Source organism: Hibiscus syriacus, unplaced genomic scaffold (genome assembly GCF_006381635.1).
Source record: "Hibiscus syriacus cultivar Baekdansim isolate YM2019G1 unplaced genomic scaffold, ASM638163v2 tig00113725_pilon, whole genome shotgun sequence".
NCBI classification, from domain to species: Eukaryota; Viridiplantae; Streptophyta; class Magnoliopsida; order Malvales; family Malvaceae; genus Hibiscus; species Hibiscus syriacus.
Genome location: NW_024063471.1, coordinates 6,229,203 through 6,301,291, shown reverse-complemented (window position 1 = coordinate 6,301,291; position 72,089 = coordinate 6,229,203). Strand labels below are relative to the sequence as shown.

The window sequence follows — 72,089 nt, the reverse complement described above, 5'->3', positions numbered from 1 at the left end:
CAACGATTGAGTGAGGTTATAGAAGAATGTTACCTCGTCTATCCTCGCCTCCTCTAGGATATCCATATCCTCAAAATTGGGAACAAACTTGTCTCTTGAGTATCTAGATAGGGAGACACTACTCTCTACTCGGCCCTCCTAGATATGGGTGGGATTTTCTGTCATATCCTATGAATTTCCAAGGAAAAAAAGGAGTTAACATTGCCATTTCTAAACATTTAAGTAAGCTTAACACTATAGAGACATTTATTTCATTAACATATAGCGACTTTAACTTACAGGTCCTAGTAACGCCTAACCTTTACACTCTGATACCACTAAATATAACACCCTAATATGATTTCACCTAAAGTCCTAAAAATTAGAATGTCACATGGAACCACCAAAGTTGCTAACCATTTTTAAAAAAACATTGATCAAATTTACTTTTGAATAATATATATGATACCCAAAACACAATATGTTTAAGAAATATTTGTATTTATAAATATAGGGGAGCTCTCAATATCAGTCTCCAACATACTTAAGTATAAAATGGAGTTTATGACTCAAATATAAATAAGGGTCTATGATAGTACATGCCCACTAAATACTCGAGATGTACTCTGATTGAAAGATTGAGTCTATAAATCCCAATCTGGCAAGGTGCTCCTCGAACTGGCACCTAAGGACCTACTTACAAAAATATATTCCATACATTGAGCTCACAAGTTCAGTGCCACACCCTACTATACTACATGCATTCAATATATAAGCATGCTACAAGTATGGTCATGAAAATTCACATACAATAACACAACAACAATAGTAAGCATCATGGTGTAGCTCATGTCACTTAGCATCATGGAACTGACACCCCTCTTTTCTTACTAAGAACCTTAGATAAGACTTGGCTTACATAGCATCAGTGTCTCCCTATACTTCGAGTTAGGTCCGAGTCATATAGCATTGATGCCTTACCCGATTAATCTACTCCTCTAGAGTACTCGGGGATGTGTCTGAGTCACTTTACATCAACAACACATCTCACTAGCATTTAAGTGCTCAAGCACTATATTGGATATATTATGATATTCCTCATTCTATCACATAATCGTCATCCAAGTGGCTATAGTGTCCTTGTCATTTCCTGAGCATCACACAAAGGCATAAGTCTTATGGAATCTTATCTTATTAAGATATTATATTATCACACAATTCATTTGGGTGAACTTATTAGAAGGTTCCCCTCATTGAACCCCTTGGTTTTCTCTTTCAAAACCTAGCCAAGCTTATAGCCTAAAATTTTCACGATGGTATCGATACTCCTCATTGTGTATTGGTACTCCCCTCTAGTGGTATTGATACTTCCCCGAGTATCACTACAAATTTTTATTCGATGTTTTAGAAAAACCCTCAGTATCGTTACTTTCCTGGGAGTATCAATACTCCCTCTTCTAGGTATCGATACTCCTTTGAGTACCGATACCAAAATTGTTTTTGATGTTTTTAAAATTACCTAGGTACCCTCGATATCGATACTCCCTTGAGTACTGATACCGAAATTGGATTTGATGTTTCTGATCAAGGCCTCGAGTATCGACACCACTTGAGAAATATCGATACTCCTTGATGGGGTATCGATACTCTCATCATAAACCTTTTTATTTTTACCCTTATACGACCGGTAGTATCAATACTATTCTTATAATACTGATACCTTCTGCCCAAAACACTTTGCTTCTCTCGTTTAAAAACCCTCCAATTCATTCCTGATGTGTCTCTAAGGCCCCAAATAATGTTTAAAGCTTATTTATTACATAAGGAACACGAAAGGTCATTACTTTACACATGAATAACATCTAATCTTATTTTCATGCATTTAAACCCCCAAGTGTACAAAAATGGTCCATACACCCAAACATGCATCAAGTTTACACATACTGAGCTAGAAGCATGAAAGAAAGGTTATAAGTATGTTACCTTGCACCTAGGTGTTGTAAGAACAACCTCAACTCACTCGAGGACTTATTTTCCCTTGCTCTTTACCTTTGAGCTTTTCCCAACCTCCTTCACTAATCACAACCAAAAGAATAAGTTACTAGCTCATTTATATGCTTAAGAAGATTGAAAATATGATTTCTTATTGCTAAAAATGGATTTGGAGCACTAAGAATCCCTAAAACCCAAAACATATCTTAAACCCCTCTCATGGTTTTTCATGACTAGAACCCAAATAATTAACTTAAAATAAAGCTAGAGAGGTAAGGATTTCATTTCTCACCCTCACAAAATTGGATTATGAAATGAGGCCAACAAGTCCACACCTTTGAACAAACACAAGAGGAAGAAGAAAAATGATTGTTTATGAAAGGGAAGAGGATGAATACAAGGCTAATGAGATATGAGAAATTGTCACTTTTCTCCTTTCTTTTCCTGTTGACATCACTCAAAATTGAATGAAATCATCATTTGGTACGAGGGACTAGTTAATTATTCTTTTGGTCTTTCTTTTAATATCATTTCAAAAACACCCATTTTTAACCATGATGGGTTCAAACAAACCCAATTTACTTTATAATTGGGTTTAGGCTTATTACATACTTAATGAGATTATTAAATTTTCTCTCGGATTAGCATAAAACTTCTAACCCAGGATTTGGGGTGTTACATATCAGACCATAATTTAACATAACTTATTTTCTTTTTCGAGGATTCTTATCCTCGGAAACTACTGGTCTACCACACTTCAGGCAAGCTAGTGACTCATTAGAAACTAGAGTTTTTCTTTTTGGGATATTGATTTTAATTATAGCATTCACGACTGGTATTTGTGATTTAATCACTCCAGAATATAGTGCCGATAATTTTTCTAAAATTATTTTATTTCCTTGAGTTATACTCGTAATATGAAGATATTCAATATATCCTTCATTTATAGTCTCAATATGATATCCATTATGATGAATATCTTTAAAACTTAATTTCTTTGAGACTTCAGAGTATAACACATTATTAATTTGGAATTTAGTTCCATTTGGCAATAATATATTTACTCTTCTGGAGCCTTATATGATTTTAGTACTTTCAAATATAGTACTAACATTAGCTTGTTGCATTGTTAAATGAGAAAAATATTCCCTATGCTTAAGTATAGTATGAGTAGTATTGTCTACTAAGCATAAGTCTTTACCATTTATCGTAGATTGTAGTTGAGAAATAATTATATTCTTCAAAGAAAATTAAAAAATTATCACAAAATTATTCAAAAACATATAATTATTTTCAAAATATAATTGTAATATCCTAAATTTTGACTAGTGACCAAAATGTATTTTTTGAAAGTTTAGTGATCAAAATGTAAATTTTGGAAAAGTTTAGGGACCAAAGTGTATTTTTCAAAAGTTATTTATTTTGGCCCCGTAGATGAATAGTCCACCCCAAGAATTATATTTTCTTGGGTTTCATATTTTTAATCTAGATTTTGTATTAAAAGCAATAAAGCGATAAAGTTCGGTAAAATATTCAAATAATCGAATCAAATAAAAAATTCAGAAAATTTTGAAGGATGATAGTAAAAGGTTAATAATTTCATTTCCATATTTTAAATTGGTGAAATTTAACATGGAACATTAGATTTAAGTTGATTTTTTCATGTTAAATCGAGATTGTTCGATTAAAATGGCAAGATTATAGTTTTTGGAAAAGTACAAGGGAAAAGTTGGAAAAGATAAAAATATTTGTTCATATTTGACATGATGATGTAAAGATGACGATACCATGATATAGCATGGTAATTGTCATGATTTTATAATTGTAAAATGGTAATTTCTCATTAAATAAATTTTTAATTCATTTAATTAGTTATTTAACAAGTTTATTAAAATATTTTAAGAGAAAGTTCAAGACTTATTCTTCTTCATTTCTCCCCATTGTCATGAACACCATACCTAGGTAAGAAAATTTTTCTTTTCATTTTCAAGAAAATTCCTTAGGTTTTTGGATGAAAGCATGAAATAAGAAATTAATCTAATGAAATTCTCTATCATTTGGTGTATTTTGTTCATGTTTTCCATGCTTAAATTCTTAGTTTTATGAATAGGGTGGATGAAGGGGGGGATTGGATTTTAATGATTTATGGATGGATTATGATATTATTGATGTTGTAGAATTATTTCCATTCTTATATGATAATTGAAAACAATTAGAAATGGTTGAATCGAAGTTTTGTTAATTAGGGTTTTATGGCAAGATTGGATATGAATTGAAATTGATATGGATTTGATTGAGATTACATGAAATGATGTTTAGAGCTTTAATTCATGCTTGAATAAAGTTGAAAATCAAGCCTAAGGTTCCCTAAAGCATTCAGTCATGAGGAAAATATTAAGGAAAAATATTAAAAATTTCCCTCAGGTTAGAATTGATGAATAAATGATTCTACATGTTTTGAATATTGATTAGACCAATTTGTAAGTTTGTTTAATTTTAGGGAGCAAATCACAGATGATGGAAATTATGGGATTTAAACGGAAAATGTGTAAAGGTTAACATACTAAGCTTAAATGCATTGTTGGGATACTTGATTATATAATTTAATGCTTGAATTTGAAGTTAAATGGTAAGGGACCATTTTGAATAAATTGGAAATATTCAGATAAATTCTAAAAGAATTCATTTTAATGGTTAGTTTATGGAAATTGAAATGAGTATGTGAGCTATTGGTTGATATGAATATTAGGAGGATTGAAGTTGTATTTTAAAGTGTTGTGGTTAATATGAAATGGATTTAGCATCGAACAAGTATCGAATGAATTTTTATTAATTTTATTTTTAGAATGTGCCTATGTTGGTATGATACTAACATATATTTTGAGATGTATGTGTTGTGTAAATGACTCTTATATATTTTGATTAAAAACGCGATCGAAGCGAGTTAAAACCAAAGGAAAAAGTACGAGAGTAAAGGATATCGACACTAAAGGTTTGATAATGAGGTATTTAAGGTGAGTGCACTCTTACTTATGTTATACATATGATATGAGGAAGACTTGCGATGAGTCAACCTCGAATGATTTGAAAAGAAATGGTTTTGAATTGTATTTTGATATATTTAATATTGTTTTATCAAATAGTATTTGAATGGTTTCGAGTATGAACTGCCCAATGCACTGATTTATGATAAATGTTATTTATTAGTATCTATGGATGCTTCTAATAAATGAAAGATACTTGATTTGAATATAAAGTTCGTTGTATGTACATTGAGAGTTATTGGTACGATTGGATTGCCATTATATGTAATAATCATAGATTTTTTGTATTAGTACATTCATGTACATATGTTTGGCACTATATGTGCATTATGGAAATGATGTTTTGACGTTATGAATTACCATATTTGATTCTGATTTTTAGTATAGTGATGATGTGTTCTACAATACCTATATTTTTGTTTGACACAAAGAGTGCAATTTATTTCTGGCAGTTGTAACCTCATATTGCACACACTTGTCTGACTCATTTACCTTGCATTCTCATTCGTTATACTTTGGGTTATGGTTTAAAATGGATTGGAAATTGTAGGTTGGTTGATTCATTGAAAGTAAAACTTTCAATGAATAATCTGATATGAGATTTTGTGTTTATACGATAAATATTATTTTACAGTTTTCTGATGAAAGAAAGACTTTATTAAGCCTATTTATATTTTCTTATATTATATTATGACTTTTTCTGTATAATGATTTATATGATATTTTCAATATCAATATGCTTTATTATTTATTTATAATGTCTCACTAAGTGTATACTTAGCGTGAGATTGTTTCACGCGTAAGTAAGGGAAAATAATAGCGAGCAGAGTAGGGAGCGTAGTTGGCATCACTTTTTGTGGATTAAATCTGTTTTTAGTATCAATATGACATCTTCTAATGTTTTTGACTTTACTCGTTGGCATGTATGTTATGTGTGTGTTATCTTTTCTTTGATATAGGATTTCATTTAGATATTAAAATATTATATTTTGGTTTTATATGATTAAATATATTCAATGATTGATATTAAATTTGATGATTTTAAAGAAACAAAATTTTATCCATTTTTAATAGGAAAAGTTTTAAATAGTTTATATGACATCTCTAACTTGTATTTTTGTTGGGATATGTGAAAAGAATGTTACATTTATTGGTATTAGAGCTATAGGTTTAGTCGATTCTAGGCCTAAACTGAGTTTATTTTTAAATGAAAAATGTGTAATGCCACTAGGATGTCAATATTATATTGATATGGTGATTATGTGATTTGAATGATACTGCTCTTTACTAACGAAATTGGAAATGTATTTATCTTAGATGTCTAAAACGGAAGGCTCACGTCAAGCTATCGAGTAGGAGATTCTAGAGGGAACCACTAGTGAGAGCAATGAGGTAGACCATGAACCTCTCACTCAATCTAAATAATAGGGAGCATCGACATAATAGGGAGTGCTAGTAAAGGATCGGGGGATGTTCTTCCAGACACTAGAAGCTATTTTGGCACGAGATTAGCCACCTACCCCTCCGACTTCCAGAGTGATGATAGCTAAGGAATTAAATAGTCTGGGAGCTCTTAAGTTTAAAGGAGAGGTTTATGAGGGTCCAGTAGTTGTAGACCTTTAGTTTAATTATGTGAAGATTATGATGGACGATTTCTACTGCACTGAAACAGAGAAAGTGGATGGAGTTGTTTCGCTACTCTGAGGTCAAGCTTGGGTATGGTGGACAAATACTACAATGCACATCCCTCATAAACAAGTGATCATATAGTTTTTCTTGGAGGAATTCAATAACAAGTACATTGGAGACTAGTTTATCCCAGAGATAAAGCAAGAATTCCTAAATCTGAAGTAGGGTAACAGGACTATCTATGAGTATGAATGTGAGTTCAAAAAGTTGATCCACTTTGTGTCAGAGTTGATTTCGAATGAAAAAGCTAAATGTAATTGGTTTATTAAAGGTCTATGGACAAGGTTGAAAGAATTTACGTTGACACTGAATTTGCCTACTTTTCAAGAGGTGGTGAATATAGCCAAGGCAAATGAAAGAGCCTAGGCTGACATAATGACAAAGCAGAGAACTCATGCATCAAAAAGATCATGAGCATCTTCTGCCTCATTTAAGTCAAAATGAGGTAGAGGTTTGGGTTCCCATTACTAGAAAAAATATGAATCTACTACTTTCAATCGTAAAGGAACTAATACTGCAAAGGACCTACAATCTCAAACAGCTACTACTAGACCAAGCAAATCATACAAGAGTTAGTTCCTACCTTGTAAAGTTTATGGAAATAATCACCCTTGAGTGTGTCGAGCTATTTTAGGAATTTGTTTTAGATGTGGAGACACTGATCATTTTGTTCAAGATTATCCTTTGGTGCTTAGATAAAAATCAATTCAGTCAGAAAGATCTACAGCTATGTCTCTGAGAGGTAGCAGTAGGGGTAGATTAAAAAGATTAACAACTATGTCTCTGGCATATATGTCTCCAACTAAAGTATATAATATCAGGACTGATGAGGATCGAGATGACCCGTAGATCATTGCAGGTATGTTTTATCTTTAGGATGAACATGTATTTGTTTTGGTTGATCCTTGTTCTACGTATTCATATATAAGCACAAAGTTAGTTAAAGAAAGAGGAATTAAGATAGAAATCATCTCTACTGATATAGTGGTGATAAACCCATTATGCCAGAGTACAAGGGTGAGTCATATCTATTGAGGTTGTCCATTAAAGATTCAAGAGGTTGAATTCCCAGCGAATATGATGAAATTAACTTTCAAGGAGTTTAAGATAATTTTGGGCATGTATTGGCTATCTCCATTTCATTCCATTGTGGACTGTCACTTCAAGCGATTAATTTTGAAGGATTATGAAGCTTCTGAAATCATAGTGATTGGTGAAAGAGCGAATCCACTGCATAATGTGATCTCAGCTGTATATGCCAAGAAATTGATGTTACAAGGTTACCAAGCTTTCTTGGCTAATGTGGTGGACATGGATACTCAGGTTTTAGAAGTTAAATTGGAAGATATTCTAATAATTTGGGAGTATCCAGATGTATTTCTAGATGAGTTACAGGGTTTACCTCTTGATCACGAGTTATAATTTAAGATTAAAGTATTTTCAGGTACTGTGGCTATCTCCATGGCCTCATATAGAATGGCTCCGATTGAGTTACGAGAAGTTAAAAGTGCAGGTTGACTGATTCATTAAAAGTAAAACTTTCATTGAATAATATGATATGAGATTATGTGTTTATATGATAATTGTTATTTTACAGTTTTCTGGTGAAAGAAAGACTTTATTAAGTCTATTTATATGTTTTTATATTATATTACGATATTTTTCTGTATAATGATTTATATGATATTTTCAATATCGATATTCTTATTATTTATTTATAATGTCTCACCAAGTGTATACTTAGTGTGTTATTGTTTCACGCATATATAAGCGAAATGGCGAGCAGAGTAGGGAGCGTAGTTGGCATCACATTTTCAGGATCGGATCTACTTCCCAGTATAGTATAACATCTTCTAATGTTTTTGACTTTACTAGTTGGCATGCATATTATGTGTGATATGTTTGCTCTGATATGATAGTTATAAACTGGTTTGTAGAATATAAATATATTGACTTAATATGGATACTATAAGATATAATTAGTAGTTTGCATGAATAGTATTTTACTGAATTATATTTTAAATGCTATTGGAATGAATTTTAAAATAAATAGTTTTTAGGAAGTTTCACTCTTTATATGAAACTATTGAATTTCCATATTGCTGGCTGAAATCAGATTTTATTTAGATATTAAAATATTATATTTTGGCTTCTCGCGATTAAATATATTCAATGATTGATATTAAATTTGATGATTTTAAAGAAATGTTTTTACCAAATTTCGAATATGAAAGATTTTAAATAGTTGATGTGACATCTCTAACTCATATTCGGGTTCAGATGTGGAAAATGATGTTACAATAATGACTATCATTATTAAAAATTAAATTGACATAAACATTATTCTTGTAAATAATAAATTGAAATATCAATAATTCTCTTCAGGGGTGGTAAAGAAATCAGTTACATCAAAGTGAGTTTGACCAATAATGTTATAATCATAAACATTCAAGTGTGCTTGGTAATTCACGTCTTATTCTTTTTTGTTATTTCGACAAACAAAATTTGTTTCTATTTTATTTCTTTTATCTTTTAATGATTGTTGATAAAGGTCCACAAGATGCTTTAGCGTATGACAAGTACGAGAATAATGGTTAGTACCACTGCACCGATAGCATACAAATTCTATTTTTCTTAATATGATATTTATCTCTCTTATTTTTCTTATAATCCCACATTTGGGGGTTATAAAGTTTCTTAAAATGACCACTACGTCCACGTCCTTTACCATGATAATGATCTCGACCACATCCATAACCACGATCACAGTTGTTGGGGATGCCTTTATTTTCCACTATAAGATGTTGTATTCCCTTCAGGGAATGGATTGGCATCGGTAAGATGGGACACATGATTTTTCATTAACAATTCATTATTTTTATCGACCACAAAAAGACAAGATATGAAATCAAAATATTTCTTAAAACCTATTTTGCGATATTGTGTCTGCGGGACAATATTATTTGCATGAAAAGTGTAGTATGTTTTTTTCTAACATATCCTCATCGGTGATACTCTGACCACATAATTTCAATTGTGAAGTAATTTGAAACATAGATGATTTATATTTTCTTATAAATTTAAAATCTTGTAATCTCAAATGCAACCAATAATATCGAGCTTTAGGAATTATAATATTTTTCTGATGGTCATACCTTTCCTTTAGATTATACCAAAGAACAAGGGGATCTTTAACAATCAAATATTCAGATTTTAGTCCCTCATGGAGGTGATGACGAAGAATACCATGGATTTAGCATTACTTTGAGTAGATTCTTTATTCCCTTCCTTAATAGTGTCACATAGACTATTTGCATATAGGTGTATTTAGGCATCATTTTCAACTGCGCATCCATAGTGAATTTTTTATTAAATAAAGTTCATACTCAAAATTTCTAAATAGGGTAATTAACTAAGTGCCAATTTCTGGGTGTTGTGGGGGTGTTAACCCTTCCCCATACGTAACCGACTCTCGAGCCTAATTTCAGGATTTTTGTAGACCCTAAACCTTAGTATTTTGGTCAAATAAAATGTTTTATTAAAATCACCTAATTTTAGGGTGTTCCAATTGCACCTTAAATGGTTGGTGATGACTCCTCACATTTCAAAAATCTTTTCAGATAACCCCTAACGGTGAAAAACGATTTCGACAGCTTATCGACTCCACTGCGGAATTTTTTTCCAAAACAACTTGAGAGTCGAGCCACGAGTTGGTTTCCCTATATTTAGGATTTTGGAAATTACGAGTTCAATATTATTTAATTTACAGTTCATTATATTATTTCAAAAAAAGTATTTTTATCTAGTTAATGCTTACACTTTTGTGGATATTTAGGACTATTGCATATCATAGCTCTAAACCCGAGCTCAATCTAGATTTACCTAAGTAGGGGAAGCGTCACACCTCTTGGGGAGAATTGGTCTTCCTCGTGTGGGTCTAACAAATTACCTCTAGAAAACATCCTAAGCTGCATGTCCGGATATCAGTTATGAGATATGCTTTTAGTGGTGTGATCCCTAAGTTGAATCTGATTTACAAGTCTATAATGGGACATAATCGGAGTCTTTGTTAACCTTAGTAGGTTATAATGACAGTTTGAAAACCCTTTGCTAGAATAGAACTTCATGTAGAGAATTTAGTAAACTTACCTCTCTAGAGTCATATGGATAACCTAAGAGAACTAGAACGCATGAGGTTAGGACTCTTAATTTCCTTAGAATGCTTTATTTTTAAGTCTCAACTTTGAGTCATATTTAATTGTTTTTGTTAAGCTTACATTTATTTGAATAATCATTTTAAATAACTTGATTCTTTTTTTCTTGTCTTGTGCTTTGTTGTATTTTTGCATTAACATGGCATATCCGTTAAAGGTGTTGATCTCTGGAATAACTGATCTTTTAGAAGGTTCTTAAAAACAATACCCACTGCAATGCCTTTCATTGGGTTAGATGGAATTTCAAATATTCTCTACGTAGATCGAGTAGCATCAATAGATAGTCTACCTACTAAGGAGACAAGTCGGATATCTACCTACTGAGGTAACAAGTTGGACTCAAGAAGATTCGACGCTAAAGCCAATAGTTAAAGATCACGAACCATCTCGATAAATTTCTAAAAGTAGAATATGAAGTAGAAGCTTTGAAAGTTTTCAATATGCCTAAATCTGATGAAATACGATGTCATACCCAAATGCTCGCAAGGGCTGGACACTTGAAGATGGACTAGATTTTCACTTCCACAGTGTACCGAGATATTGTCGTTTTCTCAAGAATTTTTCAAGGAACAATTACTTTTGGGAGCAATTTTTTTGTTGTATTTTCTTCTTTTATTTTGCATTCTCATTTATGTATATTTGCATTCATATGTGCATCTTTACATCTTTACATTTACATCTATACATTATACATTGTATAATATATATTGCATTTCAATGTGAATTAATCACGGATCCTGGGAGTAATTCGCGGAGAATCTTGTGATATAAGTTTTTGAGGTAAATTGAAGTCACCCTTTTCGTGCCTAGAAAAGAATTGAGAGCTATGGATGTGATTGTAGCACCGTCTGAAGTTTGAGGCACATCATTGAGATCTGTGGGGAACCGAAGAGCAAGTTGTAGAATTTGTTTCACCTAGGGGCATTGACCTTTAACATGTAATGAGACATTCTAGTGTCAATCAGGAAAAAGTTCTTACATCTACCATGAAGCCTTATTGCACAACATTTCTCTGTTTGAACATATTTTTGTTCTTTCGTTATTTTCTTAAAATAGTTTATGATTGAATTTATGTCATTTTCTAAGGTTATGAGCAATAAATCAAGTTTTAATCTTGTAAATCTGTGAATATCAAATGAATTAAAGGTTCTTTTACTACTTCATTAATTATAGATCTTCAACAAGTGGCAAGATTAGACCTTTCATGTTCCCTCTAAGGCTGAACACCCTTACTCATTTCCTTACATGGCATGCGCTCGTTACCAAAAAAATTGAACCTTGACATCACCTCCGTTTGAAGCTTTAAAGTCATACCCTTATCCTCCCCAGACCACTAAACATGTACTTTAACCTTCCCAGACAGAGTTGTTCCTTATTTAACACTACATTTTTCAAGATAGATGGCTTCAGATTCACTCATTTCCCTTCCTAGACACAGAACCAATATTAATTTCCCAACCTCAATAAAACATGAAGGCATAAAGTACAAGATGTTCTCGTGTACATAAATCATTCCTATAAGAGAAGCGATATGACATATTATCGATTGACTTTCTGAAGATAAGCTCAAGTAATTCTATCATGCATTAATTATATTATTTTCATGTAAATAAGGTTATAATCCGGAATACTAGTCCCCCTGGAGATACCTCTTTTACAAGGACTTATGTATATGAGATGATGAATAACTTTGTTTCATTTATCACTTCACAAAATTTATATATCCCTTGTCATCCCCGCTTGAGCCTATAGTATTTTTCTTCTAATTCAACCTTAACCAAGGATCACCCTTCACACCGGGGGCAAGGTGAAGGAAATATGCTTGCAAGAATGAAAGCCATCAATCAAGATTTTTTTACAGAGGCAAGCCATGGTGAAATAAAGTGGGAAATAACAAGATACAACAAGGTGGACCAAATGCAAAGCGCTCAAATATCAAATCAAGTTGACAACACAGAGAGAAAAAAGAGAAGATATCGTAAAAAGAAGAAAAAAAAGAAAGAAAAGCGAGAAAAGAAAGAAAAAAAATAAAAATTAGAAAAATAAAAAAATAAAAAATAGAAGAAGAAAACAAATCAAATACTTTAAGAAGAGTAACTCAATATCGACATCGTTTTTCGCCCGGGCGGGGGGAAAACCAAGTACCGACTTAGGGGTATTTCTTTGAAAAGATTTTGAAATGTGAGGAGTCGCCACCAATCATTTAAGGTGCGATTGGGACACCATAAAAACTGGGTGATTTTAATAAAACATTTTTTTTATCAAAATACTAAGTTTTAGGGTCTACGAAAATCCAAAAATCATGTTCGGGAGTTAGTTACGTATGGGGAAGGATTAGCAGCCCCACAAGTGCCCAAAAATTAGTACCTAGTTGATTACCCTATATTTAGAATTGAAAATTTTTAGTTCGAACTTTATCTAATTTAAAAATCATTATGGATGTAAAGTTGAAAAGGGGTATTCGTTTATTAATGCCAATAGCATTTGCCCCTAGCATAAATGCATGAGATCAACTATTGTGCCTAATAACCGAACATTACCTTAATTTTAGAAATCATGATGTGGTCTTGAAAAGAATGTCGACCTATTTCGGGAATCACTAGTAGTCACCCCCTGAGCATACTTGTGGGAGATATACTATCGAATCCCTAATAAGTGAACATTGCCTTAAATTTTAAAATAAAATGCAATCAAACAAATTTTATTAATCCTAATTAAACTATGGATATATTAAGGTATTTTCTATGTTAAAGTGTCAAATTATGAAAATTAAAGAACCTAGAGACAAAAATCTAAAAATGTAGGCTCTAATATTATTCCTATTTGATTTTAATCAATTACTAAATTGAATAATCGAGATGGTCCATTGAGCATTTAGGCGAGGGCCAACTCAGATTATTCCCTTAATTAAAAAGACTAGATTAAAATCTAACTAAAGTGGAGGTTCTAATATATAACCTATTTAATTTTAATTAATCATTTATTCGAATAATTAAATTAGAACCTCGAGCAAAAACGAAGACCAAATTAAGAATTCACCTAATTTAAGGACCAAAGATAATCTAGATTAGGACTAAAATATTAAAATATAAATTAAGAGGTTTGTTAATTAAAATCTAAAATTGGACTAAATTAAAGAAATTGAAATTAAAGACAAAAAATTAAAAGCAATTAATGAATACAAAAAGGACTGAACTAAACTAAATAAAAAATGTAAATGACTAAAATGAAAGGAATCAAAATAAGGTATTCAATAATGAAACATGAAACATGCATATGGGACTAAAATGGAATAAACAGAAAATAAAGCACAATAATTAAATTACTTAAATTAAAGTACTGAAAATGCAATGCAAAAATAAAAAGATAAAAAATTAAAGTAATAAAATTAGAGAACTGAAATTAAATAAATAAATAATAAAGGAAAGAAATTTAAATGTGCAAAAAATTAAATAACAACAATAAAAAAGCAATAATCAATAAAAAATAAAATCATAGTGTTAATTTTATTTTTAACCTAGACCGTAAACAATGTGAGTCGTGCCCCGAGGTGGGTCAACTCAAGTTCGTACATGATTCGAACATAAAATAAATAAATAAATAAATAAAAAGTAAGCAGTTAGTAGTTAGTGGTTAGAAGTTAGAAAAGTTAGTTGTAAATAGAGTTCGAACCGTAAATAATGTGGATCATACCCCAGATCGGGTCACCACAAGGTCGAATCAAATATCAACAATAAATAAATATCAGTGGTTAATATGTAATAAAATAAAAGTTAGTAGTTAATTTTAAAATAAATAGCATAGCAGAATAGTGACCAAATTAAAAGTTAGTAAAATCAACATGTATATTCACAATAAATAAAAAAGTAAGTGACCAAAGGGCAAAAGGGGCTAAAATACAAAGGACTTGAAGGTGATTTTCCCTTGAAAGTGACCAAATCGTGAAACACGCTAAAAATGAAAGGACTCGAAATTAATTTGACCGCAATAATAGTGACCAAAATGTGAAAACATGATAAAGGTCTAGGAACCTTAACGTAATTTACCCAAAAGTTTTTAAAAAAATCCCATATTTTTTCTCTCCAGTAAAGACGTGGAGCCAAAAACACCACCCTAACATGTTCTCGGCCCCTTCTCTGAGGCCCCATGGCCACCGTTACTGCTCAAAACCTTCTCACCGGCGGTTAAAAACGCTCCAACCAATGTCCACTCCGACTGAGGAACTAAAACACTACCCAAAATGGACTAAAAATTCCATCTCCCTTTTCTTTTTTTGACCTAAAATCCCAAAATTAACTAAAAATTTCGCCTGCCGAGAACCTCCAACACCCCAGAGAACGACAACCACCTCGCTGGCGACTAGACCTCAAAAAATGCAAAGCAAAAGAAAACCAAACTCTCTTCTTACTATCTTTCTTTAAACTTTGAATCAAATACCAAAAAAATGAAAAAGGAAAAGATGAATAAAAACCTTTAAAATGTTCAAAATGCTTCCTGTTTTTGGGTGTTTTGAAAAAATAGGGAGAGAAATAGCCTCTTTTTTGGTATTCTCAAAAGGGGAGAAGAAAAGCCTCCTCTTTTACAAATGAAAGTTGGGTTTTATAACCACCAACAATTACAATTTTCATTTTCATATATATTTTTCCTAATAATAAAATAATAATAATAAATGGTGATTACTATTGCCCCTATTTACTCATTGTTATGAAAAAGGGAATGAAGCAAAGATAATAAGCATCATTTTTTATTCGGCATGAACTGCTGAAATCTTGAGCTCCAAGTTCTTCTTATCGGACGAGTTTTTCTCGTTATGAACTCTTCGCTTGGGATGTCAATCCACTTTCTTCTGTAATGGAATCACACCTAAGTTGAACAAGTTCTTCTCATTATGAACTTCTTCTCCCTCCTTGGATGAGTTTTTCTTATTACAAACTCTTACATTGGGAATATTGATCCGTATCCTTCTGTGATGGAATCGAACAAAGTGATGATGCTGATCCACCTCCATATGCGATGGATGAGCAAAGTGTTTGTGTTGCTCCAACTCCTTATGTGATGGAAACGAGAGGTTGAACAAGTTCTTCTCATTATGAAATTCTTCTCCCTCGTCAAATGAGTTCTTCTCATTATGAAATTTTCACTGGAAATGTTGATCCCTCAAGTGAGGTATTGTTGATTAAACTCCATATATGATGAATCGAGCTAAGGTTAAATAAGTTCTTCTCATTATGAACTTCTTCTCCCTCATCAGGTGAGTTTTTCTCATTATGAACTCTCCACCAGAAATGTTGATCCCTCAAGTGAGGCGTTGCTGATTCAACTCCCTATGTGATGAATCGAGCTAAGGTTGAATAAGTTCTTCTCATTATGAAATTTTTATCCCTTATCGGATGAGTTCTTCTTATTATGAACTCTCCACTGAAAATGTTGATTGGTTTATCCTCTCTTTGAAAAGTTTTAAACCTATAAAAGATTATCAAAAGTCAGTAATAATTATGTTTGAAGTACCTGAAAGTATTGACCTAAAGGTCCTCGAATCTTTGTTGAGATCCACATTTTCAAAGATTGAAAATTGGACTAATTCTTTGTTGAAATCTTTTTCAACAGGGAAATGTGAAATCTTTGTCAACTTTGGAATTCTGTCAAATATCTGACATCTGGATGAAAAGGTATAAGAAATTTGTTTCAAGAGAAATTATATGAGAAGAGATAAATTTTGTCTTCATGTAAAATAATTCCAAAATCTGTGTTCCAAGGGGAACTATCTTAAGCAAAATTAATTTTAAGAAAAACCATCTCAAGTGATAAATTTTTGTTTTGAATGAAAAAATTTCAAAATATATGTTCCAAGGGGAACTAAAAAATGAAATTGATTTTACGAAAACCCATATCAAGTGATAAATTTTTGTTTCGAGTGAAATGTTTTCAAAATTTGTGTTCCAAAGGGAACTATTTCAAGCAAAATTGATTTTAAGAAAAAAACATCTAAGTGATAAATTTTTGTTTCGAGTGAAAAAAAATTCAAAATATGTGTTCCAATAGGAACTATTTCAAGCAAAATTGATTTTAAGAAAAAACATCTCATGTGATAAATTTTTGTTTTGAGTGAAACAATTTCAAAATTTGTGTTTCGAGGGAAACTATTTCAAAAAAAATGAAATTGATTTTAAGAAAATCCATCTCAAGTGATAAATTTTTATTTCGAGTGAAATTTTCAAAATATGTGTTCCAAAGGGAAGTATTTCAAGCAAAATTAATTTTAAGAAAAACCATCTCAGGTGATAAATTTTTGTTTCAAGTGAAACAATTTCAAAATTTGTGTTTTGAGGGAAATTGTCTCAAGAAAGACGAAATTGATTTTAAGAAAAAAAACATCTTAAGTGAGAATTTTTTTTATCCTTGCTTGAAAATATTGAATATGAAGATAATCACTCCTTCTTGTTGAAGATGTCTAGTTGTTTTAAATTTTATTCTTTCCTGAAAGATCTACAAATTATGTGTATATGAATGTAACTACTGAATACTTCTACGAAATACAAATGAATTTTTGAATTTATCCTCATAAGAGGGAAAAATGTCCTTAAGAAGGTCATGCTTTCAAGAGAAAATTTAACGCATTCTCATAAGAGGGGAAAATCAAAGTTTTTATTGCATAAGATAATGGATGTTGATGCAATGATGCAAAATCATGTATGTGTATGATGATGCATGCTTTTTTTATTAATGGCAGTAAAGAGGTGCTCGAGCAATCTTGATTCTCTTCTTGATCTATTCTTCTTCATTATTTTCCCACACCAGAGTGTACCATTGTATTTCTTTGCAAAAATCTATTTTTCTTACATTCAAGTCAATTGCCCTAGTTTCTGATTCTGAGCTTCTAGGTCTGAGAGACTTTTGTCAATTTCCAAGCTACACTCTCTAGAGAGATTGTCCTATTTGAAAAAAAAAAGTTCTTCTTTTTTAAAAAAAATGCGAAAAGTTTGTTGAAGAGACAAAAATTGTGCTCTTCTTTTAGACTCAATCGAAGCAAATCACAGAACATGAGTTCACTAAATATCAAAATAATCAACAACTATTTTAATATTTTCAAAGTTATATCTCTTTTACAAGTGTCAAATTTGATGGGTTGGTTTCAGGTTAGCTCCTTAAAGTTCCTAAGGTTTCAGTTATCAAATATGTCATTTCTTTCTCGGTCCTTATGAACATTATAACGCACCCTTCTTGGCTTGGTATTTTAATCGGATGTGGACAAAATGACACAACTAGCATAATCAATTACTAGACTTTCTAGAACACTTCTATTTCGGTTCTCTGAAATCTTCCATTTGTTCAAGCTTTATAGACTCCCTTAGCAGAGGTAGTGCAGAGATATCAGTCTAAATATTAAATTCCTGAGTGCTTGTATGAGGTTGACTATAACAGGTGATCCTCAACTCCCTTAATCTATTTCCATCAAAACTCATTATTAGTTTAACCATAGGAATTAGAGCCTTTGTTTAATGGAATTTATTTAGTTTGCCTTTGTTCATGTATAGCTGAAGGGTTCATCTCATCTTAAAGTCTTCGACTTGACAATCGCAGTGGAGCAAACACTAAATTTCCAAGTATCCAAACAATGTCATGATTTGAATGTAATCTATTCATAAAGCCAAGGCCTTTGAGTTGCCTTTATAACAAATTTCTTTAGTGGAATAGCTCAGTTTTATTGTATAATCTATAATAATAATAATTTATCCTTTTGAGTATTCAGATTTAGAATTTCTTAAGCTCATCAAGAAGAACCTATTATAGTCTAGGTGTCTGTGGTGGTCAGGAAATCCCACATATAGAATTCAGTTCCCAAACAACTGGCCTAAATTAAATTCGTCTAATCCACCATTCCATTTGTGAATATTAGGATCATCATTGAACGTCCTCAACAGAAGTGTAGTCTAGGCAGTTTGTAATTTCATACACAAGAGATGCCCCATGTTGTCAGCTCCTATTCATACTTGAATGGAAAGCCTCATGATCATTTCCTCATGAAAGGAGAAGACTATATTTGTCCTTGCAAAAGAAAGGTATGGTGTTCGAGTGTATTTTATGGGGTAAGGTCAAGGGTCCTTGTTTTATTAGTTCTCAATCTTTTCACTTTGTCAGAGATCTATAACTCTGATTATCAAGTTTTATTCAATAAGTTTGATTGCCAAGTGACTTACAAACCTTTTAACAAAAAGAGGAAGAAAGAAATTCAAACAAAACAATATGAGAGTGCCACAGAGATTCCTAATGGATACAAAGACTTCTTCTTTGTTTGCATCAGAATTCCCCATCATTCATTGAATGTGCATGCCCTTGAATCAATTAAATTCTAAACCTTACCCTTCAATGCCCCACAATTCCCAATAGTATGCCCCGAGATTCCCATGTGGTATCTACATCCTGCATTAACATCATACCCTTCAAGAAATGGGGGCTCTTTTGGTTTAGACTGAATTGGAGTCACGAGATTCTTTTCAACTAATAATGGGAGCAGTTCTTCATATGTCATTGGAATTTCACCTATTGGAGTCTTCGCTCGGGTCACTCTATAAGGTTTAGTCCCATGATTAGCTGAATAAGACCTTATTGTATTAATCTTAACTTATTTCTCGATGTCAGTACTGTTAGAGCCTCCTATCCTTCCATTCTTGATAGCCATTTTGATCATTTCTCCACACATGATGTCAGATAAATTCTTAGTGGTAGCCCCTATCAAGTTATTAATATAGGGAAATTTTAATGTATTGATGAACAAAGCAATGAACTCCCTTTCAGTCACTTAAGAAACAATGTCCCTCCAGCGTTGTGAATATTATCAGAAGCTCTCGTAGCACTTCATCTTCATGTTTTGTAATGTTATTCAATCAGGGGCCATATAAGTCATGTGCTTGTTTTAACCCAAAAAGGCTTGAGCTAAGTCTTTCCAAGAACGGATTTGAGTACGTTTTAGTTGGTTATACCATTTGGAAGCAGGTCTAGATAAACGGTCTTGAAAAAAATGGATCAACAACTTCTCATTCTCCACATAGCCAGCCTTTCGGTGATAGTACATGGTGATATGGGATGAAGGTCATGTGGTCCTATTATAATTCTTAAAATCTAGAACCTTGAACTTTGGTGGGAGAAACATGATAAAACCCTAAACTTAGCTCTTTATCATCAAACCCATAGAATGACTCAACCCTTTTCCTAGATTTTATCACATCTTCTATACTTTTTAGTCGTTGGGTAAATTAATCCTTCTCAACTAATTCATTCAAGTCATGAACCTCATTATCAATATAGAAATCACCTGGCTTCAACCCATAAGCATCAAGATAGTCAGTGGGGAATGAAGCTCCAGCATGATATTGTGGGTTCTCAATAGTGAAGCAGACTGGTGGTCGGATTTCTTGATACGTAGAGGTGTGTTAAAGAATATAAACATGTGCAAAACCCAGAGGATGTGTGGGGTCTTCTAAAAAACTCTTTCCAGTGGTCAAATGCCTCATAGCCATTTCTTCCATCTTGTTCAATAGATCGAGCAGAGTTTGTGATATCAACCTCAATTTTATCTATCTTACTTCTCACTTCTTCTTGTATCTCTTTATGCTTTTTCTCAATCTTTGCTAACATATCCTTTGTTTCTTTAGTCATTTTCTTGTGTTGTGCGGACGCTGAGCGTTCTTGCTACTAGTAGGAACCAGGATCACTGCAATCGGAAATCTTATCTTATTATTATCATTATTATTTTAATGAATGAATGTTTTAATGCATGATTTGGAAATTTATTAAGCAATACAAATGTCATGAAAAATGAATGTATGCAAAAGACATTGATCTCAAAAATAAAACACATCAAAGCATACAACAAGGTGGAAGTAAATCAAGTTAGTGAAATAATTATCAAATAAAAGAAATATGCGTTAAAAAATCTGAAATGATTAAATTCAATCGGTAAATAAACCATGAATATAGTGAATAAAGTATACATATAAAATTAGAACCCTAATCGCATGCATTCTAGTTCTCTTAGGGTATCCACATGGCTCTAGCAGGGCAAGTTTACTAAATTCTCTACATGAGGCAATGTTCTAGCAAAGGTTCCCAAGCCATTTTTACAACCTACTAGGGTTGACCCCGATTTTGGTCCATTATAGACTTGCGAATTGGATTCGGCTCAGAGGATCACACAGCTAAAAGAATGTCTTGAAATTGATATTTGGATAGGCAACTTATGATACTTTCCAGGGGTAATTTGTCAGACCCACACAAGGAAGCCCAATCTTCCCCATGAGGTGTGATGTTTCCCCCTACTTAAATAAATTGGGATTGAGCTCAGGTTTAGAGCTATGATATAAAATAGTCCTTAATAAATTCATAGAAGTGTAAGCATTAACTAGAGAGAAAATCTTCTTTTTTCTTTTGAAATAACAAAATGAACTGTAAATTAAAATAAGATCAAACTCACAATTTCCAAAATCCTAAATATTGGGTAACCGACTCGTGGCTTGACTCTCAAGTTGTTTTAAAATCAAAAGGTCCCTAGTGGAGTCGCCAAGTTGCGGACACCATTTTTCACCCAAGTGGTGAAAACCCAATTACCGAGTTAGAGGTTTTTCTTTGAAAAGATTCTTATATGTGAGGAGACACCACCAATCATTTAAGAAGTGATTGGGACACCATAAAAATCGGGTGATTTTAATAAAACATTTTATTTTTATCAAAAGATCAAGTTTATAGTCTACAAAAATCCAGAAATAAGGTTTAGGAGTCGGTTATTCGTGGGGAAGGATTAGCACCCCCACAAGTGCCCAAAAATTGGTACCTAGTTCATTAACCTATATTTAGAATCGAAAATTTTGAGTTTGAACTTTATCTATTTTTAAAATCATTACGGATGCAAAGTTGAAAAGGGTATTCATTTACTAATGCCAATAGCATTTGCCCTTAGTATAAATATTGGAGATCAGCTATTGTGCCTAATAATCGGACATTGTCTTAACTTTACAAATCATGATGCAGTCTTGAAAAGGATGTCGACCTATTTCGGGAATCACCAGTAATCACCCCCTGAGCATATTTGCGAGAGATATACTATTGAATCCCTAATAAGTGAACATTGCCTTAAATTTTAAAATAAAATGCAATCAAACAAATTTTATTAATTCTAATTAAACTAAGGATAGATTAAGGCTTTTTTCTATCTTAAAGTGTCAAATTATGAAAATTAAAGAACCTAGAGACAAAAAACTAAAAATGCAGACTCTAATATTATTTTTATTTGATTTTAATCAATTACTGAATCGAATAATCGAGAAGGTCCCTTGAGCATTTAGGCGAGGGACAACTTAGATTATTCCCTAAATTAAAAGAACTAGATTGATATCTAACTAAAGTGGAGGTTCTAATATATAACCTATTTAATTTTAATTAATCATTTTTTTGAATAATTAAATTGGAACCTCGAGCAAAAGCGAGAACCAAATTAAGAATTCACCTAATTTAAGGAATAAAGATAATTTAGATTAGGACTAAAATATTAAAATATAAATTAAGAGGTTTATTAATTAAAATATAAAATTAGGGCTGAATTGAAGAAATTGAACTTAAGACAAAAATTAAAAGCAATTAATGAATACAAAAAGGATTGAATTAAAATAAATAAATAAAATGTAAAGGGTTAAAATAAGGCCTTCAATGATGAAACATGCATATACATATACATATATATATATATATATATATTCATGGGACTAAAATGGAATAAACATAAAATAAAGCACAATAATTAAATGACTAAAATTAAAGTACTTGAAAATGCAATGCAAAAATAAAAGGATAGAATATTAAAGTAATAAAATTGGAAGACTGAAATTAAATAAATAAAGAATAAAAGACAGAAATTTAAATGTGCATAAAATTAAATAACAAAAAAGAGAGCAGTAAGCAATAAAAATAAAAAGTTATTGTTAATTTTATTTTTAAGCCGGACCGTAAATAATTTGAGTCATATCCCGGGGCGGGTCGTCGCTAGGTCGTACATGATTCAAACATAAAGTAAAATACATAAATAAATAAAAAGTTAGCGATTTGTAATAAGCTTTTAGTGGTTATAAGTTAGAAAAGTTAGTTGTTAATAGAGTCTAAACCGTAAATAATGTGGATCATACCCAGATCGGGTCACCACAAGGTCGAATGATAATTCAAACAAATTAAATAAAAAATTAATAGTTATGAGTTAAAGAGCCTGAACCATAAAAATATGGATCGTACCCCGGATCGGGTCACCACAAAGTCAAATCAAATATCAACAATAAATAAATGTCAGTGGTTAATATGTAATAAAATAAAAGTTAGTAGTTAATTCAAAATAAATAACATAACAGAATAGTGATCAAATTAAAAGTTAGTAAAATCATCATGTATATTCGCAATAAATAAAAAATTAAGTGAACAGAGGGCAAAAGGGGCTAAAATACAAAGGAGTTGAAGGTGATTTTCCCCTGAAACTAACCAAAGCATGAAACACGCTGAAATTGGGAGGACTTGAGAGTAATTTGACCGCAACAATGGTGACCAAAATGTGAAAACAAGCTAAAGGTCCAGGGACCTTAACGTGATTTACCTAAAAGTTTAAAATAAACCCCCCACCTTTTTTCTCTCCAATAAAGACGTGGAGCCAAAAAACTCACTAGCATGCGGCCTGCCTCTCCTCTAAGGCCCTATGGCCACCGCCGCCGCTTACAACCTTCTCACTAGCGATCGAACACGCTCCGACCAACGCCCACTCCGGCTGAGGAACTAAAACACTATCCGAAATAGACTAAAAACCCCTCTCCTCTTTCCTTTTTTTGACCGAAAATCCAAAAAATAACTAAAACTCTCATTGACAAAGAGCATCCGAAACCCCAACGAACGACGGCCACCTTGTCGGCGACCAGACCTCGAAAAACCCAAAGCAAAAGAAAACTCAAACTCTCCTCTTTTTATCTTGCTTTAAACTTTTATTCAAAGACCAAAAAACTGAAAAAGGAAAAGATGGATAAAAACCTTTAAAATGTTCAAAATGCTTCTTGCTTTTGGGTATTCTGAAAAAATGGGGAGAGAAAAAGCCTCTTTTTTGGAATTCTCAAAATAGGGAGATTAAAAGCCTCCTCTTTTACAAATTAAAGTTAGGTTTTATACCCCCCAACAATTATAATTTTTCATTTTCATATATATTTTTTCCTAATAATAAAATAATAATAATAAATGATTATTACACTCAATAATCCCCAAACCACAAGCTTAATCAAGTAAGATTAGTTCGAATATCCAAATTCAATAAGAAGATCAAGAATGCGATGGCATAGCAAGATGGAGATGAACTCTAGGGTAAAAAAACCAAAAATGGGTAGTCTAGAGGGACCTAGGAAAATGAAGAAAATGAAATGGTTGTAAGCATAATCAAATAAGGCAAACCAAGATTGAAGATGTCAGTACAAGTTGATCCTTGGTTTGATCACCCTTAAACACTTGTTTGGGCCTATTTATCCCTTTCTTTCATAACCATGATCCCTAGCCTACTTTACGTGCCCGAAAAGTCCCTTCTAATCATACATTGATTTCTATGTGGAGAGACTATCTTAATATTTCATTCCGCCCCCTTAGGGTTAATTTTATTTGCAAAAAAAAATAGTTTTCTAAAATATTTAATGCATGACAAGGAAAAATAACAAAATGAGGGTTCAAGACGAAAAAGTTTAGATGACGTTTTGAAACCAAATCAGAATTCGAATTGAAAACCTGAAAAGACAGCTCGAATATGAAGATTGTCAACTACTGTACAGAAAATGATCTTATACATCTCTTGATAAAGCGCTGCACAACTCAAATTTTCTCACGAGGGCTAGGAACTAGTGAACATTTCCAGAAGATAAGCATAAATGCTACTTCATCATATCAATGAATACCAGAATCAAGAAAGCTTGACCTTAACCAAAGAAGTCAACCTAAAACACATTACGTCCCCAAATTAACCTGAAACACTCTACCTTCCAAGTCAACCTAAGCCTTATATTAGCATTAATCTTTACACTTGTCAAATGTATATAATTTTTGAAGGATTAAAAGAGAAGTTGGCTCATTTGATATTCATTGAACTCTCGTTTTATAATTTGTTTTGATTGTGAGCCTTGATAAAATGGCAGCATTTTTAAAACTTATTCATCAAACTTTTTTTCACATTTCTAAAATTTAAAAAGGAAGAAAAATATTTTCAAACAGGACAATCTCAAATGCAAAAGGTCCTTGAAGCTGGTGAGACTCGTTCTGCCTTTCTCGGAGAAAAAAAAAATGATGTCAGAGTAATGAAGAAATTTCACAATCTTGAAAGCAAAATAGTCTGAGAGATCAAAAGGACTGGAGGATAGAACTTCTAACACTTCCTTATGACGTTGTAGGTAACCCATCAAGAAGCAGAGATAATCGCCTTATTCGAAAGGGGCACATATCTCAGCTCATAACAAAGATTAAAGATATTTATGTTAGAAGAATTTATCACTTCTTAAGTTTCCATCACTCTGACATGATTGTGTCATCAGGAAGAGAAGCCCTTAAACTATTCGATAACATTTATGTTAATGGCATATGATTTATGATTAGTGACACAAGAGTGAAACCATTCAAGAATAAGATTTTGGCACGAAGAGAGACATGAGTACCCACATTGGGGCATTACCAAAACCAGATCTCACTGAGATAACAAGATTCAAATCAAACATACATGGTAAATGAGCATCCCCGTTTAGAGTGCCAAGGGCAAAATGAATACAATAAGAGTTTACCTTGAAACGTTTTTGATAAAATCATTGAATTAGATCCAGAAGAGGCATCAAGACCATATGCCTGATTGCAGGAGAGTCCTTCTTCTAAGACTGTAATGAAGAAACCAAAGATAGAAGACAGAAAATACATATTTGCACAAGATAATCAGATTACTCCTCGGAAGATGCAAGCTTAAGCTGATAAGTTGACATTGAGGTAGGATTCATTCAAGAATGATCAAGTTAAAGAAGATTGAGTTTTCCACTTTAACTACATACAAGAACCTCATTTCATCCATTAAGGCAAATGTTTACATATTTTTCAAAGAAAAGAAGAGAGTAAAGAAAGAGCATAATTCAAGCCTCGGATGGAGGGGATTTTATGGCTAAGCCTAAAGGATTGAGGAGCCAGTCAAGAAGAATCCTTACTTTGATGTGGGGCACGTTACCTAAACAATATGATGTTTTCAAATCAATTTTGAAAGAAGCTAAGCCTGATTTTCAGGGGTTTCTGGATGTTTTCAAATGAATTTTTAAAGGAGTTAAGTCCGATTTTCGGAAGTTTCTTGATGATTTCTTTAAATGATATTTCAAATGCACTAAGCCTGATTTTTAGGGGTTTATTGATATTTTTAAATGAATTTTTAAAGGAGCTAAGCCTAGTTTTTAGAGGTTTCTTAATGTTTTCAAATGAATGTTTAAAAGAAAATAAGCCCAATTTTGAGGGGTTTCTTGATGATAATTGTAAATGAATTTTTTGAAGAAGCCAAGTTTGATTTTCAAAAGTTTCTCGATGATAAGTTCTTCAGGCCTCTTAAGATAAAGTTGCATTATTTTGGTGATTGGTCATAAATTAATGTCGAAGCCACGAGAAATGATGAATGCTTCTTGTACAAGTAGTTATGATGTTGAGCCAATGTTGAGTTCATAAGGGGTTTCTATAAATTCTAATTTCACCCATTTGGAAGGTCATGTCCTGTCTGTGCCAAGATTAAAAGTGGATAATTGGAAGTTTTCTTTCCGCTAAATGGACGATAAAACTTTAAAAAAAAGGAAAAAAGGAGAAAAATAATTGCAAAACTTGGAGGGCTAAATTCGATGTTAGCAATTGAGAAAACATCTTCAATTCCATTTGTTTCTAAGGTTCCAACTACTATCATTGGCATGGATGTATCGTAGGACTTTTTAGGAAACGCAAATATTCTGTCAGGTTCTGAGGTGGTTAGTTCTAGACAGTGGCTATTAATTTTTCATCAAAAGGTGGCAATGAGTACATGACCTCCAGAGCTAAAAATGATAGATTCTCTTTTCAAAACTTTCTGGCAAATATGAAAGCTCTATTGTATTTCTACATAAGTTAAGGCAAGAGAAGTCGAATTTATCAAGAGCCAAAATTTACTAGGCCAAGATGCTCACGTTCATAAGTCAAGATTCACAAGAATGCACTCAAGTATGACAGATAAAGAAGATAGTCGAACTAGGAAGAGAATGAAGATTGCTCTAGTAATAAAGATTCCTTTTGCAACCATTCCTGACAGATTAAGAAAACATGCATTTATACATATTCCATGAATTTGCATCTTTGCATCATACATTTCATCATTTCATAAGCATGCTAAATTTTGATTTACCTCTGATGAGGATGACTGTAAAATATATTTTGAGAAACTATTTTATCCTTCTTAAGATCATTTTCTAAAAAATTGTTTGAGTCCTTCTTAAGACCGTTTCTCTAGAATGTCATTTGAGTACATCTTAGGATTTTCTCCCTAGAAACCTTTCAGTAATATATTTCTTCAACTTGACCTTTTCATGTAGAGAAATCAACCATTTACCAGGAAGTGGCTAGATCGCTTCAATACGAGTGAGCATTATCGTTTCAGGATTGACCCAACAAAGATAAAAACTCGGCAAAGATAAAGGAGAAAAGATTCACTAGATAATAGAATTTGCAACACTAAAATAACATTATGCATGCATATTTAGAAATTTGCAAAATAGGAGCATACAGATTCATTTTTAATCAAGTTTTGAATATCTTACAGGAATTCAAAGAGCTAAAAAAAGATTTCATTTCATGATTTCATGTGAAAGAATACGAGTTTTAGCAAAGATTCAGTTCACATTTTCACCTTTGAAAGGAGTGGATCTCAGCAAAGAATTAAGGACCTTCAATTCATTACTCTCTGGGTACCTCAAATACATATCAATGACACGTGATGATCTTTTCCAGGTAAAATTCTTCAAAGAGAGGATAGACTAAACATTTCTGAGGAAGGGTTCATAATGAGAAGAACTCATCCGATGAGGGAGAAGAAGTTCAATGAGAAGAACTTGTTCAATCTTTGTTCAAATCCATCATAGAATGAGGTGGACCAACATTTCCAATGAAGTCGTTCCTAATGAGAATAACTTGTTCAACATTTCACTCGATTCCATCATAGAAGGAGGTGGATCAATATTTCTAATGTAAGGTTCGTAATGAGAAGAACCCATTCGATGAGGGAGAAGAAGTTCATAATGAGAAGAACTTGTTCAGTCTTATCTCAATTCCATCACATAACCTTGGCTCATCCATCACATAAGGAGTTGGATCAGCATCATCACTTTGTTCGAATCTATCATAGAAGGAGGTTGATCAAACATTTACACTGAAGAAGTTCATAATGAGAAGAATTTGTTCAACCTTGGTTCAATTCCATCACAGAAACAGGTGGATCAGCATTTCCAGATAAGAAGTTCATAATGAGAACTTGTTCAAACCTTGACTCATCCATCACATAAGAAGTTGGATCAATGTCACCTTTGCTTGATTCCATCATAGAATGAGATAGATCAGCGTTCCCAAAGAAGAGTTCATTCCATGAGAGTGAAGTGTTCATAATAAAAAGAACTTGTAGCTCAAGAACTTCTACATTTTATGCTGGATAAAAATGGTTCTTATAATCTTTGCTTCATTCTTGTTCCAACCCAATAAGCAAATAATAGTAGTTGTAATCACCATTTTTATCCCAAAAATATTTATTATTATAATATTTTTATTATTACCAAAAATCATAAAAAAAAAGAAAAAATGTAGTAAAGCAATCCCTGAAGGTTCAAGGCATTCAATGGCTCGGTTACTGTTGCTTCCATCACCATCTCCCTGCTATCTCCACTCCTATGTTGCCATCACTCTGCCACCAATCTATTTGAACTCAGCCACAACATATCATATGCAGATAAAAGAAATGAAGATTTGTAATTTGGGGTTATATATAAATCCACAAAAGAAACATAAAAAATGAGGGGATGGGTGAAATACCCCAAAATTTTGGTTAATAACCAAAATGTTAATTTTGAAAGTTTGATGGCCAAAATAAAAAATTGGAAATAGTTTAGGGACCTAAGTAGTAATTTCCAAAAAAATAATTTTTATTCCATAAATGGATAGTTTACTCTTGAGATTGGGGTTTTATTGAAATCAGATTTTTGGTCTGGAAATTTTGTTAAAAGCTAGAAAGCGTTAAAGTCCGTTAAAATTCAGTAAATCGGATCAAATAAAAATTTTAAAAAAAAATTGAAGGATGATAAATTAAGCTTAGAAATATTATTTCCACATTTTAAAATGATGGAAAATAACATGGAGCATTGGATTTGAGAATTTATTTTCATGTTCAATTTGGATTGTTGGATGAAAAATGACAATATTGAAATTTTTGGAAAATGGCATGGGCAAAGTTGTAAAGGACAAAATATTTTTTCCTTTACAACTTTGGAAGATGATAAGGTTTATGTGGCTTGGTATTAAGGTAAATATCAAGTTTCATTAATGGCAAAATGGACATTTTTCATTAAATGAATATTTTATTCATTTAAGCTTAATATAAGGTAAATTAACATGAAATTTATTAGAAATTTCATGAAAACTTAGTCATTTTCAGCCAACATTTCATGCTCCCATGAAAAGTTAAGCAAATTTTTATTTTTCATTTTTGAGCAATTTCTTTTGGATTTTGGATCATACCGTGAAATAGAAAATTGTTTTATTCGAAAAACGCTATCGTTTGGAACCATTATTGTTTGGTAATTTGGTTTGTGTTCAAAGATCTTAAATTCTAGGGTTTATGGAATTTATGAAGGATTTTTAGTTTTTGAGGTTGTAAAATCATTTCCAAGCATGATTGATGATTAAAATCACTTGTACATGGTTATATAAACCTATAAATTTCGGCCAAACCCTAACTTTAAGGGAGATATGTCTTTTGATGAAATTAAGTTAGGGCTTTGATTGTAGAGATATTATAAGGCTGGATCGAAGTTGATTTCATGCTTGAATCAAATCAAAATCGAGTAAAATCATGAAAACTCTAATCTTGAACATACAAAGCATTAGGCCTTGACTATAGAGGATGAGAAAAAACAAAGAAAAAGTATGTAAGTGATGGAAATGATGTAGGAAGTATTATACAAGTCTTAGAAAATTTTTTAGGACCATTCTATATTTTTTAAAAAGTTGGGAGATCTAATCGGCAATTATGGAAAAGTTTTGGGTTGTTGTGTAATTGTTTAATAGTTGATTTACTATGCTGTAAATTAATGTTTGAGTGTTGAAATTGAAGTTAGAATGTGAAATTGGATTATTTTGGAAACCTTGTAAAAGTTGAGGTTTAAATCACAAATATGGAAAGGTTGGGAGCTTAAGTGAAAATGTTATGTGAATTTGGGATAAAAAGGAACTTGCGTGGTCAATTAGAAGTATTAAGTTCAACATTTATGTTGTGACATGGAAATTATATCGAATAAGCATTGGAAAATGTGTTATGAATTTATTTTCCAAAGTTTGCCTATGTTAGTAAGATTCTAACATTTGGTTTGAATTTGTATATGTTTGGTAATGATGTTCATTTAGATTGAGTGTTTCAAATCAAGATCAAATATTATTAAATCTAAGGAGAAGCTTAAGCACGAAATGGGAAATTCTAAGGAAGTTTGCAAGCTAAGGACACCAGGTGAGTGCAAATTTGATTTGTACTTATATTATCGAACAAACATTAGCTTGCGATGAGCCAATGACTTACTATGATAAGAAGTGACTCCTAAAATATTATGTGATTTTTTATGCATGCATATATGTGCATTTGGTGAGCTAATAAAATTAGTGAACAAGTTGAAAATGCAAATTGGTGAAACCTGCTTAGAATTTATGTTATGGACAGTAAGTTTAGAAAATTACCATAAATTCTAAAAAATTATTAGAGGATGATTTTTATGTCGTTGGATTCTTATATAAGTCTAGTTTTTTTTATAAAAAACAAAGATTGATTTTGAGGTATATATGAAAATATATGAATTTTTAACCGATGATAGTTCAGAAAACGAAGCAGTAGATTCTGCTCAAAATAGATTCTATCGGTCAACTTTGAAAATTCACCATAAATTGTAAAAATTAAAATAACATAAGTACCTTATAGGGATAGAATTGTATTTGAGTTTAGTTTCCATTGGTATAAACGGAATAATTTTTAAAGTTTTATATTAATACATAATAATATTTCTTTAAAGGTAGTGTAAACTGCTAGAATATGAAATTATGACAAATTTTTGGATTTAACTGAATTAGAAGTAAATGATCAAGTTAAAGCTTAGTGAGGCTTATATTTTGAGTTGTATATAATGTCAAAATTAGTGCAATTCATACATAATATTATACATGGATGTTTTATACATCATTGGGTAGGACTTGCGATAAGTCTACCTTGTTTATGTTGGCATGATATTTATGTCATTTGTCATATATTTGACATATTCTAAATATGTCAAAGGTTGAATATAAAATGCATTGATCATTGTTTATTATATATGATATTTATCATGAATATATATATGATGTTTATTTCGAATGTTATTTCGGGTATGAACTGCTCAAGGTTAAAGTATATTAATATATATTGCCATGAAAGGAATAAAAATATATTATATGCCCAAGTAAGTCATTGAGGGACAGAGTATAATTGGCATGCCATAGAATCTAGCAGCAGGCTGCATATTCGGGATTGCAATAAAGTATAAATAGTGCATATGGTGGGCATGACCTTATGTGTCATATTCGAAACTACACTAAAGTATAACTAGTACAGATGGTGGGCACGACCTTATGTGTCATACTCGAGTTAGCACTACGGTGCATATATTTTACTTGTGTGCCCAAGGTCCTCGGGGTTTAAATTGGGTAATGGTTTATTGTTTAATAAATGATAAACAGACAAATAAGCTTACGATCTTATGGAATAAATGACAAGTATATTGGTTAGAAACTTTATATCCGGTTATATCTTGTTAATTTATGGTAACATGGTTGGAATTCAGTTAAAGTGATCAAATCGCATTGAATATTATTACTCATTTATATTTATATGTTTCATTGCTTTGAATATTTATATGATTTCCTCACCAAGTGTATACTTAGCGTGTGATGATTTTCACGCGTAGGAAAAAGGAAGAAATGGAATAAGGAGCTGAACTTGGCATCAATCACCACGGAAATATTTATAGGTAACAATGATGACATCCTATTCTATTCTAAAAGTCTTAGTTGGCATGTATACGAGAATGAAAAGTCTGCAATTTCTTAGTATAGTTAGTGTTAAATATAATTAGTAGTATGAATAAATATTATCATATTTAACTATGCTTAAAAAAATTGGGTTTTGAATCAGACGTGTTAGACAGTCTTATTTATTTTATAGAAATAGAACAGAATTGTCTATCACTGCTTGAAACTGGTTTTGAATTGGTAACCAACAATATTATATTACGAGTTTTCTCTGAATAATTATTTTATAATAATTATTCAAGTTATGAAACTAGTGATGTTTGAATGAAACAAAATTTTACTTAGTTTAATTAAATAAATGTTTTGAATTTCTGATTTGACATCTGTAACTCATATTGGTTCACGTATACGGGTTATGGGTGTTAGACTGGTTTTTTTTCTTGTAAACGGGAGGGATCCTATAGAACTCTCTCTGAAAATATGTAAAAAAAAAAGTTTCCTCTTCTTCCCCATCGATTTACATAAGCAATGAAAAGGGGTCCTTTTCCCCACCATTTTTTTCAAGCAATAACAAAGAACAAAGCATTTCTGATTTTTTAGCAACAAAATACTAAATTATATTTTTTTACATTTTTCTTTATTAATCTCTCAAACTAACCTTACAAACTATCAAAAAAAAGAAAGGAAGGTATACCTCTCGGCCTAACCACTCACCGACAATTAGAGCCCCCATTTCCCAATCCGAGCGGTGAGAAGGTGTAAGGAGTCCCCGGGAGCAACATACGTTGAAACCAGTCTGATCTAATGGTGGACGATAGAGATCAGAACCTAAAAGAATCGAAGGGTCTCGGCCCTTTTCACGACATTTGAGGTCGGATCTTGAAACGGTGGTCAGATATGCAACTGCCATGACTAGATGAATGAACCCTAAAAGTTTGGTAGCCTACAGCCACCGACGATAGCGGACGACACGGTAATTAACGATAGGCAGCGGTGGTGCTAGTCCCCGGTTGCTAGAGAGAAGGGAAAGCATATTGGGAGAGGAGATAGAATTTCACGCAAAAAATGAAAAAAATGATTTAGTCTATTTATAGGCACATCAAAACGGTGTTGTTCTAGCACCTGCTCGAACACCTCAAAACGATGTCTTTTTTAACCCCTTTATGTTGTGCACTTTGGTCTCGGTGGTTTAATCACGCGTGCAACCATCGCTATTTTCTCCCGTGTTCATTTTGGTCCCAATTTTAGCTTATTTTTAAATATTTTGTCCTTATTTTGATATTTACCATTTTTAATGTTTTAATACTAACTTATTGGTTTATTTTCTTTCAGAACCCTCTACTTCACGCATGTTTTTTCATTTTGGTCATTGTTCTTTTGTTTCTTGTTTATTTTAAATTTGGGACGTTAATTTTATTAGTTTTCATTATGGTCGTTTATATGTATTTGTTTCTATTATGAAACTGATGCCCTTGTTTATTTTATTTTTATTCTGGTCACTTGTTCATGAGACTTTTTATTTATTTCAAATTGCATATTGTTTTTTGTTCATATTGCATTTTAACCTTTTTAATTTTTATTAATATTCAAAAGTTAATATGACCTTGTGGTGACCCGCTCTGGGGTATGATCCACATGATTTATGGTCCATGTAACATTTTAAATATTAACCCCTAACCTCTAATTTTATTCAATTGATTTATTTTCTATTATTTAAATTTTTACCCTTTCAATTTTTGTTATTTTAATTTATGGATTTACTTTTCAGCCTTTGAACACTAATTTTTTAATCTTCTACAATTTCTTAATTAAAGCTTTAATTTTTGTTCTCTTTTATTTTGGTCCTTTATTTAATGAACTTTAATTTCAGCTTTGCATTTTTAAATTCTTTTTTAATTTTTTCCTTGATGGATCAATTGTCTTGTTAGATTTAGTAGTTAAATTTAGACTCTTTTAAATTTGGTCCCTAAACTTTTAATTTAAGAGAATTTTTTATTTTGCCCTTCGCTTATGCTCGAGGTTCCAAATTAGTTATTCGATTCAATAACTAACTAAAATTAATTAGGATTAATATTAGAGCCTCCATTTTAGGCCTAATTTCACATTTATTACTTAAATTAGGAGAATTCTTAATTTGGTCCTCGCTTTTGCTCGAGGTTCCAATTTAATTATTCGAATTGCATAATCGATTAAAATCGAATAGAGTAATGTTTAGAGCCTCCATTTTAGGTTTAATTTAAACCTAGTCCTTTAATCTAGGGAATTTTTGATTTGGTCTTCGCTTATGCTTGAGGTTCCATTTTGGTTGTTCAATTCAATAATTTACCAAAAATTATTAGGATTAATATTATAGCCCACACTTTTTAGGTTTAATACCCTAGATTCTTTAAATCTCATAATTTGACACTTTAGGTTAGGGGAAGCCTTAATTAACTAACCTAGTATAATTAGATATAATAAAAAGTTGTTTGCTTGCATTTGGATTTAAAATAGTAAGGCAATGTTGATTTACCAAGGAGTTAATGGCATATCCTCCGCACTATGCTCAGGGGGTGACTACTGGTGACTCTCGAAGTAGGTTCACATCCTTTTCGAAAATCTTGTCATGTTCCAAAATTTCAAGGCAATGTTCGATTGTTGGGCATAATAATTTATCTCCCACATTCATGCTAGGGGCGAATATTATTGACTTAAATAATCAAACATCCTTTTCAACTGCGCATCCATAGTGAATTTTATATTAAATAAACTTCGAAATCAAAATTTCCAAATTTCAAAATATGGTAATAAACTAGGTACCAATTTCTTGGTGTTGTGGGGGGTGTTAACCCTTCCTCACGCGTAACCGACTCTCGAGCCTGATTTCTGGATTTTTGTAGACCCCAAAACTCAATATTTTGGAAAAATAAAATGTTTTTTTAAATCATTCAATATTTATGGTATTCCAATCCCACCTTAAATGGTTTGTGGCGACTCCTCGCATTTCAAAATCTTTTTAAAAAAAACCCTAAGTCATAATGGTTTTTTCCCACCGGGCAAAAAACAGTATCACACATACTCTCTGACTCTCTAGATCTACTCTCTCAAACTCTAAAGCTCTATTATTTTAAACTCTTAGTTCTCAAATATGGAGTTCAAAAAGTTCGACTATATAATCAAAAGGCGATATACTCAATTATCACATTATATTTCATATTTTTGTGGTTAAAAGTTAATATTTTTTAATAGTTTGAAATGATTATAAGATAATATTTGTTTAAAATTATTTCTTAACTATTGATAACGTACACCCTCAAACACAACTACTCAAACTCGAAATATCTAATGAGAACAATATTACTTTTTACCATTAAGATTACATAATGGATCAAAAATGCATCATACCATAGGTGAAAAACTCTTCAAATTTATTTTACAATATAGTTAAATACATTATATGTTTAATAATTCATTTTAATAATAATGATGAACGATTAGATGTGATCCCTCAGTGCTTAATGATTGCAAGAGAACTGATTGAAATTTGCGACATAAAAGAGCAAAGTTTACCTTGATGGAGAAAGAAAGTTTCACTTTTGATGTTTTCATGTTGGAAAAACATGAAGGACAACCTCAATTTAGTGAGCAGTGTGAAGAATATTTCTTTATGCAATTTTGTAATAATTGCACAGATGACTTGGTTGAGCATGGAAATGGAGCCATTCATAAAATTTGGTAATTTGTAATAGCAAAACTTATTTGTCAATTATCACCAAACAATTTCAACGGTATTTTCAGGTAATTATTTTGTTACTCTTTGTCCACTTATGGCGGCTTTAATTTCTCTCTTCTTATATTTTAGGTATAATACCAAAATTAACCCTTAATGTTTTTCAGAATAATCATTTTGACCTTTTTTTTAAAAAATATTTTTGTCCTCAATATCTTAGTTTAGGGTAATATGTTCATCATGTTTGAGTAAATAATCACTTTAACTCTTATTCTTTAACTTTTGGAGAATTTTAGCCATCAATGTTTCATTTTAAAGTAAAAATGCTCATATTTTAAAGTTTTAGCCTTTTGTTAATTGCACGAACCAACTTATCTCAATGGTTAAAGGAATCATTGTTGTTCCTAGAGGTTATGAGTTCGAGCACCAATGACTACATTAAGGTGATTGAGTATTTATTGTCAAATAATTGAGAGTATTTAGAACAAATACTAATTTATAATCGCCTTAGCTTAATAAAAAAATTGTTTATTAATTAATGGTTTCGATCTATTAAGGGTTTTTTTTATCCTAAGATGAAACATTAAAACTAAAATACTTTAAATAGAGAATATAATTTACAATGACCATTTTGATAAATATAGAAGACTATTTTTACAAATCAAACTCACGAAATTATAATTGTCGAATTCTTTACTCCAATTTATGTTATATTCAAGTAAGTTTTTGGAATGCTTTCTCAACTAGAGTTCATGAAAACTCAACTCCACAGAAAAAATTTAAGTTTTAGTCGATTTATAAAATAAGATTTGAATAACTCAATATTTTTAATGATTAATGAATTGAATTTTATGTTTGAGTCGAATCTCTTAACTTTCTATGATATATATATATATAGTATGTGAAACAATATGAATAAATATATATGTATATCATATATAGTTATAAAAAACCGGTTAAATCAGAATCAATAGTATGAGAACATTGTAAACATTTACAACTAAATTTAAACATAAAGACAAAAACTTGATTTGATTCAAAAAAAAATTCAAATAAAATTTGAGTTATAAAATAAGACTCGTAAACTCAAATAACTTAAAAAAATTTAACTCAACTCAACTTATCTAATACCAACCCCTATTCTCAGCAATTAATTAAGATCTCTCAATTAACTTAATTAAATCTTTTTATGCCAACTAAAATTGTTCTCTAACTCAATATTCAATTCATGTTTATCAAGAATTTATTTAATGGTTTTAGTGTAAAAGATTACGTTATTTTCATTATAGAATTTGAGTTTAAACAATTAGATTTATAAAGTGGGTTTTCAATAAATTAAGAAAAATTTTGAATAGATATTAATTTCTACACTATTTAAGAATGAATTATATTTATTAAGTTTTTTTAATATTCATTATATATTTTAAAAGACGCATGAATCAAATATTAATTTTCAATATCTTATCATGTAAGTTTAATTTTCAAGTACTTGGTTGATCCCCTTTATAAACCCCGCTCCATTCCTCCCAGTTCCACAAACTAATTATAACAAATCTTTAGTACTTGGTTTATCCCCTTTATAAACCCCGCTCCATTCTTCCCAGTTTCACAAACTTTTCTTCTCCTTCAACATTCTCTCTTAATTTTGCAGAGAAAAGTCCCTCAAATGCCAATTCCACTATCCCTCTTTCTCCTTATATGGCCTCTCCTTCAGGCTCCCATCTTCATTTTCTCGTCCCCTGTTCAAGACTCCGACCAAGCCGCCCAACTAGTCGATGAGTATGTATATAAAAGATGTTGTAATCTAACATGTTACACACGCTAATATTCGAACTCTAAATATATTTTATAAACAATAAATTATATGTCACATTTTTTTCTTTAACTTGGACGTATGTTGGATTTATACAGGAGCATCATGAATGCTACAATGGCTAGGAGGGGCTTGGGATTTCTCTCCTGCGGAACCGGAAACCCCATCGATGACTGCTGGCGATGTGACCCTCATTGGGAGAAGAACCGTCGGAGGCTAGCTGATTGCGCCATTGGGTTCGGTAAGAATGCCATCGGTGGCAGGGATGGGAAAATATACGTAGTCATGGACCCTAGTGACCGTGACCCCATCAACCCCAAACCCGGGACTATTAGGCATGCTGCTATCCAAACCGAACCCTTATGGATCGTTTTTGCGCATGACATGGTTATTAAATTGAAGCAAGAATTGCTAATGAGCTCATACAAGACCATCGATGGTCGAGGCGCCAACGTTCACATCGCCGGTGGTCCGTGCATTACTGTACAATCCGTGAGCAACATCATAATCCACGGTATTAACATACGCGGTTGCAAGAGAGGAGGGAATGCTTATGTGAGAGACTCTCCTAACCATTATGGTTGGAGGATAATATCAGACGGTGATGCTGTGCTGATATCCAGAAGCAGCCACATTTGGGTCGACCATTGCTCGTTGTCGAATAGTACAAACGGGCTGGTCAATGCCATCCAAGGATCCACGGCCATCACCATTTCCAGCAATTACATGACTCATCATAACAAGGTAGTGCTCTTGGGCCACGGCGACTCTTACGAGCAGGACAATAACATGCAAGTCACCATTGCCTTCAATCACTTTGGAGAAGGACTTGTCCAAGGAATGCCTAGGTAATACATACATACAAATATATATACATTATATATGGCTAGCCGAGTATTAGCCTGAATTGTTTTCATTTTTCTTTTCGGGTCAATATAGATGCAGGCATGGATATTTTCATGTTGTGAACAATGATTACACGCACTGGGAAATGTACGCGATTGGTGGGAGTGCTAATCCGACAATCAACAGTGAGGGGAATAGGTTTCTTGCACCGGATAATTCAAACAACAAAGAGGTGACTAAACGCATAGATGCGTCGGAGAATGGATGGAGGTCATGGAATTGGAGGTCAGAGGGGGATTTGATGTTGAATGGAGCATTCTTCAGGGCATCAGGCAAAGGGACCTCTTCGAGTTACGCCAAGGCATCGAGCCTGAGTGCGAGGCCATCGTCAATAGTGAGCGAGCTCACTGGAGATGCCGGTGTACTCGTCTGCAAGAAGGGGTCGCGTTGCTAGGCATTGGGGGAGTAATGGTCGGGTAACAGTGGAATGAAGTACAAAAATAAGGTGAAATTTGTGACAAAAATAAAACAGGATTTATTTTATGTTTGTGTAAGTTGGGTCAGTGTTGATATTTTGAATTGAAGCAGTGAAATGGGTCGTCATTACATGTAAACAATTTCTTGCTTTTCCATGAATTTATGTGGATTTTCTCACTTGGGATGGTACAGTTTAACAGTAGGCACCGAGTGTGAACTGAATTTTAAGACGAAGAATAATGCTTCCACACAAATAAGGTTCATATTTTAACGGAGATACAATGCTTTTGGGATATTATGTTTTAATATTATGCATTCTATAATAATTATTTGAGGATATATTAGTTTTATAACTTTTTTAAAATTTATTGATAAAAAAAATTCTGTAGAAATATTTAGAAGTTAAAAATATTTTTGCTCGTAGATTTCGATGGTTGTTACGCGTCAAAATGAATAAATTTTATTTTGTTCTTAATACAATAATTTTTTTTAAATTATCAAATGACCTCAATGATATAGATCTTGTGTTCAAATAATTGTGTATGCAAGATGTATATTGTCAATAGCTAATAAAGATTTTGAGTAGATATTATATTACCTTATAAACACTTCAACTATTCAAAAACAATATTGGTAAAGTAAACAAATGGCATCTTGACTATAAGGTATTATTTTATTAAGTCCATCAATTATTAAAAGTTATAAAATGATCATTCGATCATAGAATGTTACTTTGTTAATTTCATTGACTATTAAAAATTACAAAATGGTTATCCAACTATTCATTATGTTTCAAACTTGTCATTTTCTGTTAAAAATTGACGACATTTTGATTTAACCGTCAACATATTGACCATGATATGATAAATTCTTATCCCAGAATATCAAATGATTATCATATCCCAAGCATTATGTTAATGTCCAACTTAGACAACTATCAATTTTTTAACGAAAAGGATGAGTTTGGAACTAGGCCTGTAAATGAACTGAACATTCAGCGAACCGTTCATGAACCGTGCGGCGAGAAGTTCGTTTATGTGCGTTTATTTATTCAAACTCCGGCCTAATTATGTCTCGGTCTTTAAATTTCTGCCGATCGGAGGCTATCTTGAGATTCCCTTGAATAATCTTTACTTTCTCCTCCATCTCTTTAATCAACTCCGGCCTAATTATGTCTCGATCTTTCAATTTAAACCAATTTAATTGTGTACGACACTTTCTCCTATATAATGCTTTATACGGGGTCATTTTAATACTTGGCTGGTAACTGTTATTATACGCAAATTCGGCTAAAGGTAAATACCTTTCCCATGATCATTTAAACTCAATCACACATTCCCTTAGCATATCCTCAAGTATTTGGATGATTCGTTTGGACTGCCCATCCGTTTGTGGATGAAAAGCTGTGCTGAAGTTCAATCGAGTACCCAATGTCTCATGCAACGACTTTCAAAACCTTGATGTAAACCGAGACACTATAGATATCGGCACTCCATGAAGTCTAATTATTTATTTAATGTGCAACTCCACATATTTATCCATCAAGTAATCTACCCGAACTAGAATAAAATGAGCGGTCTTGGTTAATCGGTTTACAATAACCCATATGGAATCATTTTTACCAGGAGATAGAAATAGCCCTAAAAAAATCCATGGTAACTCGCTCCCACTTCCACTTCGGAGTGGATATCGATTGAAGTAATCCAGAGGGTACTTGATGTTCATCTTTCACTTGCTGACATGTAAAACATCTTGCCACAAACTCCGATATAGCTCTTTTCATACCAAGCCACCAATAACGACTTTTTAAATCCTGGTACAATTTATTACCTCCAAGATGCATCGTCAAAGGACTATAATGTTCTTCAAAAAGAATATCTTTCTTCAAATCATCATTATCTAGAATGCAAAGTCTTCCCCTATAATATAGACATCCATCATCTCTTACTTCGAAGTCTTTGGTCTCATTCTTTTCGACCTGTTCCATTCTCAACAAGCATTTCTCATCTTGACTTTGCAACTCTTTAATCCGATCCAAGAACATCGAATTTAACTTAAGCTCAGCAATTAAGGCACCATATTTCTTTAATGACATTTGCGTATCCAAAGCTCGTAAAGATGCAAAAATCTTTCGGCTTAGCGTATCTACTACCACATTCGCCTTCCCAGGATGATAATCAATAAATATATCATAATCCTTTGGAAGCTCAATCCATCTTCTTTTCCTCAAGTTCAATTCTCTCTGAGTCAATAAATACTTTAAACTATTATGATCCGTATAGATATGGCATCGTTTCCCATACAGATAATGGCGCCAGATTTTCAATGCAAACACAACTGCTGCCAATTCCAAATCGTGCGTCGAATAATTTTTCTCATGATTTTTTAACTATCTGGAAGCATAAACCACAACCTTTCCATCTTGCATCAGCACACACCCCAGTCCATTATGAGATGCATCACTAAAAACAACATAGTATTTTCCCGACTCAGGTTGTACAAGCACCTGGGCCTCTGTTAATATCCTCTTGAGTCCTTCAAAACTTTCTTAGCACTTTTCCGTCCAAACAAAAGGCACATTTTTTCGTAACAGCTTAGTCAGCGACAAAGCTAACATTGAGAAGTTCTTCATAAACCGTCTATAATAACCGACAAGCCCCAAGAAACTTTGAACCTCAGAAACATTCTTTGGAGATTGCCAATCTACTATAGCTTGGATCTACTCGTATGCCTTCTATGGAAACTATGTGACCAAGGAAAGCAACTTCGGCTAACCAAAATTCGCACTTTGACAATTTGGCATACAACTTCTTCTCGCGTAGCATCTGAAGAACTACTCGAAGATGAACATCATGTTCTTCTCTTGACTTGGAATATACTAAGATATCATCTATAAATATCACTATGAATTGATCCAAATAAGGTTGGAATACTCGGTTCATCAAGTCCATGGAGGCCACTGATGCATTAGTCAAACCAAATGGCATCACTAAAAATTCATAATGCCTATACCGAGTTCAAAAAATGGTCTTTGAAATATCATCCTCTTTGATCTTCAACTGATGGTACCCCGACCTTAAGTCTATCTTAGAAAACACTGATTCTCCTTTTAATTGGTCAAACAAATCGTCAATCCTCAGAAGAGGATACTTGTTCTTTATTATGACTTTATTTAACTGACGGTAATCAATACATAATCACATAGACCCATTCTTCTTATTCGCAAACAAAACAGCTGCACCCCAAGGAGAAACACTAGGTCTTACAAACCCCTTATCGAGTAATTCTTACAATTAGACTTTTAATTCTCGCAGTTCAGTCGGAGCCATTCTATACGGAGCGATAGAAACAGGTTCGGTACCCGGATAAATCTCAATCCTGAATTCTACCTCACGATCTGGAGGTAGTCCCGATAAATCCTCAGGAAATACATCTAGAAATTCTCTAACCGTGGGAATATCATTTATTCTAACTTCCAGAATTCGAGTATCCATCACATTAGCTAGAAAAACTATGCATCCTTTCGACATCATCTTCTTTGCAGTCATGGCTGATATTACATTTGAGGGTGATTTCGATCTTTCGTCGATTACTACAATTTCTGAACCTTCGAAATTCTTTAAAACAAACGTTTCTTACGATAATCAACCCATCCATAATATGAAGACAATAAATCCATGCCTAGAATAATTTCAAATTCATCGAAGGGCAATTCCATTAAGTTTGCCAAAAACACAATCCCTTGGATCTTTATAGGGAATTTGTTACATACTCTAGTTACTCTCGCACTGTGACCCATAGGATTTACCGCTATCATCTCACTCACAATTGGTTCTAAAGGAATTCCTCTAGATCTAACTAACTTTGTACTAATGTATGAATGTGTAGAACCAGGTCAACTAAAACAAATACATGTTCATTGAAAAGATGGAAAATACCTGTTATGATCTCAGGGTCATCCCGATCCTCATTAGTTTTAATGTTGTAAATTCTAGTGACTTCCTGAGTCTCTTGTCTCTACATTAAATTCGTTTGTCCCCTGGATCTACCCCTTATTCTACTTCTATTTTAGGCTGTCACTGATCTTTCAGACTGTGCCGAAATATCACCAGATTTCTTAGGGCAGTTCTGGGCAAAGTGACCCATATCGCCACATAGAAAACAAGCTCTACTGATAAATCTACATACTCCTCGGTTCAATTTGCCACAAGTTTGAAATAGATTCATTTCCCCAAAAGCTCTACCCGAGCTAACAGTAAAAGACTATGATGATCTACTTTTCTGTGAAGCTGCTGCAAAACTATCTCTCTTTGAGATTTTGAAACTCGAACCCTTGCCTCTTTTAGCATGATGGGGAGTGGAAGGTATTCCTACTCTTTTCCCCGTTTGAACACTCTACTCTGCCGCTAATATTTTCTCTTGAGCTCTTTCAATAGTTTTGGCTCTATTTATGACTTCTTGTAGACTCGGCAAGTTCAAGGATAACATCATATCCTTCATCTTTAGCCTCAAACCCTCTATAAAGTAATCATACCTTGCCTTATCGTTTGGAACAACTTCAGTGGCAAAACGGCTCAACTTGTTGTACTCAGCCTAAAATTCATTTACGGCTCGATCACCTTGTTTTAAATTAAGTAACTTCAACAATATTGCTCGTTTGAACTATTCACCCACATACTTGTTGTTGAATTCTTCCAGGAAAAATTGCCAGGTGACTTGCTCTGGTGATGTATACATCGTAGTGTTGGACCACCATACTTGAGTTGATCCTCTAAGTAAAGATACAACTCCTCCCAACTTTTATTGATCTGAGCATTGAAAACTTTCAAGCATTAACATCACATCATTTAACCACATATCAGCCTCAATAGGATCCTTATCCTCATCTCATCGAAACTCTGGAGCTTCTAAACTCTTCAATTCCTTTGGGATCAACATTCTAGGTACTAGAGGAGCAGGGGAGGTTGAAACCGAGCCAGTATGGCATCAAGGGCTTTCATGAAAGTTCCAAACTCAGGCACCAGAATCCCTTGAGGGCAAGTGCACTTGCATTTTTAGAGGGAAGAGGCTGTGCATTATTATCCTCATAACTTTCACTCTTAGTTTCTTCTTGCATTTCTTGTTCCCCCGCTCTTCTCGAGTTTGAGGATTCTGACATCTGATAAAATATACATAATAATAACAATACCATTAGTAAGGAGTGTTATCAATCACCCTCTAATGACACCATCTCAATAACATTGACAACCTTATTGGCATGTAATCTTTTTTCTATTTTAAATTAGAACTAGATTTGGCCGAGAATCAGCTAAACTTGTAGCTCTGATACCAATAAATATAACATCTATATCCTGTATATATTTCCATATACGAATACAAGTGTCACCTCACTTAAAAAAATTGTATACTCATTTTGAAAAAAACCTTTAAATTTTTTGTTGCAAAAGAGATTCCACATAAATTAACATAATAAGTAGTACTCATTAAGTTATATTACAAAATATTTTGGTAAATTTAGTTACATGCCAAACAAAGTTCCAAAATGATTTCTATTATCCTAATGTTAATGGTGAGTCAACCTTAATGGATGATATCTTCTAATACAGCTGCACTCCTTACTGGATTAGTCTTCGCTTTTATATACGTGTGAAAGCAACACACGTTAAGTATTTACTTAATGAGATACAATATTATAAATAAACCTTTATGGATACATAAGTGTATCATATTATTTGGTTCACATCGAATTATACATTCTTTAAGAATTCTCTAATCCATTTTAGTTAAACCATATTATATTCAAAATTACCATAATCATTGGTCTTTATTCCTTATTTTTCATTAATAACGTCCATTAACGTTTATCATTGTAACATCCTCAATACTGAGTTAGTGACCAAATTGAAAACTTCAGAATTTAATGACTAAAGTAGATAAATTTAATAGTGCAAGGACTTTATGAATTTTTTTTTGTAGGACTAAATAGCAAAAAATGATGAATGGAAGGGGAAAATGGTAATTTGATCAATCATTGAATTAAAAATGAGACATGAAAGAGATATATACACGTGGAGATGGGGAAAAAAGGGAAAGGAAATATCCAGAAAGCTCTTCTTCTTCTTCCTCTCACAGTCGTGAGTTACCATAGAAAAGGTAAGCTTTCTTGTGAGTTGATTATTTGTTGAAATTAAGTTTGGTTTTCAATCCTTAGAGGATACTTAAGCTTAAGGAAAGCTTAAGTTATCTTAAAACTATAAGATGAAGGAATTATAGGTATTAAAGATAAGGAGTTTCTAAATAAAATCTTGGAAAAGAGTTGATAAGTAGAATTTGAAACTAAATTTGACTTGTCTTTAGTTGAAATATGAAATATGAAATATGAAGTGTTAGAATGGAAATTAGAACATGTTAAAAATTTGGTAGGATTATTAAATTCCAGATATAAATAGGAGATTTTGAAGATAAGATGTGTTAGATTAATAGAATTTGGTTTGAGTATGTGTACTTTAGTTAAGAGTATAAAAAGGAATAAGAAATGAAGGTTTTAAGCTGATAAGGGTAAATTTTCGGTTTTAAAATTTAAATCTGAGTTATGGATATTGATATTGCTTCATCCAGTACCGATACTTCAAGAGTAAAAGAGTGATAATTGGTATAGGGGTATCGATACCATAAGCCTGAATTTGACAAAGGCATTCATGGGGTATCTATACCTGGAGGGTAGTATCGATACCTAGAGGGTAGTATTGATACCATAAGGTCAGTATCGGTACCATTTTCGACATGAGGATCACAAAATACAAAATGGGTATCGATACCTAGGCTTGGTATTGATACCACAACTAGGAAAGTATCAATACCCTACAGGGGGTGCCGATACTACTCCAAGTAGAAAATGAAATTTAGTCTTTCTTTTGGTCTAAGAAATTAAGGATCGAATCATGATATTTGGAATACTTATATGTATATAATATGTATGATTGTGTAGATATCTAACACAAGCAAGTTCTGGAACGACTGCAGAGTTAGGATCAATCCAAAGAGATAAAATCATAGAGATGGATTTGAAATTAAGTGAGGCTAAGGTGAGTGCATACTATAGGTGTAGTTAGTGGAAATAAGACTTGTGAGAATTCTATTTTCTATATTAGTTTTCATAGTCCAATAGTTATGAACATGCATATATTATGATCATTATAAACACATGCATGAGTTATATATATTTATATGATTTAATATATGCTATATGATTTATATGATATGAGATTGATGTCATATATACATGTGATATGTGACAGAAGATAAGAAATATGTGATTATAAGAGAAATGACATGAGTACATGATTATGTGGTGAAATTATGGTTATATGAATGTACGAAATATGATAATAATGCCCATGTTATGTGATATGAGAGCTATATGTATAGTTGGCATGCCAAGAGTCGAGGGTTACATAGGTCATTCGGGACATATTTCACATGTCACTTAGTGGACCCTTATACGAGCTGTGGTGACAACATAAGTGCACAACCTCAATGTACTCGCATACCTTAAGTTCTCAGTAATATACATGGGCCTATAAAATATATAAAAAGTGTTTATATTATTATATGCTTTTATGTTATTATGGTTTGTATTGAATCATATGTAATATGATGGAATCATGATATTATAGTTATGATTTTATTTGAATAATTGCATTGCATGTTTATATTTATAGAAAATGCATTATTATAGTTTTATGCCTCACTAAATCTATGACTTAGCGTGTAAGCTTTTTATACGTAGGTACTTAGAAGAACAAGGATCAAGCTTAGGACTTGCAAAACGGTATATCTCCACTCGAAGATCAGAAGTACCTTACACAGTATGTCTTTTTATGTAATAGATATGTTGGCATGTAAATAAAGTCGTGAAGTATGTATGATCTGATTAATTTTGTAATGTTTTAAACATATTTATGTAAATAGTTAACTTTATAGTAATGAAAGTTTAAATTTTCCATAATTTATATAAATGTAAACATTTTAAATAGTCAAGGTAATATCTTAGATTCGTATTCGGGTCAGATACGGGTTGGTGATAATATATTTAATGGTATCAGAGCTATGGTTTAGTCGATTATAGGCATAAACTAGAGTTTAGAGTGTCTTTAAATGTGTACATGCCAACATAATAGTTATAACTTCTGATCTGATAAGAGTAACAAGTATGTTGTTATGCTAATAGAGTTATATGGTTATATCTTATTAGATGCCCGAACATGATAGCTCCCGAAGTTAAGCGGGAGATGATATGCCAGTTGAGAGTAGTAATTCACCTGCCTTAGCCAGGCAAGGTGAAGGACAGACACCTTCTAGAGTGCCTATACAAGACCAATACGTTTTCTTCAGGATGTTGGACGCTATCATGACGCGTTTCCATCCTCCTGCTCCCTCTACTCAACTAATGAATGTAGCAATGGAGTTAAAGGAATTAGGAGCTCCTGAGTTCAAAGGTGAAGCTGAAGAAGGTCATGTTACTGCGGAAGTTTGGCTCAATGATGTGAAAATCATGTTAAATGGACTACATTGTTCTTATTTAGAGAAGTTAGATGGAGTGGTCTTCTTGCTCCGTGGGCAAGCGAGAATTTGGTGGACAAATTTCACTTTGAGGATTACTAGTGATCAGGTGACATGGCCTTTGTTTCTCGAAGAATTTAAGCACAAATATATAGAAGATCAATTCATTAAGCAGATGAAGCAAGAATTCTTGAACTTCTGACAAATGAATCACACTGTGTGTGAATACGAGTGTGAGTTCAACAAGTTAAGTCATTTTACAACAGAGTTGGTTCCGACAATGAAAGACACATGTGACTGGTTTGTTGAGGGCTTGCGCCCAAGGTTAAAGATGATGTTGATCGTGTTGATCTTATCCTCATTTTAGGAGATAGTTAATCGTGCTAAAATGGTAGAGAGAGATCAGAATGAACAGTTTGGAGAGCAAAGAGCCCAACCTTATAAAAGAATTGGGGTTTTCTCAAGTTCTGCACCACCCAAGAGAGGTAGAGATTCTAGTTTTTAATATCAGATGAGGTCTGAGTCAGTGGCATCATCTACAAAAGGATCAAATCAGATGAGAGCTAGATAGACTCAATCAGTAGGGTTTGGTGTTGGAAGAGCAAATCAGGGTCAAGTTAGATAATGCCAGCTTTGTGGAAGAAGCCATAGTGGAATATGTAGAGTAATCTCTGGAGCTTGTTTCAGATGTGGGGAAGCAGGACATTACATGAGGGATTGTCCACTGAGGGCTAGAGAGCCTAGACAGTCGGATCGAACTGCTTCGATGACTCAGAGAGGAAGGGGAAGGGGTAGAGGAAGAAGTCAACCCGAGTCCTCTACTCAACCAGAAGTACGCTCCACTGTTTGAGTGTATAATATCAAGACTAATGAAGATCTTGATGATCCATATATAATTGTTGGTACTTTTCTATTGTATGATAAATATGATGTGGTATTGATTAATCCAGGTTCTACATACTCGTATATTAGTAGTAATTGGTGAGAGAATTGGGAATTCAATTAGAAACTACTAGTAGTGATGTGATAGTGAAAAATCCATTAGGGCATAGTGCTCGAGTTAATAGAGTGTGTCGAGGGTGTCCCATATGGATTCAGGGAATTGAATTCCCTATTAATCTGATGGAATTACCCTTTGAAAAATTTGAATTGATATTAGGAATGAACTGGTTATATCAATATCATGCAAATGTTGATTGTAGACTGAAGAGGGTATCATTAATCAGTTCAGATGGATTGGAAGTTATAGTGTTCAGTGAAAGATGAAATCCTTTGGCAAACTTTATATCAGTGATGTCAACAAAGAAGTTATTACTATAATGATGTCAGGGTTTCATTACTAATGTGCTGGATAGTAGAACCAAATAGAAAGGGGTTAAAGAAATTCCCATTCTCAGAGAGTTTCCAGATGATTTTCCTGCAGAGTTCCCAGGTTTACCTCTGGATAGAGAGGTAGAATTTCAGATTGAGATAATGCATGGAATCACACCTATTGCAATGGCACCGTACAAAATGGCTCCAAAAGAGTTACAGGAGTTAAAGATGCAGTTACAGGAATTGTTGGATAAAGGATTCATTAGACCAAGTGTATCGTTTTGGGGAGCTTCAGTGTTGTTCGTTAGAAAGAATGACGGGTTTATGCATCTCTGCAATGACTATAGGCAGCTCAACAAAGTGACTATCAAGAATAAGTATTCTCTCCCTAGAATCGATGATTTATTTGATCATTTGAAAGGAACATCAGTTTTCTCTAAGATTGATTTATGATTTGGATATCAACAGTTGAAAATTCAGGAGAAATATATTCAAAGACGGCATTTAGAACGAGGTATGGTCATTACGAGCTCATTGTTATGCCTTTTGGAGTTATTAATTCACCAGTGGCCTTTTTGGACCTAATGAATAGAATATTTCAACCTTATCTGGACCAATTCGTAGTTGTCTTCATCGATGATATATTGGTGTATTCGAAAACGGATAAAGAACATAGTGTACACTTGAGTATAGTTTTGCAGACTCTATGAGACAATAATTTATATGCCAAATTATCTAAATGTGAGCTTTGGTTGAATGAGGAGACATTCCATGGACATGGTAATTTATGCGGAAGGAATTCGAGTTGATCATCAGAAGATAAAAGCCATTCTAGAATGGGAGGTTCCAAAGAATGTATTTGAAGTTCGAAGTTTTCTAAGACTTGCAGGTTATTATCAAAGGTTCTTTAAGAACTTTTTGATGATAGATTTACCTTTAACTAAGTTGATGAGGAAAGATGTGGCATTTGCTTGGACTCCTGAGTGTCGAAAAAGTTTCAAAACGTTGAAGGAAATTTTGACAGAAGCTCCAATATTGGTTTAACCTGAATCTGGCAAGAACTACGTGGTTTATAGCGACGCGTCCTGTAATGGCTTGGGATGATGTGTGTTGATGCAAGAGGGCAAGGTGGTGGCTTATACGTCGAGACAATAGAAACTGCATGAGAAGAACTATCCAAGGCACGATCTAGAGTTGGTTGCAGTAGTGTTTGCTCTTAAAACCTGGCGTCACTACTTATATGGTGAACGTTGCTATTTATATACCGATCATGAGAGCTTGAAATATTTGATGACTCAGAAAGAATTGAATTTAAGACAAAGGAGATGGGTGGAATTTCTAAAAGATTATGATGTGGTAATCGATTTCCATCCTGGAAAAACAAATGTAGTGACAGATGCTTTAAGTCAAAAGACGTTTGTAGCCTTACGAGCTTTAGATGCCAGGTTGTCATTAAAAGGAGATGGTGCAATATGTGCAGAATTGACCCTTAAGCCAACATGGCTAGATAGAATTAAGGAATTACAAAATAAAGATGAGAAGTGTTTAAAGAGGTTACAACAAGTTAATAATAGAGAGCTTAATGATTATGAGATTAAAGCTGATGGTAATCTGTATTACCAAGGAAGATTAGTGATTCCAGATGATGATGAGATGAGAAATGAATTATTAATAGAAGCTCACTGTAGTCCATTAACGATGCACCCAGGTAGAAACAAGATGTATATGGATCTCAAGAGTCGATATTGGTGGCCATGAATGAAAAGAAGTATTACGGAATTTGTGTCTAAGTGCTTGACTTGTCAGCAAGTCAAAAACTAAGAATCAAGTATCGTCTTGACTATTGCAACCAATGTCTATTCCTCAATGGAAATTGGAGAATGTGACAATGAATTTTGTGTCGGGACTGATATTGACTCCAAACAAAAGAGATTCAATTTGGGTAATTGTGGATAGATTGACTAAATCAGCTCATTTCATTCCAGTAAGAATTGATTTCTCCATGGATAAGTATGCTGAATTGTACATCAGAGAGATTATTATATTACATGGTGTACCGGTTTCAATTGTTTCTGATCGAGATCCTAGATTCACATCGAGATTTTTGAAGATTTTACATGGAGCATTAGGAACTCGATTGAGTTTTAGCACAATATTTCATCCTCATACATATGGACAATCCGAGAGAACTATCCAAATTCTAGAGGATATATTGAGAGCATGTGTAATAGAGTTTAAAGGATCGTGGGAAAAATACTTGCCACTTGCTGAATTTGCTTACAATAATAGTTACCAGTAAGTATCAAAATGGCTCCATATGAGGCTCTATATGGGAGAAAGTGTCATACACCCTTGAACTGGTACAAGCTTAAAGACCAAGAAGTGAAAGAGAAAGTTCAAGTGATTCAGAATAATCTAAAAGCGGCAGCTGATAGACATAAATCATATACTGATCTGAAAAGGAAAGAAATTGAGTTTCAAGTCGAAGATAAAGTATTTTTAAAGGTGTCTCCATGGAAGGTGTTGAGGTTTGGACGAAAAGGAAAGCTTAGTCCTCGGTTTATTAAACCCTATGAAATCGTTAAGAGAGTGGGACCAGTAGCATACAAATTAGTTTTGCCACCTAAAATGGAGAAAATTCATGGTGTTTTCCACATTTCAATGCTTCAAAGATATAGGTATGATCCCTCCCATATTATAACACCAGAAGAGGTAGAGGTTCTTGACTTATAAGGAAGAACCGGTTTAAATATTAGCTCACGAGGTGAAACAATTAAGGAACAAGATGATTCCATTGGTTAAGGTACTATGGAGGAATCATAAAATAGAGGAAGAAACGTGGAAGCGTGAAGAGGACATGAGGAATCAGTACCCCCATCTCTTTGTGTAGTGAAAATTTGAGGACGAATTCTCTTAAGGGGAAGATTTGTAACATCCTCAATACTGGATTAGTGACCAAATTGTAAAACTTTAAATTTAGTGACTAAAGTAGACAAATTTAATAGTGCAAGGACTTATATGAAAAATTTTGTGTAGGATAAATAGCAAAGAATGATGATTGGAAGGGCAAAATGATAATTTGATCAATTATTGAATTAAAAATGAGATATGGAAGAGATATATACACGTGGAGATGGGAAGAAAAGGGAAAGGAAATATCCAGAGCGCTCTTCTTCTTCTTCTTCTCCAGTCGTGAGTTACCATAGCAAAGGTGAGTTTTCTTGTGAGTTGATTATTCGTTGAAATCAAGTTTGGTTTTTGATCCTTAGAGGATATTTAAGCTTAAGGAAAGCTTAAGTTATCTTAAAACTATAAGATGAAGAAATTATGAGGGATTAAAGATAAGGAGTTTCTAAATGAAATCTTGGAAAAGAGTTGATAAGTAGAATTTGAAACTAAATTTCACTTGTCATTAGTTGAAATAAGAAATATGAAGTGTTAGAATGGAAATTAGAACACGTTGGAAATTTGGTAGGATTCTTAAATTCTAGATATAGGAGGAGATTTTGAAGATAAAGATGTGTTAGGTGAATAGAAATTGGTTTGAGTATGTGTACTTGAGTTAAGAGTATAAAAAGGAATAAGAGATGAAGGTTTTGAGCTGATAAGGGTAAATTTTCGAGTTTAAAAAGTGAAATATGGGTTATGGGTATCAGTACTGCTTCATCCAGTACCGATACCTCAAGAGTAAAAGAGTGATAATTGGTATAGGGGTATCGATACTGGTTGAACAGTATCGATACCATAAGCCTGAATTTGATAAAGGCATTTATGGGGTATCGATACCTAGAGGGTAGTATCAATACCAAGGGTATCGATACTATAAGGTCAGTATCGGTATCATTTTCGACATGAGGATCATAGAATGCAAAATGGGAATCGATACCCAGGCTTCGAATCGATACCACAACTAGGAAAGTATCGATACCCTACAGGGGGTACCGATACTACTCCAAGTAGAAAATGAAATTTAGCCTTTTTTGGTCTAAGAAATTAAGGATCGAATCATGATATTTGGAATACTGATATGTATATAATATGTATGATTATGTAGATATCGAACACAAGAAAGTTCCGGAACGACTGTAGATTTAGGATCGATCCAAAGAGATAAAATCATAGAGGTGGATTTGAAATTAAGTGAGGCTAAGGTGAGTGCATACTATAGGTGTAGTTAGTGGAAATAAGACTTATGAGAAGTCTATTTCCTATATTAGTTTTCATGGTCCAATAGTTATGAAGATGCATATATTATGATCATTATAAACACATGCATGAGTTATATATGTTTATATGATTTAATACATGCTATATGATTTATATGATATGATATTGATGGTCATATGTACATGTGATATGTGACAGAAGAGAAGAAATATGTGATATAAGAGAAATGACATGAGTACATGATTATGTGGTGAAATTATGGTTATATGAATGTATGAAATATGATAATAATGCCCGTGTTATGTGATATGAGAGTTATATGTATAGTTGGCATGCCAAGAGTCGATGGTTACATAGGTCCTTCAGGACATATACATAGGTCTTTTGGGACATATTTCACATGCCACTCAGTGGACCCTTATACGAGTTGTGGTGACAACATAAGTGCACAACCTCAATGTACTCACATACCTTAAGTTCTCAGTAATATATATGGGCCTATAAAATATATAAAAAATGTTTATATTATTATATGCTTTTATGTTATTGTGGTTTACAATGAATCATATGTAATATGATGGAATCATGAGATTATTGTTATGATTTTATTTGAATAATGGCATTGCATGTTCATATTTATAGGAAATGCAATATTATAGTTTTATGCCTCGCTAAGTCAACGACTTAGCGTGTAAGCGTTTTACACGTAGGTACTGAGAAGCACGAAGATCAGGCTTAGGACTCGCAAAACAACATATCTCCACTCGAAGATCAGATCAGAAGTACCTTTCGCAGCATGTCTTTTTATGTAATAGATATGTTGGCATATAAATAAAGTCGTGAAGTATGTATGCTCTGATCAATTTTGTAATGTTTTAAACATATTTATGTAAAAAGTTAACTTTATAGTAATGAAAGTTTAAATTTTCCATAATTTATATAAATGTAAACGTTTTAAATAGTCAAGGTAACATCTTAGATTCGTATCTGGGTCGGATATGGGTTGGGGATATTACAATCATGCATCATTATGCATTTTCAATTATAACATATTTTTTATGTTGAAAATGCACGCATATGCATTTCAACTTTGGCATTCTTTCATGCCAACAATGCACCCATATGCATTATTCTTTCTTGTTTTTACACTCATCCAATGTTTCTAATCTCTCAATTAACTCTTTAACAAGTCAAATCTACCAATAAACATCAATAAAAACTTATATATTAACAAAACCCATTTTATAAAATCCCCATTATTTCTCTTATCTCTTCATTTTAATCCTTCCTTGTGCATATATATCACTTAATGTTACTAAAGCAACCCATAATTTAAAGAAAACAATAGCTCATGGGAATTTACCTTATGCTAGAGAGGAGAACACCCCTACGTGAGGAAGAAGAAGAAGAAGTGTAAAAATTACTTTACTTTCCTCTTTCTTCTTATTTAAAAATCCCTATCTATTTTTAAATTCATTTTCCTCTTAAAAGATCAAGTCCTCAACTTTTCTATTGATACAAATTAGTCTAAACACTATTTTAAATCTTTTTTCTCATCTTTTACCACTTATTAAATTTTAAATCTTAAATTATCAAATCTTTTCGATATAGTCTCTAGTTTAATACTTGGGATATTACACTATCCACGACCACAGACAAATTTATTAGACCAAATTGTTTTGGATAAAGTAAAAACCAAAGAGGGTAAATTACATTAGTCATTATTATTCTATTTTATTTGTTTAATTATTTTTAAAATTACATTTAATGTACGTTTTGATTTTATTTTAATTATATATTATTAAAATATAACAATAATATTAATGTATTACATATAATTATAAAGTAATATAATATCATTATTAAAATAAATAAAAAATTATCAAGTTTATTTTTTTAATTATAAATAATTAAAATATAATTTTAATAATAATAGTTAAATAACAGAAATAAAATAAAATTACAGAGGGAAAGGGTGAAAGGCAAAAAAAAAACAAGGGCATATATCTCCGCTAATCTATCGATCAATGAATGAAATCAAATTTGATACTCACTGCCCAAGACCCTTCTTCTTCTCCTCTCTCTTCCTCTGCTAAAATTTCTACAAACACACTCATCAAATTTTAATCAAATCCCCCCATGAATCCCCTTATCCTTTTCAACTCTCTAAATCCTTAAAACTCATTAATCATCAAAACAAAACGTAACCTGTTTCCCATTCGGATTCAACCCCAGCCACCCATGTACTTATCGGAGAAACCCCGTTCGATAGATTTGTACAAAGAGGAAGATCCTGCTACTGCCCGTGACATGATCTTTGAGGTCACCACAATTGGAGACTTGCCACCTCACCACCACCACCACCACCAGCAGCTAATGATGTTAGGTGAAAGCAGCGGCGATGACCCAGAAATCAAAGCCCCCAAGAAACGAGCTGAGACCTGGGTACAAGACGAAACTCGATGCCTTATCGCCCTCCGACGAGAAATGGACGGCCTTTTCAATACCTCAAAATCCATTAAGCACTTGTGGGAGCAGATTTCGGCTAAGATGAGAGAGAAAGGGTTCGATCGATCCCCCACTATGTGTACGGACAAGTGGAGGAACTTGTTGAAGGAGTTTAAAAGGGCCAGGCATCGAGATAGAGGGAGTGGGTCGGCTAAGATGTCTTATTATAAGGAAATTGAGGAAATTTTAAGGGACAGAACCAAGAATGCTTATAAGAGTCCAACTTCTCTTCCTAAAGTTGATTCCTTTATGCATTTCGCTGACAAGGGTATGTGCTCTATTTCCATTTATAAATTGATTTTGCATTTAACAAGTGGAATTTATAATCAAGTGTTGTTGTGCTGTTATTAAATGATGGTTTTTGCTGGGTTTCTCTTTTAAAGGCTATGGCTTTAATGCGTTTCCACTGTATATACTTGTGTCTTAGCTTAGCTTAGCTTAGCTTAAGATGGTAGTACTAACTGCGTTAGAAGAAAGAAATATATTTGGTTCTTTAACTTATGAGTTTCTTTGACAGGAACTGTCTGCTTCTGTTAATTTTTTATGGTTTTAATGTGTGCTTTGAAGAAGGTTTGTTTGAGTTCATGTATCCCTATGAAAGTTAGAACTTGCACAACTACATCTTTTAAATGATATTTCTATTATGTAGTTTAACATGTATTATACGTTCTTGTGAAACAAAAGGTCGTGTGTTGAAACTTGAAAAATCATATGGGATTCAGTTTACGTGAATATGAGTCATGCTCAGCAGAACATGAATGGGTAGTTTGCAAAGCAAATTTCCAGATATTGCATGAAGGGCCTAGGCTTCTGTGGTCTCCTTTAAATTTAGAATACTCCCTTTTTAATAAGAGTTGGATATTACCATGTTGATATCTGCAAATTTTATTTTGGAAGAGCTGAATTCAGAGTTTTATGTCTTATGCCAAAATAATACCTTTCTAGTGCATATTGCTTCATGAAAATAGTGCATAATATTTAGCCTCCTGCTTTCGGTGATTACGCCGTCTTCTCTATCTCTCTTCGTAGCAAGGGTGTTCATGTAGGCTACCAGACTGTTCTTTTGTTTCTTCATTCTTACTGTAACATATATTAGGTCTTTTTTTCTATTACTATGACTTCAATACACGTTACCAGCATGGCTTGACTTTAATACTCGGGGATGTTCATGTAGGTTTTGAGGATGCTGGCATATCATTTGGTCATGTAGAAGGTACATTGTTGTTTCAGTTTGAGTTCGCTTTCTTCTGGTTTATCTTGATTTTTTTACTCCTTTCTATGGTTGTGGTAATATTTCTCCTCAAGCTAATTTGGTTAATTCATAGAATCTAGTGGATGTAATGCCATTAATTTTATCAACTTCTTGCTTGGATTTAGGAGCTTTAAGAGGTATAATTTGAGAAGTGTGTATCTATCTTGAAACTCCTATTGTGGAAGCAACTATTTATTTGCATATTTTCATAAGGCCAAGTTTCTGTCCCCTCTATTTATTTCACCAGTCATACAATGAAAACAACTTTGATTGTGCATGTACTGAACATCCTTTTACCAAAGTGTGTTACATCGGTTTACCGTAAAATATTTTCTTTATTTTCCGTGCTGCTTTTTTCAATCCAATTGCCTTAAAAGGTCTCCTGTTCATGCTTTCTGGTGTGCAGCTAGTGGTAGGCCAACGCTTAATCTCGAAAGACGTTTAGATCATGATGGGCATCCTCTTGCTATCGCTGCAGCTGATGCAGTTGCAGCCAGTGGAGTTCCTCCTTGGAATTGGAGAGAGACCCCTGGAAATGGTAACTTCTGGTAGAATTTTGCTGAACTAATTTTAAATAGGACAGTTTTGCATGGTCTTTTATGGTGTGTCACGGTTTCTTCGTACTTGCTCAACTGAATGTGCTTGTGTTAAATGCTCTTTGATTATGGCCATTGGCTCCCAAATGTGTCTGATATGAAAATTTTAGTCCTGGTAGAAATCTCTGTATTTTACCTCCTATTCTCTTTCACACTCATTTCGCTCATTTTGGAAGGTGGGGACTGTCAAGCGTATGGAGGAAGAGTTATAACTATCAAGTTTGGGGACTACACCCGAAAGGTTGGTATAGATGGTACTGCTGATGCCATACGAGAGGCAATTAAATCTGCTTTCAGATTGAGAACTAAGCGTGCATTTTGGTTGGAGGATGAAGACAATATCGTTCGTAGCCTTGACAGGGAAATGCCTTTAGGGAATTATACTCTCCACCTCGATGAAGGTAGGTGGACATCCGTGCTGTTTATACAACTATTTCTGATACAAAAAGAAAAGTTGTCAAATAAATTGATGAAGGGTTGCATATTATTTCTGTGTATTTTCGAACTTCTGAGCTCAGGTTTGGCTATAAAAGTTTGCCACTATGACGAGTCGGATCATATACCGGTCCACACGGAAGACAAGATCTTTTATGTAGAAGATGATTACCGTGAATATCTAGCTCGTCGAGGCTACACAGGTCTGAGGGAGATTGATGGATACAGAAACATTGATAATATGGACGACCTTCGAACTAATGCTTTATATCGAAGTGTGAGCTGAAAACAGGCACATCTTGCTTGCGCAACAAAACTGGAAATCTAAGATTCGCACTAATTCTTTCTGAAGATTGTGATTATGTTTTCTCGCAGCCGTTAATAGCATGCTGTATAATGTTTCTTCTTAGGTATTTCACTCCAGAACAGTTTGTAAATGTGCATATCAGTTGAAAACACAAGTATTTCTAATATCTTTTTAACTTGGCGTCAACTTTACAGCATTTTGATTGCTGTCACCTGCTTGAAACTCCAGATTTGAGAATTTACCTTTGCTTTCTCTTGGATTACGTTCCCGGGAATTCTAAAAATATAAGGTTAAAAACAGAAAGAAATCCATTGTAGACAGAAACTGATTCACCCGAAAATCTTATCTAGAGCCTAATTTTTTAGGTTAGACAAGTAATTGAAATTTAAAATATTATTTTCTTTGTAATATTTTCAGTTGCAATCGAAAATTTAACCTTCTTCATTGTAAGTTTTAAACCTCTTGTAAAATAACTTTTCGATTGCAATTTGCAACTGAATTTGTTTCAAAATTTGTTCAACTTTTTTATATTAAACTTGTAACATTTTAGGTTCGAAATCATATTCAATTAGGCTGTCCTAACATTTTCCTAACCCAAAAAATAAAATCTGAAAGTAACAGCCAGGATTAATGGCAGAAAGTGCTGAAAGCACATTTCTTTCATAGCTTGAAGTAATTTCTCCACAAAAAAAAAAAAAAAAATCATGGCTTGAAGATGAAGTAAATCAGAATTGGGCTAATCATTACCTGCCGAAGAGATCAAATTAAGTTTAATCAAGCGGATTGAAATCAAGTTTGAGTTTAAAAGTACAACTTTGACGAACTGCATTTAAACTTTGAGTCTCGAATTTCTAGTCCAGTTTAAGCTTGAATTTCTCAGCTCTATTATACCCTATAATCAAGTTTACAAAATTTTATTCATATCACGCTAAAAATGAAATTTTTAAAAATTATGGACATGGATACTAAATTGAATAAAACTGGAAAGTTTGATTGAATTCAGGATTTTTAAGAGTTTTGTGCTGGAAGACTAGATCCTAAAGAGTTTGAGGCCTCTTCTTGCAAATTTATAGATCCATCGATTTTAATTCAATTTATTTTTTTAAGTTTCATATTAAATTTGAATTATATTCGTATCAAATCAGATAAATTCATTTAAATAATTAAATTCAGATAAAATTTACCACACCTATTCAATACATAAAATGTTATTAATCGTATTCATACACAAATGACAAATATCCATAACGATATATTCATATTTCTGAAAAAATATTGATCTAAAATATATATCTTCATGTCGAGCTGTCTTATTTTTGCAACTTTAATGATTATTAAAATATATATTCATTTTTTAAATTGTTAAAGAATTAATAATGAAAGTTGTCATAACGTCTCCTGCGGGGATCCGTTAGACTTAAAAAAATTGATTCGGGGAATGTGATGAAATGTAATTTTGAAAACAATTTGATTTTTGAGTCGTCTCCAACCATTAAGTTAGATAGGTTGGAAACCTTAAACGTCAAAAAATGGTCTGCGTTTTACCAAAGATTCATTTTTAAGAGTTCGAGAGTCGATTACGTGTGAGGAATGATTAACACCCCCACAACGCCTAAATTTTGGTGCCTAAACGATTATATATTGTTTAAATATTGGGAATTACAAACTCAAAAATATATTTAAATTACGATTCTTCTATTTATTCGAATTTATTCAAAAAATGCCAATTTTCGAATAATGAATGCCCTTTTGTGTGAACAATCTTCGGGAATACACTTCTTTTGTAGTTAGGAGACTTTCCGATAGATTCCCCTCACAAAAAGACATTATTTCACATTTTTCACAAAAATAAAATAAGCTAAAATGAAACAATATAAAAATGAAAAGAGATAAAAATGATCGAAATAAATAAACGTGGAACAAAGAAAATTATCAAATACAACACAAACATTTATGCGAAAAATCCTCGTAAAGACACATTCCCTTATAGTTGGGAGATGTCTTTGTAGATTTCCCGCACAATGAAATTTTCCATTTTTATACATACATACATGAAATTATAACGATCGATAAAACAAAGTTACAAATTTAGATTAATATACACATTTACAAGCATGATAAATTAAAATACAAATAAAAATTAGACATGCTTAGTAAAATAAGGGTCTAAAATAAATTATAGAAAAATAAAGTGCCAAAATCAGAACTAAATAAAACAAAAAACATGACATATCAATGACTAAATTAAAAATAATTAATCATAAGTGCCAAAAACGAAATAAATAAAAATGCGGAGATTCAGGGACTAAAATAAAATAAGAGAAAAATAAAATGCCAAAATTAGAACTAAATAAAACAGAAAACATGACATATAAGTGACTAAATTAAAAATAATTAATCATAAGTGCCAAAAATGAAATAAATAAAAACATAGAGATTCAGGGACTTGAAAAAAAATACACATGAAGTAGAGGGACTTGGAATGAAATAAACCAAAAAGTTAGTGATAAGAAATAAAAAAGAGAAAACCACTAAATAAGTCCCTAAGTATTTTTAAACAAAATTAAACAGACAATATACATGACTAAAATGTAAAACACGCCTAACATAGAAGGAATAAACAAATATTAAACCAAAAATATACAACATGCATAATAAAAGGGTAAACTACAAAAACGATCCCTTTAGGTGACCATTTTGCAAAAACACGCCAAAATTAGAGGGACCTAAGTGTAATTTCTCCCTAAAGTTTTCTATAAATATCAATGTTTTTTCTTATTTTTTTCATTTAAAATAGATTTTAGAGAGAGATGGTCTCTCCCCTCTGTTGAAAACATTTTGATATTTCGATATAACAAATTAAGTTAAATGAATTTTAAGATTTTCCAAAATGATTTTCTAAGTATTCGATATATTATTCGAATATCAAACATACTCCAAATATTCAAAAATCATTTTTAATCCTTACTTAAGTGTAAAATTAAGTTTTAATCTTAAAACATTTCAAAATAATCTTTCAAAGTATTTCGAACCATTTCAAAGCCAAAAATTCCAGATTGCTCAGAGGGAACCGATTCCCCCTGAATGGTTTGGCTCCGAGATTTCCAGAATGCTCGGAGGGAACCGATTCCTCCATAGAGGGTACCGATTCCCCCTGTTCAACGGTCAAAATATTTGAATTTTACACTTAGGGAACCGATTCCCTATGAGGGGGAACCGATTCCCCCCACGCTCCAAGCTGTTTTATTAATTGTTTTCACACCAAAACGGCTATATTATCTTCATTAATTATCCCCAACGTTCAGAAGTGATTCAAGGTGTATTTAAACAAGTTCTGAAGCCCTTGATCAATAAGAAAATATAGAGAAACAAGAGAGAAAGCATCAAACATCAAGTTTGTGCAAATCAAGCCAATTTTCCTTTCAATATTCATTTTGCTTTCAAGAACACCATTTGTGCTCATTTGTAATTATCTTTGAGTGTTCTTTTCTTGTTCTAGAATTGTGAAAACATCTTACCTTGTGAGGTTTTCCTTGTAAGTTTGCAAATTTGTAATCTTCTCTTTGGGAAAAGAGTGTTCTCAAGAATTGGGGTATATTCTTGAGGGTGTTGTAAGGTTATCTCTTTGGCCTCAAAAGAAAGAATAAATTAGTGAATTTGTTGGAAAATCTTTAGTGTGGATAGCTAAGGTAGAGGACGTAGACTTTGATTGAGAAAGTCGAACCACTCTAAATCGCTGTGCAAATCTTTTCAATTTTCTGCAAAAGCTTCCACCGAATTTTAATTGCCAATTCACCCCCCTCTTGGCTAATTCCGTCGATCGATTAACTCAACATTGGTATCAGAGCCTAACTCATTTGAAGGTTTAATCGCCTCTTGAGTCGATTCGGGAAGAGTTATATCGATTATCAAAGTCATCAAATGGCCTCCACTTCAAACTTCGACTCCGGTCTCGATTCGATGCCCGTCAACAAGCCTCCTTTCTTCAATTGAGCTAACTATGCCTATTGGAAGAATAGAATGATGTACTTCATTCAAGCAAGTGACATGGGAGCATGGAATGCTATAGAAGAAGGATACATCAAACCTCTCACTCATCCAAGGTTGTGGAGTGAAGGAGAGACAAGAATGTTCCAGCTCAACTCCAAAGCCATCCATATCATTTTTTGTGCTCTTGGACCAAATGAATACGGAAGAGTTTCATCGTGTACAACCGCCAAAGAAATATAGGACAAACTTCAAGTCACTCATGAAGGTACCGATGAGGTAAAGAAATATAAAATTAGTATTCTAACGCATAGCTATGAAAATTTCAGGATGAAACCAAATGAAGATATCAAAGCTAAGACGGATAGATTTTCAACGATTGTCAATGGTCTCAAATCATATAGAGAGATCATTTCAAATGAAAAGCTTGTGAGGAAGTTAGTCTACTCCCTCCCAAAATCGTGACAATCAAAGAAGACGGCAATCATCGAGTCTAAGGACTTAACATCCTTAACTCTTGAAGAGCTAATTAAGTCACTCCTCACTCATGAAATGATGCTCGAAGATGAGGTGGACCTCGACAAAATTGACGAGACACCAAAGGAGAAGGAGAAGAAGAAAAACATTGGAGTTGCTTTCAAATCCACAAAAGATGAGAGTGATTCGAATAACGATGACGAGGAAATGACATTGTTTGCCAAACGGTTCAGAAAAATGATGAGACCTTATCGAGGAAGAAAAATTCAAACGAAATGAAGGCCTCAAAAATGAACCGAAAGAGAAGGACCCAATCATTTGCTACAAATGCAAAAAGCCAGGGCATGTTAAATATGATTGCCCACGATTGAAGAAAAAGGGTCAATCAAAGAATAAGCACAAGGCTCATGTGGCTACATGGAGCGATGAAGAAAGTTCCGATGAAGAGGAACAAGAAGTAGCTAATTTGTGCTTGATGGCATTTGAGGAAGATTCTAAGGTAACCTCTAACTCATCTGATTTTGATGATTTATCCTATGATGAGTTATTAGAGGAATATAATGGGTTGGCTTCAGATTATGAGAAATTATTTTTAAAATATAAAAATGATGTTTCAAAATTGAAAAATGAAAACAAACTCATATCCAAACCAACAACGATCTTGAAAGTAAATCAAAGATTTGCAAATCAAACTAGAAGAGTTTGAAAAGAAAAATTTAGATTTGCAAAATTTACTTTCAAAGATCAATGATGATCATCAAAAGAAAATTGATGATCTTAAAACTTCTTGATAAGCTGGAACAAAACATTTTGAAAAAGGTGGAAATTCAAATCCAACTTTGTTAGAAAAAGTTTTAGAAACTACAATCATAGAGGTCCCCAAAGAACTCTAATGGAAAAATTGTTAGAAGTATATGGGTTCCTAAAGAACTCATTACTACAAAGATAAAAATATCCACAAATGGATACCTAAGGGGACTAGGATTTGGAAACTAATGAATATGGACCCAAAGAATTTGGGTACCAAAAATCAAAAATTAATCTATGTTTGTAGGGAAAGGAGCATTGCTACAAGGCACGGAAAACAAATTCAAATTCATGGTACCTTGATAGTGGATGCTCAAGACATATGACCGAGACAAAAGCCGTTCATTGCTTAACGCCAAAATGGAGGAGAAGTGACTTTTGGAGACAATTCAAAAGGTCACATTGAAGGTATTGGTACAATAGGTAATACCTCTTCCATACAAATTAAGAATGTTTTATATGAATGGATTAAAGCATAATCTATTGAGTATTAGTCAATTATGCGATAAAGGATTCAATGTCTTATTTGAATTAATGGTTGTAAGTCATTGACATTGCATCTAATCGGATTATGCTTGTTGGTCATAGAATAGGGAACATTTACATGGTGCATTAGATCTTTTAATATGACTAATTTATGCCTAGTTGCAAAGATGAACATGATAGTTGGTTATGGCATAGGGACTAGGACATGCTAGTATGAGTGTTTTGCATCGGCTAATTCAAGGTGATTTAGTTCGAGGTTGCCTAAGCTTAAATTTGATAATGATAATCTTGATGCTTGTGCTAAGGAAACAAAAGCGTGTTCTTTTTAAATCCATTATGACGTATCAACTAGTAGTATTACATTGATCTATGTAGATCTTTTTGGGCCAACTAGGACTATTAGCTTGGTGGAAACAATATGCATTTGTCTTGGTAGATGACTATTCTAGATATACTTGGGTTCTATTTTTATGTACTAAAGATGAAGCATTAGAACAGTCATCACATTTTCAAAATAATCCAAATGAAAAGGGTTACTCTATAACTAGTGTTAGGAGTGATCATGGCACTAAATTGAAAATCTTGGATTTATTGAATTTTGTAATTCTAATGTATTAGTCATAATTTTTCAGCACCTAGAACCCCTCAACAAAATGGAGTTATTGAGAGGAAAAAATCGAACTTTAGAAGAAATGACTAGAACCATGCTTGTGAAATAATTTGCCAAATATTTTGGACGGAAGCCACAAATACTGCTTGTTATGTTGTTATCGAGTAATGATTATGCCAATTTTAAAGAAAACTCCATATGAATTTTCAAAAATAAAAGCCTAACATTAGCTATTTCCATCCTTTTGGATGTAAATGTTTTTTTTAAACAACGGTAAAGAAAACCTGGCAAATTTGATGCTAAAAGTGATGAAGGAATTTTTCTGGGTTACTCCTTGAATTCTAAAGCTTATCGAGTATTTAATAAAAGAACTTTAGTTGTAGAAGAGTCTATACATGTTGTTTCGATGATAATCCCTTCCAAGGAAGGATTCTTGTGTGAATGATGATGTAGGTGTTATAAATACAATGATGTTAGACATGAAGTTGGAGAACCATCATCAAAGGAAGAAACAAAAAATGTGGAAACTCATGATCCTCTGAGAATCCAACCATTGAAGAAAGGGAAGTATCTTATCCAAGAGAGTACAAATGTTAAGGATGGTGAAATTATAGGTGATCCATCAAAAGGGGTAACAACTCGATTTCTCTTAGAAATATTTGTAATTATGTTGCATTTATCTTATGCATAGAGCCTAAGAATATTAAAGAAGCATTAAATGATGAACATTGGATTATGGCTATGCAAGAAGAGTTAAATCAATTTGAGAAGTAAAGTATGGACATTAGTTGAAAGGCCTAGTAATAAATCTACTGTAGGTACTAGATGGGTATTTAGGAATAAGCTTTGATGGAATATAGTGAGAAACAAGGCTAGACTTGTTGCTCAAGGGTATACTCAAGAAGAGGGCATAGACTATGATGAAACATATGCTCATGCTAGGATGGAAGCAATTAGAATGTTATTAGCATTTGCATGTTTTCATGAATTTAAATTATATCAATGGATGTTAAAAGGCATTTTAAATGGTTTTATAAAAGAGAAGTGTATGTGGAACAACCTCCAGGTTTTGAAGATTCAAAATTTCTAGATCATGTTCTTAAATTGACAAAAGCTCTTTATGGTTTAAAACAAGCTCCTAGAGCTTGGTATGAAAGATTGTCAAATTGTTTAATTGAAAAAGGTTTTTCAAAAGGAAATGTTGACACTACATTGTTTTTAAAGCATAAAGGTAAAGATTTATTAGTAGTTCAAATTTATGTTGATGATATAATATTTGGTTCTACTAATGATGTTCTTTGCCAAGAATTTTCTAAGCTAATGCAAAGTGAGTTTGAGATGAGCATGATGGGGGAGCTCTCATTTTTCTTGGGACTCCAAATCAAGCAAAGAAAAGATGGCATCTTCATTAATCAAGCTAAGTACGTCAAAGATATGCTCAAGAAGTTTGGACTGGAAAATAGGAAACCTCATGACACTCCAATGAGCTCTTCAATAAAGCTTGACTTAGATGAAGGAGGTAAATGTGTAGATGTTAAATTATATAGGTCAATGATTGGCTTTTTGCTTTATCTAACTGCAAGTAGACCGGACATTATGTTTAGTGTTTGCTTATGTGCTAGATTTCAATCATGTCCTAATGAATCACATTTACTAGTTGTTAAGAGAATCTTTAGATACCTTAAGGACACTCCTAGTTTAGGACTTTGGTATCCTAGAGACTCTAGCTTTAGCTTGCATGCCTTTTCTGATGCGGATTATGGAGGATGCAAATTAGATAGGAAAAGCACCTCTGGTACTTGTCAATTCCTTGGAAATATGCTGATTTCTTGGTTTTCAAAGAATCAAAATTTTGTTGCATTATCTACCACTGAAGCGGAATACATTTCAGCCGGTAGTTGCTGTGCACAAGTTTTATGGATGAAACAACAACTTTTTTATTATGGAATTGAAGTAGGTACCATTCCTATCAAGTGTGACAATACTAGTGCTATTTGTCTCACTAAAAATCCCATCCAACACTCTAGAACTAAGCACATTGAATAAGACATCACTTCATTAGAGACATGTCACTAAGGAAGATGTAGTTCTAGAATATGTTGATACTTTGCATCAATTAGCGGATATCTTTACAAAACCCTTAGACAAGGAAATATTTGGACCTTAGGAGAGAATTAGGTTTGACCAACCTATCTTCACTTAGTGTTTAGAATTTTTTTAACACTTTAATAAATACTGAAAATGCTCATAATAGTAATTTTTGATTGCATTCATTGCTATTAGTTAGGGGGAGTTTATGATTCTGATGAAAATTAATTTATGTTCAAATATCAATTAAAGATTAATTTAGTTGTTTGAACATAATTATTTTCAATATGAGTTGTCAATACCACTAGAGAAAATTAATTTAGCATTTTGGGTGTTTAAAATCGGATTTTAGCATTTTGGTGCAGAGGGAATCGATCCCCCCATGAGGGAACCGATTCCCCCTTTGAAGGGGAACCGATCCCCCCCCCCCACAGGGGAATCGATACCCCCCTGGGGTTCTGTTAAAATCGGGCAGAACCCTTCAAAACACGCAAAAACCCTCCATTTTCTTCCTTGCCGACCAAACTCTCTCCCTATCTCCTTTCTTACCTCAAATCAACGATATTAATCGGAATTCGCTTTAAATATCATCTTCTAAACCTGTTGGAGTCATTAAAATTGTGCAAACAACATCTAAATCCCCTCAATCTTCATCTTTCAAGGTAAATTTTCCTAAACTCTCTTTCATTGTTTTTGAACATAGGATTAGTTTTAATTAGTTCTAGGTTGAAATAGTGATCGGGCATTGATTGTTTAATGATTAGAAACTAGATGTTACAACTAATTTCATCAAAAACACAAGAATTTTCCAAAAATTTTTAAATTTTCGAAATAAAAAAAAATTGTTAATTTTCAAATTATTGTGTTTTGATTAATTATGTTGTTGTTATGAAAACTATACATATATTGTTTCTCAAAACCATATTTTTTCAAAGTTTTTCAAAAACTTTGCCCATTAGGATTGATTTAGAACCTTGAATATTGAGGACTCAATTGAGTTTTGGGATTAATTAAATTGCATACATTTGTTTTTAAAATTGCAGGTTATCCAATCAATTCCGATTTCCTTCACCATGTCTAATCCTAAACGTGCTTGGTCTTCATCTAGTCGTTCACACCGACAACCAAATCCACCTCCAAATCCTCCTCCTATTCCTCAAAATCCTATTCCAAATCTGGATCCTAACTTGACTATCTAAAATTCTTGTTTCAATCAACCGGGTCCTAAAGATTATCGTTATTGGTTTTACCAATATTTTGATTGTATAAGATTAGGCAAGAACGTATCCCATCTCTTCAAACTATGGTTGCTATTAACTTTAAATATCTCCCTATCTTGCACGAATGGAAATTTGATAAACTTTCGAACTTGAACCCGTTGTCTATCATCAACTTGTTCGTATCTTCTACTGTAATGCTGTTTGTATCAAAAATCGTGACAAGACCAAAACCATAGGAGTACGTTCCTACCTCCTAGGTCAATATTTCCATCTTGATTCAGATTACATAGCCAATGCCTTAGGCTTGGATAATGAAGGTTTATCAAATGAAAAACAAGTTTTAGGCTCACGATATAAACGAAATGATAGTGAAAGTGTTCTAGATCTTCATGAGCGTTTTCTTCATCTCATGATCACTTGGTGGTTTCGACCATCCGGGGGTCATTATTCTACTCTTAGAGCTTTAGACCTTTGGTGGTTGCATTGTTTTGAACACCACATGAAAATAAACCTTTCCGAGATTATCTTTGCTGAGATCGTTGAAACCGTTAACTAGTGCCAATAAGAAACTCTGTTCTTCACTAGTTTACGGTTGTCCTTAGTAATCTCTTTTCTAAAGCCGAGCTTCGAGTTGGTCTAGATGTCGCTTTTCCTCTTAAGAAACAAATCAATCTTCTTTCTTTAACAAGAGCGGGATGGGTCAAAAATAAAAAAACTGGTGAATGGGTTCGATCTTCTGCAACTACTCTGGGAGCTAGTTCTTCACAAGCTCCACCCGAAGCTGACGAAGATCTCGAGCAATTAATGCGAGACATCGATGAAGCTGAAGATGAACCTGAGCAGCCCGAAGAGCAAGCACAACAATCGACTCAAATGCCTCCATATTTTCAATCTTTTATGGAGACATTTGATTACCGATATGCGACCATGGATTCGCGCTTTAATTCTATAGAGTCCCATTTATCCACAATGGGAGCTCAACAATTAGAAATTCTTCGGGAAATGCGTGCAAATAATGAAGCAACCAACTCATGTATTAATGACCTCACTAACGAAATGGCCGCTATGCGAGCTCGTTTTCTTCCTCCTGATCCGGATATGTGATTAAATGTTTTACTTTCCAAACTTATTTTTTTAACATTTTGAATATTTTGGAATGTTTGAATTTGTGGATTGTGAATTTGTTTGGATTTATGGATGGTGTGAACTTATATGTTTGGTGTGATTTATTCATTATTGCATCATTTACATCATTATTAGCAATATGACCAATTTTGCCATATCACATTATTTATGAATATTGATTACGGAACTAATGGCTAACATTTCTCTTGATTGTGATCTTAGCAGCTTATGCATACATATATACCTAATCAATAGGCTAAATGTTTTTCATGTTTCTTTGAATCTTTTTGATTTAACAAAAAGGGGGAGAAGTGTGTGTTTTAAGTGTGTTTTAAAATGATAAATGTGTTTTAAAATGATAAATGGGAGAAGTGTTAAAGTAAGGGGGAGTAATTTCAAACTTGATTTCAAAATCTTAAAATTACTAAAATGTTTTGTTATATCAAAAAGGGGGAGATTGTTGAAAACATTTTGATATTTCGATATAACAAATTAAGTTAAATGAATTTTAAGATTTTCCAAAATGATTTTCTAAGTATATTCGATATAATTATTTGAATATCAAAACATTACTCCAAATATTTCAAAAAATCATTTTTAATCCTTACTTAAGTGTAAAATTAAGTTTTAATCTTAAAACAATTTCAAAATAATCTTTCAAAGTATTTCGAACCATTTCAAAGCCAAAAAATTCCAGATTGCTCAGAGGGAATCGATTCCCCCCCAAGGGGGTACCGATTCCCCCTGAATGGTTTGGCTCCGAGATTTCCAGAATGCTCGGAGGGAACCGATTCCTCCATAGGGGGTACCGATTCCCCCCTGTTCAACGGTCGAAATATTTGAATTTTACACTTAGGGAACTGATTCCCTATGAGGGGGAACCGATTCCCCCCACGTTCCAAGCTGTTTTATTAATTGTTTTCACACCAAAACGGCTATATTATCTTCATTAATTATCCCCAACGTTCAGAAGTGATTCAAGGTGTATTTAAACAAGTTCTGAAGCCCTTGATCAATAAGAAAATATAGAGAAACAAGAGAGAAAGCATCAAACATCAAGTTTGTGCAAATCAAGCCAATTTTCCTTTCAATATTCATTTTGCTTTCAAGAACACCATTTGTGCTCATTTGTAATTATCTTTGAGTGTTCTTTTCTTGTTCTAGAATTGTGCAAACATCTTACCTTGTGAGGTTTTCCTTGTAAGTTTGCAAATTTGTAATCTTCTCTTTGGGAAAAGAGTGTTCTCAAGAATTGGGGTATATTCTTGAGGGTGTTGTAAGATTATCTCTTTGGCCTCAAAAGAAAGAACAAATTAGTGAATTTGTTGGAAAATCCTTACTGTGGATAGCTAAGGTAGTGGACGTAGACTTTGATTGAGAAAGTCGAACCACTCTAAATCGCTGTGCAAATCTTTTCAATTTTCTGTAAAACTTCCACCAAATTTTTAATTTCCAATTCACCCCCCTCTTGGCTAATTCCGTCGATCGATTAACTCAACACCCTCTCTAGAAAATCGGCGGGTTATCGATGGGTTACCCTTGTCGGCAGCCGTGTCGGCCGTCGTCGCAGTCTCTGGTGGCCGATGGTCATCAAATTACACCGGGAGGTCTGTCCTGGCCTCCTCTTTTCAGATCCGGGGTCAATTTCATGAGAATCAGCTATGATATCCACGAATCTAGCCGAAACTGTTCAGCTTTCTTCTCTGTGATCTGCCGCTGTCCACCGTTGGATCGCTGCCATTTTAGAGTATATTGCTCGTCGGCTCCCCTTCTCTGCTTTGACCGTTCAGATCTTTGAACGGAGGTCTCAGTCGCTATCTTCTCTCGCTGGTCGAATGGGTATGGAACTATTCTCTCTCTTTTTTTTCCTCCATTTGCTTTGCGTTCTATTTTTGCTACCATTGATTTATTTTCGATATATATATAATTCAAAGATTTCACAAATGTTTCTTTGTTCTCTGTTTCAAATGAAAATATTACAAGGAAAAAAATGGGATAAACGAACCTCATCGGGGCCAAAAGCCAAACCTAGGGGAGACACCCTTTTTACAAATTATAGTCCCCCTTTTTCGAACCCCATACAATTTTTACCGAGACCCCTCTCCTCAGATTTTCGTTCTATGAAATTCCCCTCTTGGTTTCCTGAATCTCTCTCGTTCCTCCCGATTGGTTCCCCCTTCTATCTTCTCCTTTTTCATTTTTATCTTCTCCCTCTGATGGATTTGCTGTTGATGGATTATATTTGTTTATGTAGGGTAATAATATCCTAGATTTCTAGGATATGATTTTCTGATTTTCTAACTTGAATAGGTTCTGGGTCACTGTTGGTGCAAGGGAGGACGGCGGCGACGACAACAATGGCAGGCGACGACGGCTACAACATCATATCCCTAGGGTTAGGTTTCAGAAACCCTAGGGACCGGGTCGGATCGAGTCATTGGGCCGGTTCGGGTTGCTGCTATCTGGGTTGTTGAGTGTTGGGCCTGGATCAGTTCCCTTCGGGTCTGGTTGGGTCTGATTGGTCTTCAGGTTGGTTGTTGATGGGTTGTAGTTGGGTCTTGGAGACTTGTAATTTGGGCTGCAAAATTAAGCCTACAAAATGTAATTAAATTTGATTAATAATAATAATAATATTAATAAAACAACTAATAATATTAATATTTTAATTAAATAAAAAAAGACCAGGAAAAAAAAGTGTATATACAAAAGTCATAATTCAAACAAATTTTATCACTTTAATAATTAAAAGTATATAAATCTTAATAATTCTTTTTGTAATATTAAATCTTATCACAATGATAAGAATTTTGTAATGCGAAGCTACTAATACCATGTTTAAACGTTGAATAAATTACACAAATGATAATTGAAATATAAAAAAAATATTATTTTTATTAAAGTTTTAAAAATAAAAAATTAACTTGTAATATTATGTGATTAATAATAAAATGATCACTCTATCATCGACAATCATTACTTCAGTCACAGAATTTGGCTGAGTCGGCATATTTTGGCCGCTTGACCAACTATTTTGACACTCTTT

At 33.1% G+C, this 72,089-nt stretch overlaps 2 protein-coding genes across 3 annotated transcripts; both read left to right on the top strand.

The window, feature by feature from the left end:
* The first annotated feature begins 37,546 nt into the window (after nt 1–37,546).
* LOC120187438 (probable pectate lyase 5) lies at nt 37,547–39,219 on the top strand. Its single transcript, XM_039191151.1, has 3 exons — nt 37,547–37,748; nt 37,881–38,630; nt 38,722–39,219. The coding sequence occupies exons 1-3, from the start codon at nt 37,636–37,638 to the stop codon at nt 39,080–39,082; spliced, it is 1,224 nt and encodes a 407-aa protein (XP_039047082.1). The 5' UTR covers nt 37,547–37,635; the 3' UTR covers nt 39,083–39,219.
* Nucleotides 39,220–55,233: 16,014 nt separating this feature from the next.
* On the top strand, nt 55,234–58,457 carry LOC120187461 (trihelix transcription factor GT-1-like). Of its 2 annotated transcripts, XM_039191169.1 has the most exons (6): nt 55,235–55,411; nt 55,448–55,924; nt 56,831–56,869; nt 57,315–57,446; nt 57,681–57,905; nt 58,023–58,457. In XM_039191169.1, exons 1-6 carry the CDS (start codon nt 55,390–55,392, stop codon nt 58,223–58,225), a joined length of 1,098 nt encoding a protein of 365 aa, XP_039047100.1. In that variant the 5' UTR covers nt 55,235–55,389; the 3' UTR covers nt 58,226–58,457. The 2 variants fall into 2 exon arrangements, with proteins under 2 accessions (XP_039047099.1, XP_039047100.1); XM_039191168.1 differs by having other exon boundaries at nt 55,234–55,924.
* The last annotated feature ends 13,632 nt before the right edge of the window (nt 58,458–72,089 follow it).

Excerpts from the sequence above, each read along its gene's own strand:
- LOC120187438 (XM_039191151.1), top strand. The coding sequence starts at position 37,636 with ATGCCAATTCCACTATCCCTCTTTCTCCTTATATGGCCTCTCCTTCAG. Across the intron at positions 37,749-37,880 it reads GCCGCCCAACTAGTCGATGA|GAGCATCATGAATGCTACAA; the intron begins GTATGTATATAA and ends GGATTTATACAG. Across the intron at positions 38,631-38,721 it reads CTTGTCCAAGGAATGCCTAG|ATGCAGGCATGGATATTTTC; the intron begins GTAATACATACA and ends GGGTCAATATAG.
- LOC120187461 (XM_039191168.1), top strand. The coding sequence starts at position 55,390 with ATGTACTTATCGGAGAAACCCCGTTCGATAGATTTGTACAAAGAGGAA. Across the intron at positions 56,870-57,314 it reads ATCATTTGGTCATGTAGAAG|CTAGTGGTAGGCCAACGCTT; the intron begins GTACATTGTTGT and ends TCTGGTGTGCAG. Across the intron at positions 57,906-58,022 it reads TACTCTCCACCTCGATGAAG|GTTTGGCTATAAAAGTTTGC; the intron begins GTAGGTGGACAT and ends TTCTGAGCTCAG.